The 68,863-nt window shown below is 46.1% G+C and overlaps 4 protein-coding genes and 1 non-coding gene across 19 annotated transcripts in view; 1 reads left to right on the top strand and 4 right to left on the bottom strand.

Moving 5' to 3' along the window:
* Positions 1–5,511: 5,511 nt before the first annotated feature.
* Positions 5,512–18,701, bottom strand: RBM23 (RNA binding motif protein 23). 5 transcript variants are annotated; one of them, XM_030854526.2, is made up of 14 exons: positions 18,561–18,701; positions 14,752–14,827; positions 13,841–13,962; positions 13,290–13,337; positions 12,994–13,161; positions 12,735–12,788; positions 12,464–12,581; positions 12,215–12,367; positions 11,992–12,129; positions 11,398–11,463; positions 9,680–9,875; positions 9,493–9,597; positions 9,319–9,403; positions 5,513–9,232 (listed from the first exon to the last, which is right to left on the bottom strand). In XM_030854526.2, exons 2-14 carry the CDS (start codon positions 14,815–14,817, stop codon positions 9,229–9,231), a joined length of 1,323 nt encoding a protein of 440 aa, XP_030710386.1. In that variant the 5' UTR covers positions 14,818–14,827; positions 18,561–18,701; the 3' UTR covers positions 5,513–9,228. The 5 variants fall into 5 exon arrangements, 4 of the variants coding, with proteins under 4 accessions (XP_060150557.1, XP_030710386.1, XP_060150558.1 ...); XM_060294575.1 differs by lacking the exon at positions 18,561–18,701 and adding an exon at positions 15,478–15,529; XM_060294576.2 differs by having other exon boundaries at positions 5,513–9,403.
* Positions 18,702–20,030: 1,329 nt separating this feature from the next.
* On the bottom strand, positions 20,031–27,724 carry PRMT5 (protein arginine methyltransferase 5). Of its 3 annotated transcripts, none has more exons than XM_030854519.2 (17): positions 27,587–27,724; positions 26,812–26,930; positions 26,410–26,495; positions 26,110–26,244; positions 25,619–25,731; positions 25,423–25,472; positions 25,041–25,204; positions 24,156–24,317; positions 23,903–23,980; positions 23,749–23,807; positions 23,540–23,662; positions 23,278–23,453; positions 22,635–22,744; positions 22,089–22,182; positions 21,784–21,900; positions 21,386–21,450; positions 20,031–20,581 (listed from the first exon to the last, which is right to left on the bottom strand). In XM_030854519.2, the coding sequence occupies exons 1-17, from the start codon at positions 27,694–27,696 to the stop codon at positions 20,429–20,431; spliced, it is 1,914 nt and encodes a 637-aa protein (XP_030710379.1). In that variant the 5' UTR covers positions 27,697–27,724; the 3' UTR covers positions 20,031–20,428. The 3 variants fall into 3 exon arrangements, 2 of the variants coding, with proteins under 2 accessions (XP_030710379.1, XP_030710380.1); XM_030854520.1 differs by lacking the exon at positions 27,587–27,724 and adding an exon at positions 27,501–27,559; XR_009563073.1 differs by lacking the exons at positions 20,031–20,581; positions 21,386–21,450 and having other exon boundaries at positions 21,845–21,900; positions 22,089–22,427.
* Positions 27,725–28,066: 342 nt separating this feature from the next.
* Positions 28,067–28,139, top strand: TRNAR-ACG (transfer RNA arginine (anticodon ACG)). The gene has a single exon. It is a non-coding gene; the product is annotated as a tRNA-Arg (tRNA).
* A 14,528-nt stretch (positions 28,140–42,667) lies between these two features.
* HAUS4 (HAUS augmin like complex subunit 4) lies at positions 42,668–50,516 on the bottom strand. Of its 9 annotated transcripts, none has more exons than XM_030854527.2 (11): positions 50,334–50,516; positions 49,162–49,293; positions 48,577–48,661; positions 46,962–47,097; positions 46,740–46,871; positions 46,265–46,399; positions 45,020–45,116; positions 43,987–44,132; positions 43,713–43,843; positions 43,283–43,351; positions 42,668–43,138 (listed from the first exon to the last, which is right to left on the bottom strand). In XM_030854527.2, exons 2-11 carry the CDS (start codon positions 49,175–49,177, stop codon positions 42,955–42,957), a joined length of 1,131 nt encoding a protein of 376 aa, XP_030710387.1. In that variant the 5' UTR covers positions 49,178–49,293; positions 50,334–50,516; the 3' UTR covers positions 42,668–42,954. The 9 variants fall into 9 exon arrangements, with proteins under 9 accessions (XP_030710387.1, XP_069901045.1, XP_060150561.1 ...); XM_070044944.1 differs by having other exon boundaries at positions 46,962–47,104; positions 49,193–49,293; positions 50,151–50,516; XM_060294578.1 differs by having other exon boundaries at positions 50,151–50,516.
* A 9,418-nt stretch (positions 50,517–59,934) lies between these two features.
* AJUBA (ajuba LIM protein) overlaps positions 59,935–68,863 on the bottom strand; it is a 10,829-nt gene continuing 1,900 nt past the window's right edge. The window contains exons 2-8 of the mRNA XM_030854532.3: positions 66,305–66,406; positions 64,590–64,657; positions 64,409–64,471; positions 63,559–63,689; positions 63,424–63,475; positions 62,655–62,723; positions 59,935–62,200 (exon numbers count right to left, since the gene is read on the bottom strand). Of these exons, the coding sequence (XP_030710392.1) occupies positions 62,045–62,200; positions 62,655–62,723; positions 63,424–63,475; positions 63,559–63,689; positions 64,409–64,471; positions 64,590–64,657; positions 66,305–66,406 (641 nt within the window). The 3' untranslated portion in view covers positions 59,935–62,044. The remainder of the gene's footprint in view (positions 62,201–62,654; positions 62,724–63,423; positions 63,476–63,558; positions 63,690–64,408; positions 64,472–64,589; positions 64,658–66,304; positions 66,407–68,863) is intronic.

Here is a 68,863-nt window from a genome sequence, read left to right on the forward strand (position 1 = left end):
ATGGGTTTTAGGGGTCTGTGATTCTTGTGAAATGGTACAATCTGATGCGTTTGTGCAGTCATGCATTTGTCTAATAGGTTCATGAATTTCATCAGATTTCCAAAGGGGTCTGTGACCCAACAAATCACAAGCCGGGATGGTACTGACTGCTGCTGAGAAGGGGAACTGGGTGGGTGGACGACAAGTGTAGGAGGTTTACTTTTCACTGCATGCCTTTTTTCTACCTTTTGGGTTTTTAACTATGGCTAAATAAATAACTTTTTAAAATAAATTTATTTATTTTTGGCTGCATTGGGTCTTTGTTGCTGCTCGCGGGTTTTCTCTAGTTGCGGAGAGCGGGGGCTACTTTGTTGCGGTGGGCAGGCTTCTCATTGTGGTGGCTTCTCTTGTTGCAAAGCACGGGCTCTAGGCATGCAGCCTTCAGTAGTTGTGGCACGAGGGCTCAGTCGTTGTGGCTCACAGCCTCAGTATTTGTGGCGCATGGGTTCAGTTGCTCCGCAGCATGTGGGATCTTTCCGGACCAGGGATCGAACCCATGTCCCCTGCATTGGCAGGCGGATTCTTAACCGCTGTGCCACCAGGGAAGTCCCTAAGCTAAATCATTTAAAACAAAACAAAGCTTTGGTGTTCCAGAGAAAGAAGAGGGACCAAAGAGAGAATCCTGGGGACAGGCAGATAGAGAAGGTGGGGATGCAGCTGCCAAAGAAGTGGTGGAGGAACTAGGGTTGAGCTGGTAGTGGCTATTGCCCAGGGAGAAGGGTTTTCTAAAGGAAGAGTACCACCACTGGTCAAATGTGGCAGGAGGGGAGAATGAGGAACCAGAAGGCCCAGTGCCTTTCATGTGGCAGAAGTCTAAAGATGATGACAGCAGGACCTCCCCCATGAGGGGAGCCACACACGCCACAAGCTTCCCTCCCCCCAACCCAGCCAGTTCCATCAGCCCGACCCATCTGTGTGTTCCCTCCAGACGCCTACAGGAAAGAGCTCAGAACAGACAGAAGCTGAAGCCCCACTCCTGCTAGACTTGGGAGAGGTGGGGTCTTCTCTGAGATCCTAGCCACTCTTCTCCCTCCCTCTGATCAAGGCAAAGTAAGCCCAGGCTGCTGATCTGCGCTGGCATGAGACCAGCAAAGGGGCCCGATGCTGAGCTGCCTGTGCCAGGTAAGATCCTCTCTGCCCTCATGCGCCTCTTTTTTTTTTTAAATAAATTTATTTATTTATTATTTTTGGCTCTGTTGGGTCTTCGTTGCTGCGCGCGGCTTTCTCTAGTTGCAGAGAGCAGGGGCTACTCTTTGTTGCGGTGTGCAGGCTTTTCACTGCGGTGGCCTCTCCTGTTGCGGAGCATGGGCTCTAGGTGCACGGGCTTCAGTAGTTGTGGCATGCGGGCTCCAGAGCGCAGGCTCAGTAGTTGTGGTGCACGGGCTTAGTTGCTCCAGGCATGTGGGATCTTCCCGGACCAGGGCTTGAACCTGGGTTCGAGCAGGCAGATTGGCAGGCGGATTCTTAACCACTGAGTCACCAGGGAAGCCCCGTGCTCCTCTTAACCACTGTAATTTTGACTTGGGGTCTGTGCTCCCTTATCAGCCCAGTCCCTGTCCAACCTCTACTAACCCCAGGCCTCCTGGCCCACAAGGCCTCCTCATTGGCCAAGAGCATAGACTGGGTGTTCTCTCCCTGAGAGGCCAGAAGTGAGGCCAGTCCTGTCTTAGAAGTTATCCCTCTGCTCTGGGCCTCCGCTTACAACTGGGACTTTCTGCCCTGCTGCATCTAACCCTCTTTAGAGACTGGAACAGGGGTTCTCCTCTTCTGAAGGACTGCCGGAGTCATGGAAGGACACTCCGCAAGTCTTCTGCATTAAATCCTCACCCCCAGAAAGTCCACCCATACATACATCTTTTTATTAATCTAATTGTTCCAATCCACATCAGTCTAAGTAAAATCTTCCTGGACGTTTTAATCCTTCATCTACAAATGCTTGTTGCTCTGCTCAAGTACTGCCATATGCCAGTCACTGTGCTGGGCCCTACAGAGAAAACAAATACAGATAAGGCACTATCCCTGCCCTCAAGCAGCTTACAACTGAGCTGGAGAGACAGGCCAAGTTGGAGGCAGCACTACCATGGCCAAAACAGCAGCAAACTATACCACATTCTGACTATCTAACTGCAAGCTATATCACGTGCTCTAAGAGTCTGAATGGAAGAGACAGAACATTTGGAAGACATGTTTTAGGAACTGGGCCTTGAAGGTTATACAATAGGCTATAGATAGATGGGGGAAAGAAGGAAAAGAAATGTCTTGCGGCAAAACCACATGAGCAAATGTACAGGAGAAATGGTGGGCAGCCTGCCACATGATGAGGTAAAGACCCTCCCTGTACAGAAGGAAGCAAAATTTGGGAGGATGTCAAAGGGTCCCAAAACCAGACAAGAGCATTCTGCTTCTTAGTCCTTTATCACCTGGTGGCTCTCTGATGGAAATACTCAAGGAATTTGAGTCTTGATGTCATGACTCTACAGCTTGGTGGCCTTGTAAACTCAAGGCATGAATATAAATTCAATGGGGCTGTGCAAGCCTTTTACCTGGCACTCAGGCTCACTATTTTCTGGATGGAAGTCTATGGAGAAAGTCACTCTTAACCTCTCTTGTCTTTCTGAACCTCAGCTCTTCCCAATTATAAAAGGAGAATAAGGGCTTCCCTGGCGGCCCAGTGGTTAGGACTCTGCGCTTCCGGTGGGAACTAAGATCCTGCCTGCCATAAGGCGTGGCCAATAAATAAATAAATAAAATGAGGATAATTATACCTATCCTGTAGGATAATCATGAGGACTAGATAAAAATGCAAATATCTTCATGATTATACAAATGAGCAGTGGAAAGTAATGCTTTTTACAAAAATTATTATTTTTCTTTTTAAAAAAATTTTTATTGGAGTATAGTTGATTTAGAAGCAATGTTTTTCTTTTGTTTTTGTTTTTGTTTGCGGTACGCGGGCCTCTCACTGTTGTGGCCTCTCCCGTTGCGGAGCACAGGCTCCGGACGCGCAGGCTCAGCAGCCATGGCTCACGGGCCTAGCTACTCTGCAGCATGTGGGATCTTCCCGGACCGGTGCACGAACCCGCGTCCCCTGCATCGGCGGGCGGACTCTCAACCACTGCGCCACCAGGGAAGCCCTAGAAGCAATGTTTTTTTGCAACCTGTGTCTGGTCCCTTATTCAGGCAACCATGTAACATGCTAATCTCTCAAAGCATGGCACCACTCTGGAGATACAAATTTAAGTTGTGTTCCACAAAGTCCAACAGCCTCCCGCAAGACTCACAGGTAACCCATTATCGGATTTCTTGTTTGGGTAGTTTTGGGGGGAAGATTGGCAACTGAAGCCTAAGGGTGGTATTATACTACAGTTTCCCGTTTTTCTGTTCAAATTACAACTTTAGGCAGAGGACCTGTGCTGATTTAAAACACTATTCTGAAAGGAAACTGCCAGAGTAGGTAGGGCTAGGCTCTGGAGACCACAAAGACAGGTGCTATAGGAATGCTTGGGGGAGATTAGGGGGGGATGCTTGCAAAGGACTATAACAGAGACTGCTCTGGGATTTTCCCTAGCCAGACCAAGCAAAGGGCACTAGGTATCCTGAAGGTACTTGAGGGGCCCACCTTGATTTTCCAAAACCATCTGGTTGTAACCTGATTATAGAGTTTCAAGTATAAAGAGATTTGACCAGTGGGATTTGTTTTCCTGAAAGGTAGCCTGACTGTGTGTGACCTAGGACCTTGTAAGCCTGGGACTTTAGCCCAGGAACAATGAAGGTTTATTTTCACCATTGCCCCACCATCAGTTCTGCCCCTGTAAATCTCGAGCATTCTCAAAGTTGGGGAGGAGAATTAGGTCAGGTAGAAAGTCAAGTATGTAGGCATCCAGAGGAATGGGAAGCTATCAAGTTCTAAGGCCTCTACAGGTTATCATTTCATTGAATCCTCACAACATCCCCGAGACAGGTACTACTGTTATCATCTCCTTTCTAAAAGGGAGGAGTCTGAGTTAGAGAAGTAACACCTAAGCTTACTCAGCTGGTTTGTGGCAGAAGAGAGATCGGAACCACTTGGTGTTGTTCTAGAGTATGATCTTTCTGCTACAGGGTGGAGGTCCCCTGGTTGGGCCCAGGAAGTGGGAGAAGGAGGCTATTTCTCAGCACCATTCATTTTAAACAGGTAGGCTTCAGGATGCTTGAAAGCTGACTCAAGTTCCCATCCTTTCTGGTATATTGGCAAGAGTCTGACAAGTCTCTGATTTCCAAGGTCATTGTTTCCCTCTTGCAATCCAGCACCGACTGGCTCTTTTCCAATCTTCAGGCACCTCATCCACCCACTGCCCTCAAAAATAACTGCTTAATGGGTCTCCAGTAACTCCACCCAACTCCTTAAGGGCTCCTGAGAGCAGATCGTCTCGGAGAGCCAAGAGAACTCATCCAACTTTTAAAAGTGATCTTTGATCATCTCTTTCCTTGCCTCCATCTTCCCACACGATCTAAGTTGACTGGTCTGCTTCACCTCACACAGAGCTCTCTCAACCAAGAACACACTTTGAGGGGTTTCCCTGGCGGCGCAGTGGTTAAGAATCCGCCTGCCAATGCAGGAGACACAGGTTCGAGGCCTGGTCCGGGAAGATCCCACATGCTGTGGAGCAACTAAGCCCATGTACCACAACTACTGAGCCTGCACTCTAGAGCCTGCGAGCCACAACTACTGAGCCCGCGTGCCACAACTACTGAGCCTGCGTGCCGCAACTGTAAAGGCCTGTGCGCCTAGAGCCCGTGCTCTGCAACAAGAAGCCACTGCAATGAGAAGCCTTCACACTGCAACGAAGACACAATGCAGCCAAAAAAAAAAAAAAAAGAATACACTTTGCAAGCAATCAATTCTGGATATAGAGTGCAAAAGTTGGGAGGGAAGGGGGGGATATCTGAAGTCAGAAGATTCAGACACACAGTTTCAGATCAGAACTCCTTTCCTGCATTCAGCTCATGACTACTGACTTCACCTGGTTGTCATGGAAACATCAGTCTCTCGTGGTGGCAAGCAGCACTTTAGAAAGCTTCACAGGCTACCATGGTAACACCAAAAAGAGTAAAGCTGCCTCCTCTCTTCAGCGGTGAGGAAGAAATGGACGAGACTGCTAGGAAAAGCAGGCTAGAAGGGACAGCCTCTGGAAAGCCTGGCTCTGACTTGAACTGAGAGGAATTAATTCAACTCAACAGATACGAAATATGTGCAAACAAAACAGTAATGAATGGGCTTCCCTGGTGGCGCAGGGTTGAGAGTCCGCCTGCCGATGCAGGGGATGCGGGTTCGTGCCCCGGTCCGGGAAGATCCCACGTGCCACCGAGCGGCTGGGCCCATGAGCTATGGCTGCTGAGCCTGCGCGTCCAGAGCCTGTGCTCCGCAATGGGAGAGGCCACAACAGTGAGAGGCCCGCGTACAGCAAAAAAAAAAAACCAGTAATGAAAAAGACACATCTATGACTGGCTTCATCAAGCTATAACCATCTAGTAACAGAGTTTACAAAGAACTGTAAATAAAGTCAGAATAAGACCTACATAGGACCAAGAATACTGAAAAGGAAAATCAACTTCAACTAGGAAATCATCAGTCTTAAAGGACAGGATTTTGACCAGTAAAGAGGGGCAGGAAAAGAGAACAAGACAGTAGACATGGAAGTGGAAGAATTCAGGATATACTGAGAACTATGAGTAAAGAAACAGAAAAAGTGACACTTCCCCATGACTCCAAGGCTTTGGCTTCCACAGTGTTGCTGAGGCAGGTTAAGATTAAGATCAAGGGATCTGAAGCTAGACTGGACTGAAATCCCAAACTTGCTAACTGCATTATCGGGGGACAAGTTACTTAACCTTTGGGGTATCAGTTTCCTCATTAACAAAGTAAAGATAATAAAAGAATCTACTTCAGAGGGGTCGTTGTGAGGATTAAACAATTCAATACATATAAAATGATTAGAACAATGCCTAACCCACACCAAATCCTGCATAAACGTAAATTCTCATTAATTGTTAACCGCTCCACTTTTTGGTGCCAGGACAGCCTCTTCGCACTGTCCAAGTAATACTCCCCCCCACTTAATTTTTTCCAGTTGCAGCATGCAAGTTTCTTGGTTGCGGCATGCATGCAGGATCTAGTTCCCTGACCAGGGATCGAACCTGGGCCGCCCTGCATTGGGAGCGTGGAGTCTTACCCACTGGACCACCAGGGAAATCCCTGTCCAAGTAATACTTCCTGATTCGCACCAGACTCTTGAATAGAAAACAGGGGCTGTGACAGAATACCTCCAAGTTTTTAGCTCATTTCCCTTCCTTAGAAGCACCAAGACTAAAGGTTCATAGGTCACAGCCCTGCTTCCACTGGTAGCCCACAGAGCCTAAGAAAGAAGTAGGGTGAATCCCAATGTAAAGAACACAGCAGTTTAAAGAACAGGGAGGAATGCCACTGCCTTAGAAAAGAGAGAAGTGGAGGCTATAAGCCGAAAGTCAAGTGAAAAATCCCATTTAGAATTGAGGACTCGTGGGGAAATTCTAACTGCGCTGGGAACAGACCTGGGCAACAGTCTCATCTCTACTCCCACCTTAGCCACCATGCTCAGGCAGGAGGTTGAGGGAGGCTCCTTTACATTAGGCTGGGCCCAGAGGCTGTTCACTGCCCCTTCTCTCCACTCCAACCACCCTCTACAGAAGGATGAATAATAAGAAGGCACTGAGTCACACGCAGTGACACTGGCTGTTACCCACTAGACGTTGTCACCTTATGTAGGTTAAGACTAGAAAAGAAGTTGTCTTTGACATTCCCTTACTTCCACCCTTGTCTCTCTCCCAGCAAAAAGCTACGCAAGCCTCTAAGAACAAGGAGCAAGGAAGAACTGAGGTGGAAGGACCCAAAATGCAGGAAGGCCAAAGCAGCTAGGAATGGGAGTATAAGGAAACTGAGCAGTGCGGGGGGCCCACCTGAGGGCAGGAAGCAAGGCCTGGGGGTACCTACAGTTTGAAGATGTTCAAGACTGCCATGAGGAGGCCTGGCCCATAGCCTCAGGAGGATGCATAAAAATGGTCTGCACTGAGGTCAGGTTGCCTTAGCAGCTGCATCAATAACTGCAAAGGACTGGGCCTTAGTCAGCTGCTCCTACCTGAAAATAACGTGGCCTCCTTCCCTTCTCCCAGGTCCAGAGAGCAAATTAGTACAGGGAAGGGGTAGGGGTGACAGTGGGTGAGACTGCAGCAGCCTGGAAGTCCCTCCAGAGTCCCAGTGGCCTTTTATGCCACAAGTAGGTTTCAGGTACTTAACACTGCAGTGTAAAGAGCAACGTCATAAGCTAACCACTAAAAAACCATCATTCTGCTTAGAAGCCTTAACTGACAAGTTAAAACCTAGCAGCAATTATCCAAATTTTTAGCATGACAATACACTCTCAACATTCTGTTGCACAGAGACCAGTAAAGAATGGAGGAAGCCCACAGAGCCCTGTCCCTGAACTTCAGACCTTCTCCTTTTGGTTGGTCCCTAGTTGGTGAGCCAGGCTCTGGACTAGCCCCTTGTTCTAAGCCTTACAAAGCAGGCAGAGGAAGGTGTGCCCTCACCTTTGGAAGGGCCATGTGTGGAATACTCAGCTCCCTGGAAATTCATCAATCGGACTCAGGCCTGTGTTATCAAAGCCATTGGAAAGAAGAGTTGGGGGGACTGAAAGGGCAAACAATGACAGACTTAAGGCCTGGGGAGCCCTGATGTATAATGCCCAAACGCCTTTGGATATTGGACTGGATGTCTACTACAAAAAGGTCCAAAGGCGGGTACAGAGCTCAACAAAGTAAGAATGGTGAGCTTAGAAGGCTTCTCTGGTACTTAAGCTCTTCAGGATCACGAAACACCCTTAGAGCAAGGTGCAGAATGTGCTACTGTCACACTGCCATCTGGTGGAAAGACAAGATCTGTCCCCAGGCAGAGAGAGGGAGCCTGGAGGTCTGTCCACTAGGCAGGGAGGTTTGGAGATAATCAAGATAAAGACAGAAGGAGACCACGGGGCATAAAGACCACGGGAGTATAAAGCAGATACAGATGGCATGTGTGCCTTTTGTCTGTTTTTCTTTCTAAAGATCAGATATTTAAAAAATTAAAATAAAGAAAAGAAAACTTAATAGCATTACAAATGTTTTATATCCCTAGAACCATTAGTGGTTTTGGCTCAGGAGAAGTTAACGTCAGACAGACACACCACTGGACCGAGACCACACATGGGCAGCCGCCGCCACAACCGTGGGACCTGCCTTTTGTACAAAGTTTATATATATATATATATATATATTTATATTTATGTACACAGACACAAGGGTACAAAATACAGTGAGAAGGACTCACGTGTGCCCAGCTGGGCCTGAGCCCACAGTCTCCAGAGGCACATGGAAGTGGTGGAGAGAAGCAGCCTCCCCTCCATCCTCCCACCCTGGGCCAAAGGAAGGACAACTACACAAAGGAAGATGGAAGATACCAGAAAGGTACCCCACCTTTCACTGAACTCCCGAATGCCCCTAAGACATCCAAAATGGCTGGCAGGAGAGATCATTCCCACACCTCCCAGCAAGATGTTGAGCCCACAGTAGCAGTTCTGGCCCCAAGCTAAGGTTTAAGGCAGGCTTCCCAACACACGTCTGTGCTATCTTCCAGGGCCCTTGTAGCAGCAAGCCAGCACTTTCAAGGTTCACTCCCTCAAACCCCAAAGTCCTCACAGACCAGAGGTCTTAAAGGTTTTCCGTGACAGACTGTACAGTAAAGGTACAGGCAGGCAAAGAGCGGTTAGTTCCTTCAGTTAATGCCCTATGGCCTTCCCAATGGGGGAGGAATCAAGGAATCAGTAAGAGGTGGTTGTAAAGGGCAAGGAAGGTCATCCCAGGAGACGATAAATACAGAGAAACAGATGTTCAATTCAAGTGCAGATTCTGTTCTCTTCAACTGGCAGCTTTGCTCACCAGAGTCCATTCCCACTGCGGCTGCGGTGGGCAGGAGCTCTTCTTGGTGTCCCAGGGGGTCCCAGTTCCCCCACCGTCAATGTTCACACCCTCAGGATGGTTTGGTCCACAGAATGGAGAGAAGGGGCCATGGAAGGGTAGACGTGGAGAAGGGAGTGGCAGGACCCAGAGGCACAGGTAGGCAGTGGACTGCGCCACTAATTACCTGTGGCATGGAGAAGATGTAAACGGGAAGCCGGAGGAAAGAAAGTTAACTGTGAACACTGAAATGAGCTGGGCCTTGAGACTCACATGGTTTGGCGGGTAAAGAGGCTGGAAAGCTGGAAGCACTGGGAGGCGATTGCCTGGGAGGCGAGGTTCAGGGCCGGACTCAGAGCTGGAACAAAGAGAGACAAGGGAGTTAGCACAGAGCATTCCTGCCTTCCAGGCCCGACCCTTCTCTCCCTTTCCCAAGTCCAAGCCTACCCGTCAAAGCCGCTGGGTTCAGGGCCCCCAAAGGAACTGCTCCATTCAGTTGCAAGGCAGCAGCTTGGGCAACAGCAGCAGTGGTCGGCAGCTGGATTCCAGAGCCTCAGAGGAAAAGACGAGGTTAAGTCCTAACCCTTGATGTAAAATTCAACGCCATGTTCTTCACTCTGCAGAGAAGCCCTACCTTCTGCCAATTTGGCCATGAGCTGCAAACGTCCACCCGCTGATCCCAGATCCAGATCCTGGTCTCCATCAGGAAAAGTGATGTCTGTGCCACCATCCAGTCGCTCGGTCACATGGCCAACCCTCATAGGCCGACCAGCAAGCTCAAAGCCATTCAACTGTTCCAGGGCCCGGCGGGCACACTCAGAGTCAGAGAACTACAAGAAACCCAGGTCATATCAGGTACCTCCTGGCCACAGACATGCTCTCAAAGCCCCACTAATACTCTCTCGTCCTACTGTCCCATGAAAATTGCATGCTCACTGTGGCTCAAACTTTTCTTTCCCAGGGAATGTGACCTAAGATCCCCATGCCCGCAAATAGTTCTCTAAAAAAGACCTTTTCCAGCTGACTCAAGGGCAATCGCTTTTCAATCTCCAGCTCCACTGAGAACCTAACAGTGCATCATTTGTAGGGAGCCCAGCCTGATAGGCTGTTTCACAAATGGACATATCAAATGGAAGTAAGACAGGCGGAGATCCAAGGCTCCTGAGCTTTAATTTCAGCCCTCAGGACTAGTAAGTTTCAGTCCTTAGTCAAGAACCAGGAACGTGGAACTCCAGAGCCCAGGCTCAGGAAGGTGCACACCCTGGTACTGAAAGCGAGACTGCACCCCCACTCCCACCCCACCCCAGTGCGGCTGACACTGGCCCACTGGCCAGAAGGCCTCTACTCTCTCATCCCTTCCAGCAGCAGCACTAGCAGCAGCCTGGCATAAAGAGGATTCCCAGTCTGCTGTTTATGTGTCAAGGGTGTTGACCTAAAAGGCAGGAACACAAGGGCAAAAAGGCCCCACAGAAGCCTTTCTGCATCTGAGACACACAGGGAGCTAGAAAAGGTACTTGCCACCATGAACAGCACAGCTGGCTTTATTTACTCTGGTATTACCTGTCCTAGGGCCTGGCATGTGGTACTGACAGTTCCTAGGCAGGTGGTATAGGTGGCTTGCTTTTACCAGATACTTCTGAGATGAGCAATTCCCACGGTAGAACACAACCTACCTCCCCTCTGCCCTGCAGGCAACTGGGGGGGTGTATGCTGCCTAGATTGAGCCCAGAAAATATCAGCTTCAATTAGACTTTGTGGCTGGCAGCCAGTCCTAGCCTGGAGTCACATGGGGCTGGAAGAACCAGTTATGGGAATTGGAAACAATTTTGTTGGAGTGTCAGGAAAAGGTGAGACTTGCCCACTATTAGGTGGCCTTACTGTTTTCCCTATAGTGGTATTTAAATATAAAGATATTTCTCAATGGGGAAACTGCTTCAAACTGGGTAGGACCAGAGAGAAGTATATACCTTCTTATTCCCACCCCATCATGAAAATATACCAATTCTATCAAGCACATCTATAAAGGCCCGTACCTAACCTCCCTCATGCCCCCAACCGCTTAGCTGCAGCCTGGAGTCGTTACTATTACCCAGAGAGCAAGCTGTAGCACCAGGGAAGCTGGTTGACCTCCTGGACACCCCATACCAGTGCCACTGACAGAGTGTAGGAGCAAAGCCATGATCTCAAGCAATGCACTCATCTCAAGGGGCAGAAGGCTAGTCCAAGCTTCAGGCACCAGGGTTTATGGGTCATTTAGACAGTTCCTATGGGAGGAGGATGAAGCTAAGCTGCAAAATCAGACAAGTGGACAAACCTAAACTAACATTAAAAAGTTGAAGACTAGAGACTCACCGTAATAAAACCATAACCTTTAGAGCGGCCTGTATCTGAGTCCTTCATCAGGACAATATTATCAATCTGCAGAATAGAGAAAAATAATCAATAATCTTTTGGCTAAGCCACACCTTTGATCTTTCCTACCCAAACTGTTCTATTTTTTTGGCCATGTGCAGCATGTGGCACATGGGATCTTAGTTTCCCAACCAGGGATCAAACCTGCGCCCCCGAAGTGGAAGCATGGAGTCTTAACCACTGGACCGCCAGGGAAGTCCCCTACCCAGATTGTTCTAAATACCTCTAACTTTCTAACCAACCCATTACAGCTCTCCAAATCATTTTAAAAATGAGATAAAGCCCATCACTTTCCCAAACACTTTTTCTGACTCATCTTACTTCATATGGACCCCATTATTTGATTTCATGGTGCCTAATTTGTCTCCTGAGCAGTATGAATACAGAGATGGAGCCCAACTCCTCCAGCATGGACCCACATGGCCATTGTTAAACACGCAATGGGTTAATCATGGTCAGACAGAACGAGAAGGTACACTCGCCCTCCCCACTTTTTCCAATTCCCTTCAGAGGTTTCCCTCACTTTCTACTCACTTTGCCAAAGGGCTCAAAGATGCCCCGGAGCATGTCCTCGGTGATATTGAAGTGCAGGGAGCCCACGTAGAGGCGCATTGGTCCACCACTGCCCTTCTGCAGGTTGTTGGCCATGGCTGCCAGTCGGTTTTTCTCAGCCTGTGGAAGAAGGAAATGATGCGTCATGCCCCACACCTACCACCATTATCTCCATCTTCTTATGTCCATTTCTCAGGCTGCTCACCTGTGAGGCCTGTACAATGATAGGCACTCCTAGCAGCCGCTGTCCGGTCAGCCCAATGGCAAGTGGCACAGACTGGATCTCACAGAATTCCACATAGGCAATGCCCTTAGAACGACGTGAGTTCCGATCTGAGATGATACGTACATCTCGAACCTATCCAGGGCAAAAAGAAAATCCTGAATTGGGCATAAAGGGGGATAGATAGAAGACAGGCTTCTCAGAGACAACTAAGAGGGGGAAGAGGTTTACCTTGCCAACAGCCGAGAAAAAGTCCTCCAGGTCCCGAGGCCGAATGCGGGCAGCTAACTGCATACAGAACACCGTGCGGGCATCCCGCTCCTCAGGACTCAGATTATCAACTGGCTCCCTAAAGAGTGAGCAAAATCGTCGAGACCCTCCCTGCCAGTACATGGTCATCATTCTTCAGCTACCCTCAAGTACTACACATTCCTGTGGTTTGGCTCAAACCGCTTTTTATTCATAACTCACAATCCCTAAAAGAGTGCTCATTGTCACTCACCTGACTGGGCTCTTCTCCCGGAAATGAGGACTCTTACTGTGTCCATACCTACGCCTACGGAACAGAGAACAACCAAACTGAAAACCGTGTCACCCACCTTTATCCACACTGGCCCAGTGCTGGGTCTTCCACCATGAGAAAACCAGATTACAGCACCTCATCACACATGCCAATTCTGAGTATCACCCCTCCAGTAACTGGGTCTCCTGCCTACCCCAAAACATGATACAAAGGTGATCTTATAAGCAAAAGGTGATACCCAGTGGCAAGCGGTGGACTCCTGTAGCGCACACGATCCTCACGACGTCGGTCTCGACTTCGTGACTCACTACTATGTCGACGTTCCCAGCTACGGCTGCGGTGACGACGCTGCCGATCTCGACTCCGGCTCCGACTGCTTCTCCGCCTATGACGGTCTCGACTACGACTGTGGACGGCAATGACTGTTAAGCTCCTTAAAGAACAATCCAACCTTTCTGGCCTTTAATGTATAGCTTTCCCTGGTATCTTTCCATTTATAATTCTCAAAACCCAAGCGGCCCCAGAATGACTGACCTGCGTTTTCTATCCCTGCTTTTACTATGGCTCCGACTCCTCTTCTTCCTGTGAAAGAGAGCATAAACTCTTACTACTGAGGTTTCATCACCTCTCCCAAGGATAAGAAATGACACTAAAGCAAAGGTGAAACAGAAAGCAGTGAAAGACCAAAGCCTAGAAGACAATATGGCAGAAGTTCACAGCAATGGCATGACATCAGTTTACACAGAGCCCTGAATGCTGTCAGGCATCTGAAATGGCCATTTTCCCCCACAAAACCAAGCAAAAGCTCATGTTTCCAAATCAGAGATCCTCTTGCTATTTTACTCAAGTGAAATACTACATCGACGCTAGGACTGATCCACAAGTCTATCCACAAATCTACACTGGCAAGCGAAGACTAGAAGATCATTAAGCCAGGTCACCATCATTCCCATGACCCAGTGGAGCCATTACTAAAAGTCAGAAGTCTTACCAGCAACCACCTCCCTGTTCTGGCTGTTTCTATAATGGACACAGTTGCTTCCCTTCCTCAAGCTGCCAACCCATTTTCCTCAGGCCACACTCACCTGCCTGCCTCCCCACTGGCGCTGCTCCCACTGGTGCCACTGCCACTGCTGCCGGTACAGCTGGTGCTGTTGGTGGTGTTACTAGGGCTCTCCTTTTCAACCTCGTTAGTTTGCTGCTCATCCTGAGGGGTTCGCCAGGAAAATGACACAAGGTACCAGGTGGCAGACACACAGATTCCATTGGGCAAAGAAAGAAGTGGACAAGGAAGAAAGCTCATGAAATCGAAGCTCTCAATCATCTAAACAGTTTCTAAGCACCTGGATCTCCTAACAAAAAGAATAAGAGAAGAAGGAAGGAAACTACCCAAAAAGATCAGATTTTGAAGTCAAACCTTTAGCTACCCCAACATCTGTTCCACTAACATTTCCCTGGAGAGTGAGAAATGAGAGTTATGTCTGAGATACACTGACCTTCTACTGTGTCACTGAGAGCTGTGAGCAAAGCACTGGTTCCCACCGCAACTTCATGTCCCCTCCACCCCCAGTTTTTGGGGCCCTTTCTGTAAGCATGGCCCTTGAGTATCGGTCTCCAGCAGAGCTTACTAAAAGATTATGCCTTGAGCTTCCCTGGTGGCACAGTGGTTGAGAGTCCGCCTGCCGATGCAGGGGACACGGGTTTGTGCCCTGGTCCGGGAGGATCCCACATGCCGCGGAACGGCTGGGCCCGTGAGCCGTGGCCGCTGGGCCTGCGCGTCCGGAGCCTGTGCTCCACAACGGGAGAGGCCACAACAGTGAGAGGCCCGTGTACCGCAAAAAAAAAAAAAAAAAAAAAAAAAAGATTATGCCTTTTATGAAAGCCACTGCACATAATAAACAAACAGGGAAAGAAGATTCACAAAACGTTGAAACTGATGATCCACAAGTGCTTTTCCTTACCAGCCCAATTCCAAGAGTGAGATGGGGAATCTTACCTCCTCTTTTTTATAGGGAGCCTCCAGCATGGCCTCAATCACTATATCAAAGTCATCGGATGCCATTGTAGCAGATCTGAGAAGAGGACATCAATACATAAGAACCTCATTTATATTTTTCCTCCCCTTCCAGCACCCCACATTCCCTCCCCCCTCCAAGAAACAGACTTCTGGATATACAGTTCTGTTTCTTGAACTCCAAAGGTACCTTACCCGCTGTTGTTTACCCTATGTTTATTTTTGTACCTTACAGATCTGAACGAGTTCTGCTTTGTGGCTTAGAAAAGGTCAGGGGTCTAGAAGAAAACTGAATATCTAGGTAGAGACAAAATACAATATAGACCCTGTCCTGTGAAAAGAAAATGTTGGTACTCAAAATTACTATTTATTTTACAACGGACACTTGGCCTCCATTCTACTGTTCAAAATTCTGAATAAATAATTAGTTTAAACATAAATTGGCACATATTTCCAATAAAAAGGTAAGAACGCATGACTAAAAATTAGGAGCAAGAGAAAGCAATACCAGAATAATGCAGATTAGTCCTAAGCTTTTCCCCACACCACCGCCCAACACAAATAATGAGGGGATTCATCATTAAGCATTTTCTGTACAATAGCGACCAGAGTTTGGGTAACTCAGAAAGACCATGATTAAGATAGGCTTAACCAGTCTCACTTTGAAGCCTTTCTGTCTAGGAAGGTACAGTAGGACTTCTCGCCTACCCCAAGCTTTCACATCTAGCAATGGTCTTTCCCAAGTCTGTCCACCACAGGTCTATAAGTAAAAAAAAACAGAAGACACCAAACAAAATCAATAGGATAAATTATTCAGAAATTACTGGTCTGAAATTATCAATATACATAACATGGATGAATCTCAAAATAATTATGCTGAGTGGAAGGAAACAGGTTAAAAAAAGCATACATACTGTATGATTTCATTTACATAAAATTCTAGAAAATGCAAACTAACCTGTAGCGACAGAAAGCAGACCAGTGGTTACCTAGGGCTAAGAATAGGTGCGAAGGGGCTCGGATGAAAGGATTATAAAAGGGCATTTTGGAATTTGGGGGGTGATGGTTTCATGGGTGTTAACTCATATCAAAACACATCAAACTGTACACTTTAATGTGTACGGTTATATTTTATATCAATTATATCTTAATAAAGCTGAAAAAAAACTAATCTAAATACTTTCTATACAAGGAGGTTAATCATAATTAGACTTTCCATATCCTCAAGAGCTTCGTCCTCTTTAAAGCAGCTAATGCATCATCCAATCATGCTGTCTTGGTTGCCCTCAGAGTCCATAGCCTATTTTGATGATTTAATAAAAGTAATCATTATATCAATATCTATCATTTATAGTACCTAATATTGCTCGGCACTATGCTAAACATGTTACAGAGATAAGATTCTTGGAAAGAGCCAACCAATAAAACTTACTTGGAGCCAAATTTAAGGCTTACAATGGAAACCAAACCAAAATAAAATAGGTGTGTCTAAAAACCAGTGAACTCAATCTCTTATACTAACACCTTACATTTATTTAACAATCAATGGTAACATATGCTACAAGCAAATACTGGATCTAATGCACAGATGAGGGACTTCCCTGGTGGTCCAGCAGGTAAGACTCCGTGCTCCCAATGCAGGGGGCCCAGGTTCGATCCCTGGTCAGGGAACTAGATCCCACATGCATGCTGCAAGTAAAAAGCCCATATGCCGCGACTAAAGATCCCACGTGCCTGAACTAAGACCCGGCACAGCAGAAAGGAAGGGGGGGGGGGAGAGGGAAGAAGGAAAGAAGGACGGAAGAAAGATTTTAAAAATGCACAGATGAAAAAACTGAGGTTCTGTGAACTGCCCAAAGTCACAAAGCTCAAATGGAGGAGCTGACCCTTGATCATAAACCTTCCGACTCTTAAGTCTAATATTCTAACAGGTTACTGATCTCTCATGTGGTTTATAACTTAAACCCTAAAGGAAATTTAAAAAAGAAAAGTACACAGCTTACCAAGATGTCTATTTTTAAATATATACTGACCTGAAGAATTAATGTTCTGATAGATATATCAAAAGAATCAGTCCCATTAGTCACACCTATTGTGTGGCTTACAGATACTCAGCGTGTAACAGTATATGCTACAAAACATTAGAAACCAGGCTGACTTTAATATATGCTATCTGATTTTAATATATCCCAGCATATATCTTAACATATGCTACTGTGGGAAAAAACGGTTCTAAAAGTAAGTTTTTGATCTACAAGCTCTGTTCCTTTCATTCATTTTTTTTTTTTTTGCACTACGCGGGCCTCTCACTGCTGCGACCTCTCCCGTTGTGGAGCACAGGCTCCGGACATGCAGGCCCAGCGGCCACAGCTCACGGGCCCAGCCACTCCGCAGCATGTGGGATCTTCTCGGACCGGGACACGAACCCGTGTCCCCTGCATCGGCAGGCGGACTCTCAACCACTGCGCCACGAGGGAAGCCCCTTTCATTCATTTTGGCTGCCAAATCTATACAAATTTTCTAAGTGTCATAACGCTTCCCTTTTACAGTCTGCCTTTAACTCTCCAAATGAAATGCTTCAAGAACTGCTCTTTGTTGAGTGCTAGTACAGCATAGGGATAACTTAACACCAAAAAAAACTTTCATGTAAGTTGACAAATGAACCCCTTCCTATGGAATAAAGTTTTCAGATTTCAGAAACAAATGAATGAATCTATTTAAGCACAGACATATATAACACCAGCACACTTTGAAACTTGCAATCTTGCTGGGTTTAGTCTTTCTAGATGTCCTAAAAACAGAATGTCCCAAACACTATGTGCTTTCACGTTGGGAGTTTTCAAACTCTTTGAGTCCTAACTTATGGATCAAAGTCCACTCAATCCCATACATTAAAATATTATAGTGCTTTCTTCCAACCCTGCTTCAAAAACTACGTTAGAGGCCCATAATCACGGCACTACGTGGACCTTGTCATAGCACAAACAAGACCCAAGCCAGCACTTAGGCCCCACTGCCGCGGGGGCAAAGGAGAGTGAAGAACCACTGTCAGCCCCATCAGGCAGAATTCACCAAACGCTGGAGTCCCAGGGGTGATGGTAGCGCCATCTCCTGGGTCGGGTAACTGAGCTGGGCACAAACATCTCCAAACTGAGGACAGCTTAATTAAGAAAAAACAATGAGAAAGATAAAAACATTCCCCATGTTGTGTAACAGCCAAGGCCACGCTTCAAAAAATGGTCCTACAAGTTACCGACAGGCAGCATCTCTGCGAGGGCCAGTGTCCCGATTCTAAACCCTCGTATGTGGCCCCATTATGCTCCTTTACCGCCACAGGATGTGTGGGCACAGTGGCCAACATACTGAACATGAGTCTTTGAGAGGCTGAAGATTGAGGAAGAAGCCTCAATTCCCTCATCTCTGAGTGGTGGCACTAGGGGCTGAAAACGGATCCCACATGTCCTCTCAGACCGTGGTGGGTCGATGCTCCCTCCACAGTGTGGGACACCCTAAATGTCAAGGCTGCGGGGACCTGGAAAGAGATCAGTCATTGGGACCCTTGAAACAGCATCTTCATCGCTAAAGGATGTAGCCACGAGGGTGCCGATGGACTACAGTTAGGTAGCGAACACTTCCAGATCAAAGTAAACGAAAAATGTTTTTAATTTTAAAAGTTTGCCCAATTCTGCTCTTGACGCCATTTTCTGCCTGTGACGTCAGGGGGAGGCGCCGTGCGACAACGTCACGCATAGGTGACGTTTCGGGGGGGACACGGTTTCGGGGTTTCTTACCAGTTCCGGGTCCCCGCAGGGTGGGGGGGGGTCCCGGTTCCCTTCGTTCCTTTGGGTGTGTCGGGGGACGCGAAGTACGACTCCCTTCCAGAGACTCAGCAGTAAGAGCCCCACTACAACTGGAGCTGCTCCTCTTCCCGCAAAATGGCGGCAGCTCCGCTGTCTTCCAGAACCTTTCCCAATCTGCGCAGGCGCCGAAACATTCAGGTGGCGGAATTAATCTCACGGGTTTCGCGGCAACACTCCAAAGTACAGATTTTCATTGGCTAAAATCTGAGCATGGGTGGAGCCAAGCTCAAAGGTCTCTTAGCAACCAACAAGTTCCCATTGATTGGCTAATCTTTCCGAGACTCAGGGAAAGCAGAAGCGTCCTTAGGTAGCCGCCTATCGCTCTCTCATTGGTTAAATGACTTGTGGAAGGCGAGGCAACCGGGCAGAGAACCGGGGAAAAGGACCCCCCGACTCGCTGCCGGTTCTCATGTAGACTAGGCTAACACCGCGGAGGAGCCTATTGACGTCCTTGGCCGTCCCCACTCAGATTTGCCGAGGAGCTCACGTCAGGCTTCTCTGGGACAGCTTTCTGGAGAGCAACTGCATTTGCTTCCCGTGGGGAGGGATGCTGGGCTGCCCATCCCCATTGTGTCATACAACCCTCCCAACCGCTGTCTCGTTTCCTCGGCGCCTGGATCTCATGTGACTGTCACAGATTTGTCTTCTTCCGCATTCTGCCTGGTCCTACAGCTCATATACCTTCAGTTCAAATCAGTGCCCCACACACCTCCCACCGCAAGGGTAAACTTGAGGCAGTTTCTCAGGTGACTCTGGGTGCAGCAGTACTCAGCCCTCTAGCCAGAAAGAGAAGTCCACCCTCACGTTGCAACGTCTTCCAGAACCCCCAGAGCCTTCAGCTGCCTAATACAGCTGCCAGAAAGATAGCTGGTTATAACATGGAGAGGGCCATGGAGTCACAGGAACCGTGTTGAGTCCTGATTTGAATACTAACTTTATATCATTGTACCAATTCAAATTCCTCTTCTGTAAAATGTAGAATAGGACTAGATTATCTCTTAGGACTTCAAACTCTAATCCTATGATTTTATTCAAATAAAAAAAGTGGCTTCTTGCTGGTGAAGCCTGGATGACTTCCAGTTTCTCTCCCAAGAGGTAACAGAGGAGCTGGCAGTACAGCAGCTCAGGAAGGTGGAAGGGAAGCTGGCTTCACTCACTACCCTATCTTTCTCCATGGCAACAAACTCTATGCCTCCTCCCCCAGACAAGAGCCTAATCACAGGTCCTAATGGACAAGACCTCTCTGTAGCTGGTCAGAAAGCCTATAATTGGGAGTCCAAGAGTCACCACTAAGCTTCTTAAATAGGAAATAAAGCTAGGCCCCTTCAAGTCTTGGATAAGAGCATCGATCTGAATATGTGTAAGTAATGGGTGGAGAAGCAGAGGCAGGGGGCAGCAGAGTTGGAGCAGGAAAGGCCATAACCTCACTTTATTTGTATTTCCTCCTTACACAAAATCATCAAAATAGGAACAGAGATGGGCAGAGAAAAGGGCTGAAAAGTTGTTCAATCCACATGTTCTCAGGGCTATCCCAGGGAGCACTTGAGGCTCAGTGCCTGTTGGAGTAGCCACAGATTCAACATGAATTCCTCATGCCCTGGCCTGAAGTCTTCACAGATTGGTGGCGTGAGCCCTGCAATTCTCATCCTTTGCCCATCTTGATGTAAGGCAGGAAAGTGGACTGAAATGCTCCTCTCTGATGGGCAAGGCAAATCAGAGCCCATGGTGTACTGCACCTTCTGTGCTACAGGAGCAGAACCTGAAGCTGCTTCCAAGGTTCTAGACACCTGCAGGCAGGGCTAGAGGCCAATGGTGTAAGAGCGGCCTGTGGGGTTGTGAATAGCAGAACAGACTGGTGCTGTCACAGCCCACTCATACCACACCTTCTTGGAATTGCTGCATCGCCAGAAACGCACACAGATGGTCTGGCCTTCACGCACGGTAATGGGCTGCTGTAAGAAGAAAGACATGGAGGTTCAGGGTGGAGCTAATGAATTTTATGTGGCAATGTAGTAAGCTAGGTGTGGAGATAAAATGATCAAATGACGTTCCAACCCTCATGAGGTTTATTTGAAGTCTATCGGAACAAATAATCAGAAATGAACAGACACTGAACAAATAATCAAAAGTGGGATGAACACTGTGAACAGGGATAGGGTGCTATGAAAACACCTATGAAAGTTAACACTAACCTAGTCTACAAGGTCAGGGAAAATTATCTGACAACAAGAATGTTTAATGAGACTTGGAAGATAAGTCAGTTGAATCAAGAAATGAGCCAAGAACTTTACAGGCAGAGGACAAAGGTGTGAAACCGCGAGGCAGGAAAGAACATGGGGCATTAGAGGAACCAAAAGAAGGTCCATAGGACTGAAGCAATGTAATCAAAGGACAGTGGCTGAAAAGGCAGGCAAAAACTAGATCACACCAAGTCTAACAAAGATTTAAGACCTTATTGTAGGGCAGTGGAAAAACATCGAAGGGTTTTAAAAGGAGAGAGATAGGATCAGATTCATGTTTTTAAAAGATGACTCTTGCTCCAGGTAGAGAATGGACAGAAGAATAGCCACAGTAGGCGTGGGAAGCCAGGCAGAAGGCCCCTGCAGATATCCCAACATCTACAACAGGATCCAAGAGCACGTGAGAGCAGTAGAACATGGGTCACAGACAAGCATCATCCTGGGAGAAGGGAAGGGGCAGAACACCAATGACAATAGTTACTCTTTAACCCAAGGAGCCTTAAAGGTGATTCCTACCTTAATGGGGAAGAGGATGGGAAACCATGAAAACATCCCAGGAGAGTGAGTCTCTGGACGGATACCTAAGTGGACAAAGTAATTTAAAAAACTGAGTATAACTGATTCACTTTGCTGTACACTGAAACACAACATTGTAAATCAACTATACTCCAAAAAAATTTTTTTTAATTAAAAATTAAAAAAAAAATTGAGGTCTCCATGACTCTGCTTTTTGCCTAGATTGAGGAGAATCTCTTCTGTGAACACAGAAACAAGTAATCAAAGATCCCCATTCACTGATTCCTGGGTTCCCTGTGACTCTAAATGAAACATGTACATACGCTACCCGAAACATGTACATACACTGCCCAGGTAGCATACTCTTATACTCCCCATCTACTGCCCTAAACACTTACTCAGAGTGATGTCCTGATAAAGCACAGTCTCAAAGTAGCCTGCAAAGCCATGCAGCACTGTGTTCACCTCCACGGGAAACTCCAAGGTGCAGTAGCGGTTGTTGTCAATCATAGGATCTGTCAGGGAAGAGCGGTGTGGGTGATGAGTGGCCAGAAACCCTAGACAACTTGGTAAAGCATGAGCAGGAACCAGGAAAGGAAGCCCTGATAGAGACCAGATAGAGCAGACTCAGGACAGCAAGGGAAGAAACCAGGAGGGTGAGCTCTCACGCAACCAGTCAGAGGACAGCCATGCAGGAACCCACCTCTGTTGGGATGGCTGAAGGTAAAACAGGGCTGGGGCGCAGACAGCTGGTGGAAATTGTGCAGTCGTACCACATAAGGCATTTCAAACTGGGCCTATCCCGAGAGAGAACAAGATCTGGAGAAGACAGGCAAGAGCTACCTAATTCCCCAGGGAATGCAGCTCAAGCTTTAGGGACACAGACAAAGATAAAAACACAGGGACTTCCCTGATGGTCCAGTGCCTAAGACTGCGCTCCCAATGCAGGGGGCCCGGGTTCCATCCCTGGTCAGGGAACTAGATCCCACATGCTGCAACTGAAGATCCCAGCACGCGGCAACGAAGATACCATGTGCCGCAACTAAGACCCGACGCAGCCAAATAAATAAATATTAAAAAAAAAAAGAAAAAGAAAAAGATAAAAACATAGTTTCACTTCAACTGCTTTCCCACATCCCCAACTCCTTCACCTCTTCATCTTCTCCAGTGGAAGAAAACACTTATGCTGACAGAGAAAAAGAAAAGGACTAAAGAGAAAAGAGTCCTCCAGAAGAGAGTATCTCTTTACCTCAGGGTCGCGGTCCTTTTCCCGACAGGCTCGGACCTCATTGTACAGCTTGGAGGAGGAGATGGGAGCTAGAAAGGAGGTGTACTCCCCAGGGATGCTCACGCCATCATCTGCAGAGCGGGAGAGTCACATTACTTCCCAAGGGATGGAAATGGCGCGTCTGTACTGAAAGCCCAGACCTCCCATATCAAAATAGACCCAGGCAGCTCCATGCTATCACATTCCCAGGCCAACCTGCTCCTAACTCCTGCCCTGAGGGATTCTACTTCTAGGTTAATTTAGAGTCACACAAGAGTAAAACTGGAAGGAACCCAAGGTATTTTAATCTAGTGGTTCTTAACTTTCTTTCCTTTAAGATCCTAATGAAAGCTAAGCCCAAAGTACATATGTCAGCTTAGGAAGTCTACAGATCTCCGATTAAGAGTCTCTGCTCTGGTCCACTCCCCTCATTTTACAGATGTGAATACCGAGGTTCAGAGAAATTGCTTCATTTGCTAAGGGCACTGACCCAAGTCTGCCCTGCCTTCCCTAAACTTTGTAACCTCCTCTAGGCTGCTGCCACACCCACCCTTCCCCAGTCCCGTCCAGCCTTCCCAGTTGATAATCCAATCCCCTTACTCAGTACACCCCAGCCTGGAGGCACCTTTTAGGAAGTGCTGGGCTCCATCCAGGCATTCCGGTGACAGCTCATTATCAGCGAAGGACCCCAGAAGCTCACTGACAATGATATCCGCTTTCTCTGGAGCCACCCACTCCCGCATGTCCGATGAGACTACTGTCACCTGGCTTCCCCATTCTTCAAACTGCCAGTTCTCCAGCCTAAAACAGAGATGATACAAGTGAGGATAAGATAAGAAAAACTGACACTGGGGACAAACTTCCCAGCAAAAAAGGTTGCTACTCACGTCACCACAGCATTTGGGTTCTTCTCCACAGCGTACAGCTTTATCCGCCGGTCAGCCTGCTTGGCTGCCCTCAGGGAAGCATTCACCAGGGGCCCCCGGCCTGCTCCCAGCACCATTAGCACTCTAAGAAAGAGAGGGAAGAGTCAAGCTGACTCTGCATGTAGAGAGGCAGGCATGCAAATCTCTGGAATCATGGGGAGAGCACTCACTGGACATTGGTGTCCTTCTCTTCCTCTGGCACTCGGTCTAACAGACATTTATAGATGGCCTGGGGGAACGAGGGAAGACCTCATGGCTATAATGCCATCCTCACCCAGGTCATCCTGGCCCTGTGCTTGACCCCATCTGGGACCCACACTGTACCTGCTGGTATTGAGAGTATTTGATAGGGTCCTTTTCAAACACTTCGTATGTCTGAGATTCCAGATTATCCATCAGTGGCTGATGAATGAGAGGAAAAAGGCAAAGTAAGTTAGCCAGTTTCTGGCAAGGACAATGCACCAGAATACCAAAACCTTCCCACTGCCTCCTGAGCTTTGATAGGATTTTAGGGCACCTGCTCTCAAGAGACATTTCCTCCCCCCACCTCCCTCCTCTCAGTGTACTCCAGACCCACCTGGAGTGGGGATTGCAGGTAGTCTTCATAGCCCTTGGCAAAGAGTTCGTAGGCATTGGGTGGAGGTCGATTCTGGCTCAAGTATTCCAAGTACTGGAGGTAGGAGCAGAACTCTTTCTCTGAGTGGTGGTTGGTGCCTGTGATGATGAACTGCACCTCCAACTGTGAGAATAAGTCAGACCATCAGACACAGTCCTTGTACCAAGAGGATATTATTATGGTTTATGGCCAAAGAGCTCTAGCATAAAATAAGGCCCAGATCACCAAATACCAACAAAAGCATCAAGAGCCCTCCTATGCCACATAATCATCATCCTGGCTCAAGAGGCCCATGGATTGTTGCTATAACTTCTTTTTTTAATTTTATTTAATTTATTTATTTTTGGCTGTGTTGGGTCTTTGTTGCTGCGTGCGGGCTTTCTCTAGCTGCAGGGAGCCGGGGCTACTCCTCGTTGCAGTGCACAGGCTTTTCCTTGCAGTGGCTTCTCTTGTTGCAGAGCACAGGCTCAGTAGTTGTTGTGCACGGGCTTAGTTGCTCCGCAGCATCTTCCAGGACCAGGGATCGAACCCATGTGCCCTGCACTGGCAGGCGGATTCTTAACCACTGCACCACCAGGGAAGCCCTTTTGCTATAACTTCTTAAATGAAACTTTCTGCAAAGTTTTCATGAGATCTGGTTCCTTTTGAAATGTTTCTGGGCCCTCTACTGCTATTTGCATTTTTGCGTCCAAGACCAACTTTGCCGAAATTGCTCTCCAGAAACTAGAGGGGCAAAGAACCCCACAGAGGGAAAAAACAAAATAAAACAAAGAACACCCCATCATACATATGTGAATAAGGCAAGAGGATTAGCTGCAGCACCTTTAGAACCCTTCTACTACACACCTTGAGGAGTCGGAAGATCAGCCTCTGGTGCATCTTAGAAAGAACAGGAAATCCCTTCTTATTGGTCAGGAAAATGCTGGTGGGGAGAATGGCTGCTTTGATGGGCTCCCCAAGCCAACGATCAATGACATGATTAGATGGGAGGTCAGCACCAATTTCGAGAGCTACACAAGGGAAAAGAAAGACCTGTAAATCACTGATAGGTCAGAAGCCTTTCCTTGCTCTTTTGTGCAAGATCTGTCTACTCCTTAAGAGCAAGGCAGACCTAAGGCACAGAGAAAGTAGCAAAACTGCCCAGCAGACAAGTGTACATGAGACCCCTGATTTTTGGTCACAGAAGGTCAGAGAATGATAACGTAACCCAGGATATTTGTGGACTTACCCACCGCAATCCTCTTGCTATAATCACACAAGGTCCGGAAGTTGTGCCACCTGTCCAGAGTCAAATACAGAAAAATACAGTCAGATACATATGGCCCACCAATCACCATACCTCAAGGAGACCTTCCTACAGGTTCCACTCTGTACTTCCCTCCACCCTAGCCTTCGCCCTGGTACAGCAGCAAAAGGAGACATACCACATCCATGTCTTCTCCTCTCCACTGTACTCCTCTGTGTGTGAAGTTGGCGCATTCTCAATTATATCATCTCTCAGGTCCTCTGGTGCCACCAATGGCACCCGCATCCAGAACTGCACATGAACAATAAATAGGTTCTGTACCCTATTTAGAACTGTTTTGAACTCATTGGGTCCAGAAAGCTTCCTTCAACTAAAAAGATCTTGATCCAGATTTCAAATTACTCCCTTTACATGCTTTTCCCAATTTGTGATTATATGTATGTGTACATGTATCTTGTGCATATCCTTAAGTAAGTATCTGCCTTGTCTTCTATCTGAATATTCTATATATTTTATAACTCTCTGCTTACCACTTTTAGTTGTGGGTAGGCAGTACTGACATTTCAATTCTGCCAAATCCACCTTTTACTGAATGGCTAGGAACAAGAAGATACTTAGCACAGCCTGACTACCATAATATGCAGCAGGAAAGGAGGCCCTCAGCCATACCATGGAGGAGTGGTGGCCAGTGTGGATGTGGTTGGTCAAAACTCTCGCCAAGTTTGTGTTATCTTCCTGATTTAGGGGCAGCAGGAAAGCTGGAAGACCCAAATATGCCCCAAAATTCAGCTCCTGTAACATAGCCTGGAATGGAGATCAAGAGAAAAAAGTTAAGAGCAAGCAATTCAAATAGCTTTAACTGCATTATATTAGATTTACTAAATTACGGAGGGGGAAAATACTACTCTCCCCATCCAGCTTGTTTACAGACCTGATCTTTAAAAAATTCATTGAAGAGGTCAGTCTTACCGCCTCGGAGTTCCTGCGGATCTTTTCCACTTTTGAGTCTGGACGAATCCATGGAGAAAGCTTTCCCACAATTAGTGTATTCCAGTCTGCACTCCCCCACCCAAGAAAGACAAAGACTGAATGAGGTTCAGAACTTTACTCATTCAATTTCTAGTTCTTAACAGGGACTAGAGAGTTAGAGATGAGAGACAGACTTTTTCTATCACAGATACAGGACAGGAGAGCCTGACGCAGAATAGGGAACTAAGGCTTTTAGCAGGTAAGCAAGGAGAGAACAAGAGTTATCTATATCCCGGGGGGAACCAATATATCCAAGTCAAGAAAGGAAGAGAAGGAAGGCACTGATAAAGCATAAGTTGTTATTGCCTCTAATAATTAAGGGGTATGTGGGATGGTCCCTACCCCTTCCTGACAGCAGTAGGTCTGATCGTGTCTGGGGGCCCGGCCGATTCTTAGCAGGTTCCTGAGTGAACTCCCTCTTGAAACGCGGGTGGAACACAGGCATGCAGAGGAAATCAAACCTACAACCGCGACAGACCCAGAATCGTCATGTAAAGACAGCAGCCCAGACATCCAAGCAATTGGACTAGGCTATCTAGATTCTGCACAACCCTTTCAGCTGCCGTCAGTCACCCGACTGGACTGCTGAATTCAGCCCACCTTGGGGCATATCACTTCCGCTGCACTGTGCCTCAATTTCTCCCCGGAACACAGCCATGGAAAAGATGAGTAAAGAGAAACGATGAAAATCCACACCACGTGGACTTTCTATTCTGCTGTCACTGGTTTTCCAAGACTGTCACATCCAGATCTGCACCAGTACTGCACAAGTTTCCCCCCTCAAGGCTTTTCTCTCCTCTCCCTAGCCCCCTCTTACACTCACAGACGATAATCTCGCTCGCCATGGCCCTGGAGGTCTGTACGCCCCCTGTGTGAGTTCACCTGATAACTCCCCTGACTTTGGGGTTCAGTGACCCCACGCCCCCAACAAGTTTTTTTTCCTCTCTCTCACGCTCCAGGGCCCGAGACTTCTCCCCTCCAAGGACTAATGGTTTCCCCCGCCCTCGTCGTATCCACTCCGACACCCTCACCCCTGCCTCTCGGGAATGACTGGTCTGCGCCTCTCTGTCCCCGAGTTCGGACCCCGCATTCCGCTCGCAGAGGTCCAGGCCCTCACCCCTGCTTGGCCACAGCCCCCAGTGTGTCAGCTATTTCGGGTACGCAATTCAGGTCCCTCCCGCTGGACACGCGACTTCCACTGGCACCGCCGACCGCCATCGCCGCCATCTTTTCCCTCGCGCTGTCCACGCCGAGATTCCCTGACACTAGCAGCCAATCACAAAGCCGAAAAAAAGCCCCCAAAAGGCGGGACGAGTCTCCCTAACAACCAAAGCGTCTTCCACGGCTCCGGAGCTGGAGGAGGCGGGGTGGGGAGTGGCTCTTCCCGCCAATCCGCGGGCTGCACAGTGACGTACGGCTTGGCTCCGGAAGAGTCACCAATCTCAGGGTCTGGTTCTTGACGAACTTCAATCTCCCATAATGCTCCGTGTACTCGTAGAATTCCGATAAGAGACTACACGTCCCATGAAACCCTGCAGTATAAAACCCTGCAATATAAGCTTGAAGTATCATCATTGAGAGCTGCGAAATTGTCTCAGGGCCAGTGGCGCAATGGATAACGCGTCTGACTACGGATCAGAAGATTCCAGGTTCGACTCCTGGCTGGCTCGAAGGGACAGGTGTTTCCTTTATTGCATCCCATGCAATATGGCCATAAGCAGTATTTTGAAAGTCTCCCCTTATTTCTTTTTAAATATTTCCTCATTATCTCTCGCCCTCATTTTGAGGTCTTAATTTTATTGCGTTTTGCAGCCATTTTATGTCAGCTTTTCCCCTTACCGAATTCAAAGGTGATTCTTGTGTCACTACTTAGGTCCATCCGAATCCTGAGAAAACCGGGTTGATGGCTGGGGTCTTTGTGTGGGCCTTAGTATATTTTTAAATAGATTGTGGCAATTCAGCCACTAAGTCTTTGTGATTCTATATCTCAAACACAAAAAAAGTAAACAAACACCTAAACACACACACACACACACTGAGGATAGAGAAAAGGAACCCATGGTGAGGAAATATAGTGAGGAGAGAGGAGTAATGAACTGCCTGGCGGAGGCCTGAGAGAACCTCTACATTTTCCTTTGTGAATGCCTGCTCCAGGGGTGGAAAAGAAGGAAAGGAAGGCAAAGAAAGACGTAGAAAGGGAATACCTGAAGGTAGGGATGCCAGAAGTGCTGAGGGCCTGGCAGCAGGGTTGGAAAAAGAACACAATACAAAAGTCCCGAGGCAGGAGGCGTTGACAGAATTTAGGGACCGACTGACAGGGAGCGTGATAAAGGGAAGTCTGTGGGTGATAACCCAGGGTTCTGGCCTCTGTAGAAGCTGGTTTAGGGAGAATCAGGGTTTGGGTTTGAAAATGCTGAATTGGACGTCTAGGGGGCGCTGTGTAATAGAGAGTTGGATGAACAGTGACCTGAACCAGACAAGATTTGGAAATCGCCGTTAGAGAGGTAGTGACCGAAGCCATGAGACTGAATGAGATCACCGTAGCCCGTGGGGGATCAGAGTTCTGAGAAATACGGAACGGGTGGATAGGATAAGCTATAAGGAGCCCGGGCAATGTAAGTGCCCCAAAAGGATGAAGATTAGAAAGCTAAAGAAGAAAATGCCTATGAAGCCTAAGAGAGTTGGAGATGATTTTGTCCCATCTTCTTCTTCTTATTACTAGACTTTCTTTTTTTAAATACATTTATTTATTTATTTTTTGGCTGCGTTGGGTCTTCGTTGCTGCACGCAGGCTTTCTGTAGTTGCGGCGAGCGGGGGCTACTCTTCGTTGCGGTGCGTGGGCTTCTCATTGCAGTGGCTTCTCTTTGCGGAGCACGGGCTCTAGGTGCACGGGCTTCAGTAGTTGTGGCTCGCGGGCTCCAGCAGTTGTGGCTTGCGGGCTCTAGAGCACAGGCTTAGCAGTTGTGGCACACGGGCTTAGTTGCTCCACGGCATGTGGGATCTTCCCGGACCAGGGCAGGCGGATTCTTAACCACTGCACCACCAGGGAAGCCCCTAGACTTTATTTCTTAAAACAGTTTTAGATTTACAGAAAACTTCAGCAGGTAGTACAACACAGCCAGTTCTCTCATGCCTACCTACAGCTTTCTCTATTATTAACATGTTAACATTAGTATGGTACATTTATTACTATTCATGGACCAGAATTGATACATTATTATTATTAACTAAAGTACATAGTTTATTCAGATTTTCTTAGGTTTCACCTAATGTCTTCTTTCTGTTCCACCATCCCATCGAGGATACCATATTACATATAGTTGTCATGTCTGCTTAGACTCCTCTTGGCTGTGACAGTTTGTCAGATGTTCCTTGTTTTTGATGACCTTGATAATTTTGAGGAGTACTGGTCAGGTATACTGAAGGACACCTCTCTATTGGAATTTTTCTGATGGTTTTCTCATAATTAGACTGGGATTATGGGTTTGGGGGAGGAAGATCACAGAGGTAAAGTGCCATTTTCATCACATCATATCAAGATTACATACCATCAATATAATTTATGACTGTTGATGTTTATCATCTGGTAGAACTAGTGTTTATCAGGTTTCTCCACTGTAAAATTACACTCCTCCCCCCACCCCTGCTATCCTGTACTCTTTGGAAGGAAGTCACTTGTGCATTCCACGCTTAAGGAGTAGGGAGTTATACTTCCCCTCCTTTAGGCTGGAGTGTCTACAATATTTACTTGAATTCTTCCCTGCAGGGCTTATGAGTAGGGAGTTGACAGGAAGTGGGTGAGTGCTCTGCTGACATTTTAAGAAGAAAAAGAGTTGTTGGGGAGGCCTGCTTGTTCTCTGCCCCAGCTGTGCCCAACCAAACTCTACATTCACAGAAGACTTATTAGATGTTGTTTTGTCTTCAGAAGCTAATTATCTGGGCTGTGGACCATCTGTGCTCCTGGAATCTTCCTCCTGATGTCAAGCTGGAGGCTGCTCTGTTAACTAACCCCTCCATGGGTGAAAGGGAGAGAGGAAATCTATGAAACAGTAATGTCAGTTTTGCCATCAGTTAAAATAATTTTCAAAAGGATTTGCATAAAAAGAGCCTAGAGTTTCTGACTGACCTTAAAGTAAATTTAGATGGGCTGAATTTCATTCATCTGGGATGTCTTTGTTTTTTCATTCAAAATGGCCTCCGCTAAGTGGCAAGCATAATGCTGAACAGTTCCCGGGAATTCCACACCAAATTGCTCTCTGCCTGTCCTACAGCACTTTGCTTTGCCTTAAAGAACAGCATGGTCTGTGGGTCTGTCTATATGAGTTACAGAGGAGCAGAAGGAACAGACTGAAAAAGAAATAGAGAACCTTTTAAAGGACTTGGCCCTAGGCATAAAGTCAGAGTTGGTGAGGTCCATCTTATGCTCTCCTTCCCTCTGCTCTGCTCTCCTTGCTGAACTTTTGTGCTCAGAAGCATGTCAGTCACTGTTATACTATAGGATGTAGGCCTTTGCTGGGATGAAGACAGGGAGGTGGCAGGTGAGAAATAATGTTACTTTCTCCAACAGGAGCCAGTGACAAACAGGCTAGAGCACTGGAAACGTTTTTGGAAGGGAAGAAGTACCCTCTCCCAGATAACCCTCCTGTTGCCCTCTAGCATTCCTCACCTTCAGGCCCAGTTCTTCTACCTGCTTCTGTTTTTATGTCCTTGTTTAAACACTGCCAGTGCATTATAAACCCTCCTTTCACCTTCTCTTGGGCTCCCCTCCTTCTTCAGCCCTCGCTTCCCTCCCCAGGCCCACCTTCACTCACCTCTGTGCCTGCCCAGCCAGCTGCACTCTTCAACACCAAAATAATGGCCCATTTGACCCTCCTACTGCTCCAAATTGCTTCTTCACAACCAAGGCTTTCCTCCAGCTACAAAAGTGGCAGAGTTACTGAGGCAAAATAATCTGTGCCAATTTGCATTCTCTTCCTTGTCATCTCTATTATACAGTATTTATCTGTCAAAATGAATAGAAAGTAGAAACTGTACTGGAACATAGAAAAAGATGGAAAACTACCCAATTCGTTTATGAAGCCAGAATATACCTAATATCAAAATCTGTCAGAAATAGGACCCACCCCCTCCACAGAAAAAAAATAAAGCAAACCTATAGACCTGTCTCACTTAGGAATATAAATGTAAAAATCCTAAAATATTTAAGATTAACAATAAAAGTCAATAGTATATTAACATAATAATATACCAGCACCACTTAGGGTTTATCTCAGGAATTAACACAAAGTTAGGTATTAGGAAATTTATTTATATAATAGGTCAAAAATAAAGCAAGCAGAAAAACATTTGATCATTTTTAATAGACATCAAACAGAAAATGGTAAGTCAATTCCATTTTCTAAAACATTCTTTTATTTTTATTTATTTTTATTATTATTTTTTGCGGTACGCGGGCCTCTCACTGTTGTGGTCTCTCCCGTTGCGGGGCACAGGCTCCGGACGCGCAGGCTCAGCGGCCATGGCTCACGGGCCAGCTGCTCCACGGCATGTGGGATCTTCCCGGACCGGGACACAAACCCGTGTCCCCTGCATCGGCAGGCGGACTCTCAACCACTGCGCCACCAGGGAAGCCCCAATTTTCTAAAACATTCTTAATAGTCTTAATATTCTTTATATATAAACACATATATATGTATATGAATTCAACAATTTATATAAAGATAAAATAATACAAGAATGTCTTGTCTCATCACTGTGTTATTTAATATTATTCTGAAAAATCCAATACAATGACTGGAAATTTTTTAAAAGCAGTTATAACTTTGGAAAGAGGCAAATTTATCATTGTTTGCAGATGATATGATCGTATACATAGAAAATCCATGAGAATCAATTCTAAAATGATGAGAATTAATAATAGCATTCAGCGACATCACTTAATACAAGACAAATACAAAACATATCTGTAGCCTTCTTATAAACTAAGGATAACCAGTTAGAAGACATAATTAATAAAAATATCCTGGAACTTCCCTGGCGGTCCAATGGTTAAGACCCCATGCCTCCAATGCAGGGGGCATGGGTTTGATCCCTGGTCTGGGAACTAGGAAATATCCCAATAACATAGTAGTTAAGATCATGGGCAGTGGAGCTAGATGGCAAGAGGTTAAAGCCCTATTTATCCATTTATTAACCATGTGAACCTAACCCCTCTGGCCTCAGTTTCCTCATCCACAAAATAGGAATGTAAATAATAGTTCTTATCTCATAAAGCTGTTATGAGCATTAAATTAGTTAATATAGTAAAGCATTTGGGTGGGGGGTGGGATGAACTGGGAGACTGGAAAAAATGTAAAATAAAAAATATATATACATAGTAAAGCATTTAGAACCTATCTGCACATAGGAGGCCTTCAATATACATTAGCTATTGTGATTAGTTTTTTACCCATTCACAGAGGTAACAATAACATCACCATAAAATACTTAGCTGTAACCTTACTGGAAAATGAGAGGAACTTATGTATAGAAAATCATAAAATTTTGGTGAGAGATATAAAGACTGAAAAAAAATGGAGAAATGAGTCATGTTCTTCGGAAAATGAATCTTATAAAGATGTCAATTCTTACCAAATTAATTTCTCACTTTTTCAACATTCAGTCACAATTCTTTTTTTTTTTAATTAATTAAAAAAAAATTTTTTTTGGCTGCGTTGGGTTTTTGTTGCTGCGCGCAGGCTTTCTCTAGTTGCAGTGAGCAGGGGCTACTCTCCATTGTGGTGTGCAGGCTTCTCATTGCGGTGACTTCTCTTGTTGCTGAGCACGGCCTGTAGGTGCACGGACTTCAGTAGTTGTGGCACGTGGTCTCAGTAGTTGTGGCGCACGGGCTTCGTTGCTCCACGGCACGTGGGATATTCCCAGACCAGGGCTCGAACCCGTGTTCCCTGCATTGGCAGGCGGCTTCTTAACCACTGAGCCACCAGGGAAGTCCCTCAATCACGATTTGAATGGAATCCTTTGTTACTTAATAAAATGATTCTACCATTCATTTGTAATAAAAAGCAGACAAGAAATGCAAAGAAGGGACTTTCCTGGTGGTCCAGTGGCTAAGACTCCACACTCCCAATGCAGGGGGTCCAGTGTTCTATCACTGGTCAGGGAACTAGATCCCACATGCATGCCGCACGCAACTAAGAGTTCATGTGCCGCAACTAAATATCATGCATGCCGCAAAAGATCACGCATGCCACAACGAAGATCCTGCATGCGGCAACAAAGATCCTGTGTGCCACAACTAAGACCTGGTAGGAAAGAAAGAAAGAAGGAAAGAAAGGAAGGAAGGAAGGAAGGAAGATAGATTTTTAAAAAAGGAAAATCAAAGAAAAATTTTTAAAAAGCAGAGAAAGGAGACGGAATTTGCTCTACATTTTTAGCCTGTTACCTCAAACCCTTTATGAAACAAGCAATGTATAAATAAATAAAAGGCTACAATGTGCAGTTGGTACAAGAATAGACAGAGAAAAAAAGACAGGGGCTTCCCTGGCGGCACAGTGGTTGAGAATACTCCTGCCAATGTAGGGAACACGGGTTCGAGCCCTGGTCTGGGAAGATCCCACATGCCGCTGAGCAACTAAGCCCGCGAGCCACAACTATTGAGCCCATGTGCCACAGCTACTTAAGCCCGCGCTCCACAACAAGAGAAGCCACTGTAACGAGAAGCCTGCGCACCTCAACAGGGAGTAGCCCCCGCTTGACGCAACCTAGAGAAAGCCCGCATGCAGCAGCGAAGACCCAACGCAAAATAAATAAATAAATAAAAATAAAATAAAATAAATTAAAAAAAGAAAGACAAAACCAATAGCCCAGAAACAGGCCAGTTGTATGTGTATACATGCATGATTAAATATATGAATGCAATTTTTTAAAAGATTTTTTTAATGTGGACCATTTTTAAAGTCTTTATCGAATTTGTTACAATATTTCTGTTTTATGTTTTGGTTTTTTGGCCACGAAGCATGTGGGATCTTAGCTCCCCGACCAGGGATTGAACCCACACCCCCAGAATTAGAAGGTGAAGTCTTAAGCACTGGACTGGCAGGGAAGTCCCCTGAATGCATTTATGATAGTAATAAGAGCTAACATTTATTGAGCCCTTATTTTGTGTCAGGTTCTATGAAAAGCACTTTACATTCACAGGAACTCTGAATCTTCACATGAACCCAGTGAGGAAGGAAATGTTATCCACCTATGGGTGAAGGAATTAAGTCTTAGAGAGGTTAAGTGACTTGCCCCCCTAAGAAGGGGTTTAGATGGGGTACAAACCTAGGTCAACTGACTCCAGAACCTTTGATCTTAACCTTAAGACACATCATCTATAGTTTTACTTCTAGAAAGCTATCCTAGACAATGTTCACAAACTAGGACAAAGATTCATTAAGAGAAATGTCTAGTGTAGTATTTTTTTTATGATTACAAAAAATGTAAAACAAGTTGGATATCCTATAGGGGTATGGTCAAATAAATCATCCATGCAAGGAAACCTTAAGCAGCCATTAAAATCAATGTTGTCAGAGAAAATTTAATAAACATGGAGAAATGTTCATGATACGCCATTAAATGACACAGATTACAAATCGTACGTGCAGAATGACTTTAATATGTGCCGGGGGAAAATGTATTTTCCAAGTTTTCTATAAGCATGTTTATACTATGTGGGAAACATCTTTACAATGTATCTAAAACCTGTGATCTCTCCTTGGTCTTTCTGCTTGTTTCCATTCTTCTTTCTTTTGAAGACCTAGCCAAGCCCCCCCCCACCCCCCCCCCACCCCCGCCCTCTAGGCCCCTGTAGCTGTCCGATCTTCAGCAGTCACTCTCACTCCTAGCAATAACGTAACAGTCCTCCTAGGCAGACTAATATTTTTGGGTTTGTTGTTTGTTTTTGGTTTTTTTTCTAGTTTTATCGAGAAATAATTGACATACATCACTGTATAAGTTTAAGGTGTACAGCATGATGGTTTGATTTACATATATTGTGAAATGTTTACAACAGGTTTGGCTAACATCTATCTTCTTATATAGTTACAATAAAAAGGAAAAGAAAGAAAAAAATGTTTCTCCTTGGGATGAGAACTCTTAGGATTTGCTCTCTTAACAACTTTCCTACACATCATACAGCAGTGTTAACTATAGGCACCATGTTGTACAGTACATCCCTAGGATTTATTTATCTTATAACTGGAAGTTCGTACCTCTTGATCACCTTCCTCCAATTACCCCTTCCCCCACTTTCCACCTATGGTAACCACAAGTATGATCTCTTTTCCTATGAGTTTGTCTTTTAGATTTCACATATAAGTGAGATCATACAGTATTTGTCTTTCTGTGGGCAGAGTAATATTTATTAAGCTCTACCACAGGCCAGGTACTTTAAATATATTATCTCACCTCAGGACATAATCTTGTCCTAATGCTCAGGACATAATCTTGTGAGGTAGGACTCATTAATATATCTATTTTGTATACGAGAAAACTGAGGTTCAGTGTCTTGAACAAAGTTGTGCTTCAACTAAATAGTAGAGCCAGAATAAGAATCCAGTTCTTCTGATTCCCAACCCATTGCTTTTTCTTTTGCAATAGCGTTTCCCCAAACGTGGTCCAAGGACCTTGGGGGCTCCCTGAGTCCTTTTTAGGAGATGCATGAGGATCTCCTACGTGTCTGCGTGAGGCCAGATTTTCTTTATTCAGCCAAAGCCACATATCATAACAGAAAGCAGATATGAGAATCCAGCTGCCTTCTATTAAGCCAGATACCAAGGAGATTTGCAAAAATATAAAACAATATCACTCTTCTCATAAGTTTGTGGGGGGTTTTTTTGTTTTTTTTTAAAATTAATTTATTTTTGGCTGCATTGGGTCTTTGTTGCTGCGCATGGGTTTTCTCTCGTTGCGGCGAACGGGGGCTGCTCTTTGTTGCAGCGCGCGGGCTTCTCATCGTGGTGGCTTCTCTTGTTGCGGAGCATGGGCTCTAGGCACGTGGGCTTCAGTAGTTGTGGCACGCGGCCTCAGTAGTTGTGGCTTGCGGGCTCTAGAGCGCAGGCTCAGTAGTTGTGGCGCATAGGCTTAGTTGCTCTGCGGTATGTGGGATCTTCCCGGACTAGGGCTCAAACCCATGTCCCCTGCATTGGCAGGAGGATTCTTAACCACTGCACCACCAGGGAAGCCCCATAAGTTTTTTTTGTTTTGGAAAACACAGTTTTTTAATTAAAATGTATTATTTATGTTGACATGCAATGGGCTTATTATGTTTAATGAATTAATAAATATTTTTAAATGTTCTCACTTTTTAAAACCTTTTTGACTGGGAAAATATTTAGTTTATTAAATATTGTGAATGTCTGGGATATCAGACACATCATCTCAATATGTAAATATCAAATCACATTTCAAAGTCAAATTTAAATTACTTGGATTTTTTTTCTTTGCTTTTCTCTAACAATGACAACTAAGACCATTCTATATTGTATTAGTTTCTTCAGTCTTTAAAATAATTTTTAAAATGATGTTCAAGTAAACTTCCAGCAATTATCTTCAATTTTTTCTGAATAGAAAGTTCCCATTCTTAAGACATAGGCTTGTAATTCATATAGTTGATATCACTCAGTGGCGTTTTATCTGTAGTAGGAAGAGGACAATCAAATATCAAGGAATATTAGAAAATCATTTAAGCCTTACTCATTTGCTGCCTCCTTCCCTGTGACATGTACATAAAACTCTTTTGGAAAGACAAATATATAATATTGCTTATATGTGGAATCTAAAAAAAAAAGAAAGATACAAATGAACTTATTTAAAAAACAGAAATAGACCCACAGACGTAGTAAACAAACTTATGGTTACCAAAGGGGAAAGGGAGAGGGGATAAATTAGGAGTTTGGGATTAACATATACACACAACTATAAATAAAATAGATAACCAACAAGGACCTACTGTATAGCACAGGGAAATATACTCAATATTCTGTAATAACCTATAGGGGAAAATAATCTGAAAAAGAATATATATATGTGTATATATATGTGTGTGTGTATATATATATGTATAATTGAATCACTGTGCTGTACATCTGAAACTAACACGACATTGTAAATAAATTATACGTCAATAAAAAAATTATTTTTTAAAAAAAGTTCTTTTGGGGGCTTCCCTGGTGGCGCAGTGGTTGAGAGTCCGCCTGCCGATGCAGGGGACACGGGTTCGTGCCCCGGTCCGGGAAGATCCCACATGCCGCGGAGCGGCTAGGCCCGTGAGCCATGGCCGCTGAGCCTGCGCATCCGGAGCCTGTGCTCCGCAACGGGAGAGGCCACAGCAGTGAGAGACCCGCGTACCGCAAAAAAAAAAAAAGAAGCTCTTTTGGTTCTACGTTTGCCACTAGGGATTAAGTTCTGCGTTTATAAAATTGAGATCTAATCAAGATCATATTTAAATATCAAAGCAGTTGTGACTAACTAGAGCTCGGATACTACCTGACTCCATCTCGGCAAAGGATTATATTCAAGAAACAACCATGCTCAATAAAACCAAGTAATTTTTTTTCTGATATCCTTCAGGAAAAGGCCAATGATAGTCTCTCACTTTTAATTTTTAATATGAGAAATATCTATAGATAAAACTTACATAAACAAAATCTCTTTGGCGTCCTTAAAAATAGTGGCAAGTAAAGGAGTCCTGAGACCGGAAAGACTGAGAACACCTGTTTTACAACCAGCTGCCCTCCAGGAGCCTCTGATGTTGTAGATAGGGTTAAACACACTGCCCAGTGGGGTAATGAAATTCAAGGCCTGCATGACAGGCACCTTAAAGAAGTTGTAACAAAGTGCTGTGGGTATTAAATGACAGTGAGACCTTTTCTAGCTGGAATGATCATGGGGAAGCAGAACTTGAGGTGGGCCTCCAAGATGATAGGATTTTATGAGCAGAAGAGTTCTTGCCAGGTGGATAGAACCATAACAAGCACAGGAAAGCATGAAAGGGTGAGTAAGCCCACTGGGGGGTGGCTTAGGGTGAGTAGAAGGTGTGCGTGGTGGGAAAAGGTTGGAAAGTCGAGCTGCACTGTGAGGGCTTGAATTCCCAGCTAAGCCATGTGGACTGTGTTTGGTATGCAGTGGGGACACCTGACATGTTTTGAACAGAGAAATGACGTGAAGTGAAAATTACAAACTACCTGGGAAAAACAAGTCAGAATCATAAAAATTGGCCTGGCAGTGGTGTATAAGATGAGAGGAGGGGCAGTTAGGACAATTTGCAGGGACCCAAAATAAGGACCTGAGTAAGGTGGGGCAGTGGCAGGGGAAGGATGCCCATTGGCCATGCTGACTGGTCTCACAAGGTGGCAGGACATTGGGGAGGTCTTCTGCTTCAGGGCCTGGCTCCAGCTGGGTGGGTCCAGAGCCTCTGGAGAGCCCTGATCTTGTTCTTTAACCCTTTTCTAAACTCTGGGCTAATCATTTACGTTTGGTTACACAGTCTTTCTTCAGCCAGGCTTAGTACATTTAGGTCTTTCTACATTTCAGTTGTATTTTTCTGAGACCAGGCCTTACTTAGCCACTTTGGCTGGACCTCAGCCACTTGAATATAACTATCTTTTAGGGAAAATTCTTTCTACAGATTGCTAACCTCGTTCATGATGAGTTGACGCCTATATTTTCACTATCTCAAGGTATAAGGAGACCTCACTTAACAAAACCTAGACCAGGGACTTCCCTGGTGGTGCAGTAGATAAGACTCTGTGATCCCAATGCAGGGGGCCCAGGTCCTGATCAGGGAACTAGATCCCACATGCATGCCACAACTAAGAGTTTGTATGCCACAACTAAGGATCTCGCTTTCCACAACTAAGACCTGGTACAACCAAACAAATAAATAAACATAAAAAACCCCCCAAAAAACAAAAAAACAAACCTAGTCCAGATCCTTTAGGATGGGTATTGTGGAGAGACTTTTTATGGGGTGAGGGGCCCTCCAGGGGGCGCTGGGTTCGCCTTTTTGTGGTGGCTGAGGGAGAATGAAGGCAAGGTCACTCCCTTGAGACCTGGATATTCACCCCTCCTTGAAAGCCTGGAGGAGACAGATTTTGCTTGTCTGAGAACGCCCTAGTTTCCTTCCAGAGAGCGATCCTATTCCAAGTTCTGGAGGTGATATACTTTGCCTCTCATTATGGAGGAAGAATCAACAAGACTGGTTCTTTTTTTTTTTTTCGGCCGGGCTGTGGGGCTTGCAGGGATCTTAGTTCCCTGACCAGGGATCGGGAACCCTGGCCTGGCAGTGAAAGTGCCAACTCCTAACCATTGGACTGCCAGGGAATTCCCAGCAAGACTTGGTTCTTGATCAGATGTGGTAAAAGGTAAGTGAAGAGAGAGAGGAGTGTGATAGAATGAATGACAGACAGTAAAGGCAAATCTTTTCTGAAAAATGTGAGGAGGAGAGGGCAGCTGAGGTCCAAGATGCTAACCCTCAGCTCTCGCTCAACCCCTCTGCTTGCCCTCCAAGGCCCCTTCTCATCTCCACAATAGAGAAATTTACTACTGCGAACCTTCCATCTCCAGTCAGTGTGAAGAAGGAAAGGACCAAGACACAGCACCGTAGTGCTCTCTTCAGGTGCACTGAACACTCTTTGTAAAGAAAAGGGAACCCTCATACACTGTTGGTGGGAATGTAAATTGGTACAGCCACTGGAGGACAGTATGGAGGTTCCTTAAAAAACTAAAAATAGAGTTACCATATGATGCAGCAATCCCATTCCTGGGCATATAACCGGAAAAGATGAAAACTTTAATTAGAAAAGATACATGCACCCCAATGTTCATTGCAACACTATTTATAATAGCCAAGACGTGGAAGCAACCTAAATGTCCTTTATCCATTGACAGATGAATGGATAAAGAAGGTGTGGTATATATATACAATGGAATACTACTCAGCCATAAAAAAGAATGAAATAATGCCATTTGCAGCAACATGGATGGACCTAGAGATTATCGTACTAAGTAAGTCGGAAAGAGAAATACAAATATCATATGATATCACTTATATATGGAATCTAAAAAAATTATACAAATGAACTTATTCATAAAACAGAGACAGACTCACATAGAAAACAGTCTTATGGTTACCAAAGGGAAATGGGGAGGGAGGGAGGGATAAATTAGGGGTTTGGGATTAACAGATACACACCACTATATATGTAAAATAGATAAACAACAAGGAACTACTGTATAGTGCAGGGAACTATATTCAATATCTTGAAATAACCTATAATGGAAAAGAATCTGAAAAAGAATACATACATACATACATATATATATATATATATATATATATATAAAACTGAATCACTTTGCTATACACCTGAAACTAACACGATGCTGTAAATCAACTATAATTTTAAAATTGAAGGAAAGAAAAAACGTATCCTGGTGCTTGTCATACCATTCTTTCAACTTTTCTGTAGGTTTGAAAACATTCCCCCAAAAATGTTAGGTTAAAAATTATAGTATAACTAAGCAATATTGACTGTTTCTGAGTTTTTACATTGATCTATGTTGGGCTGACCCCGCAGGCCTGCAAGCCTTGTAGCTGCCCAGCCTCGAGACCTAAGAAATAGCCCAGAGTCAGTGACAGAGACATCACTGTCTTATTGGACAGGGAATCTTACATGTCCACAGCAAAAGGGTCCTGGAGCAACAGCCCCCAACCCCTGCTGATGGCAGAGAGCAGGCAGGACATGGCAGCAATCTTCACCACTTGGGGGAGAAGGGGGCTACCATTTATAGGGGGAATTTAAGTCAGGCTGGCTCATCAGCTACGAGGAAAACCAGCAGCTAGGCACATGCCTCACAGCCCCTCAGGTTAGCAACCGTCAGGAGGGCAGATGTTTCCCTTAAATAAACTAGCAGGTGGAGCCGTTCTGGCCTAAGGATTAGAATGATCACTAGCTGGGGCTGGGGGCAAGCACGTTCACATGAGTAGGGTGCAGGTGAAGCGGGGACTGGTCAAGCAGGGGATGTACAAAGAGCAAGAGAACAGCCGTCTTGAGTGGCCTGACCATACAATCTAATTGCTCTTGTTCATTTTGTGTGGGCCAGCACTTGCTTATAGATAAACGGAAGTAAGCACTATTTACAGAAAAATTTAAAGTTGAGTCAAAGACCTTAATTTTTCCTACGAATCAATCCAAAACCATCATTATTTGATCTTAGCAAAAGAGCACCTTGACACAGTCTCCCTGGAAAGTGGTTTGAGAAGCTGGGTAGGCCCTTCTAAATAAGGGTATCGGTCTTGTGCTTGTTTGCAGTCCCTGACTTTGACACCAGCCAGGGCCCTGCCTTTTTCTAAGCTAAATAGACCGTGAACTTGGTTCCTCAGGGTGATCTCCTCCCACCCTCTGCTCTCAGAGAAAGAAGTAACCCTCAAACCACACCAGAGGGAAGCGGGAACACAAATGCCTTGTGTCCTTTCCTGTAACCGAGCTGGATGCCCTGCTACTTTATCATACCCGCCCCACTGAGAGCCACAGTGACAGAATAGTTCCCTATCCATCCGAGCATCTAGCACTCCTCTGGAGACTATAGTTCTTCAAGAGCAAAACCAGTTTTAATCCACTTCTGCTAAGAACAAAGCCTCTAAGGCTCCACATGGGACTTCCCTGGTGGCGCAGTGGTTAAGAATCCACCTGCCAATGCAGGGGGCACCAGTTCAAGCCCTGGTCTGGGAAGATACCGCATGCTGCAGAGCAACTAAGCCCATGTGCCACAACTACTGAGCCTGCGATCTAGAGCCCGTGAGCCACAACTACTGAGCCCACGTGCTACAACTACTGAAGCCCGCGTGCCTAGAGCCCGTGCTCCACGAGAAGCCACCGCAATGAGAACCCCGCTCACCGCAACTAGAGAAAGACTGAGCACAGCAACGAAGACCCAACACAGCCAAAAATAAATAAATAAATAAATAAAAAGAAAGAAAGACTCCACGTGGGTGGGATGGCCCTTCAACCTCCCTCACTTTGAGTAAGCATTACGGATCCATCTCTATTTGGATCCACTCAGTTTCCCTCCTTATCCGTATAGCCTTTTTTTTTTTTCCATATAGCCTTTGATATTCTTTTTTTATCTTTGCCCAAAGGAATATGACTAAAATCCTCAGATATAACATTATCACTTTATTCAGGAGATAATCAAGTATGATACAGGGCTGACACTGACAAATAGCTGTATAGAAAATTATACAAATCTGTTACATTTGCTAGAAGAGACTCTCATTGTAAACAAGGAAGAAAAACCAGGAGGGTGCCTAAAGGACTGCAGTGTTTTGAGCAAGTGTCCCCACGCTCCCTTGAGTGAAGGTGGGCTCAGGTGGAGGTGGCCCTTCCAGCAGGAAGAGGAGGCAGCCCCTATGCAGAAGCTGAACCTCCTGGCCCCACCCACACTCAGCAGCAGGCCTTGTTGAACTCCTGGAGGGCCCAGCGCTTGTTCTCAGTTGCCTGCTTGAGTTGGGTGTACTCTTTCACCAGCCTGTCAAACTCCTCCCCGAGGACCTCATAGGCGTTCAGGACCTGTCGGGACTTCTCCATGTCCTGCTCTTGTAGGTGAATGGCCCCCTCCAAACGGTCCCTAAAAGCCCAGGCACAGAAGATACAATATAAGGATCTGGTTCCTCAGAAACTACACGAGAATGAGAAGGCACTAAAATGAATGAGTCTGGAGGGTATGGGGACCAGCTCTGAATAGCTGCGTCAGGCTCTTGGGAGTTCTCACCTAATGAGACGATGAACTTCCACTTTCTCATCAGTGTAAGTGTCAGACAAAATCTTGAGCTCTTCCATCCTGACCGAGGGAAGAAAGAAATGTCAAGCTGAGGATCCCTAACAGCAGTAGACTTAGGAATGGGACCCAGGACCTGCCAATGGTCAAGGTCCTGTGTTGAGCAGTGACAGGATAAACAAGGTCATTCCAAATTCCCGAGCAATTTAGCTCACAGTAAACCACCTACTTCAGAGGGCTTTAAAATAAAAGACCCAAGAATGTTGACAGCTTTAGAGTAATCCAAAGGCTAATACTGCTATGTGACATTTACTGAACACCCACAGGGTGCCAGGCGCAATGGAGACGAAAGAGATGAGGGCGAGGGTTGGAGTGGGTGGTGTATGAGATGGAGTCCCTCAGATCCGCGGCGCTCACAGCTCACCGCAGCTTAAGGATCATGGCGCTGCACTTGACCTCCAGGTACTGGGCATTGATACGGTCCAGCTCAGACTGAGTCTTCAGCCGGTGCTCCTGAAGAAGCCTCTGCAGCAAGGCCAGGCAGCGAAGAAGCACCTGAGCACCCGGGAGGCAGGAGCAAGAGGGCGGCCATGAAAGAGGGTAGAAAAGAAAGCAGATCAGAAATCCCTGGTTTCCCCAGAGGGGCCCCTGGGGTCAGGGTAAAAAAGAAAGGAGGCCATCCCACCGCCCTGCCAAACCTGGGAGTAGGTGGCACTCTTCTTCTCCAGGAGCACCATCTGCTCCTTCTGCTGGCTCTTGGCATCCTGGCACTGCTGCTTCTCACCCACCAGGACCTCTGCGAGGTTCCATACCTTTGCTGCCTTCAGGGTTTCACTGTCTGAATCTGGGCAGAGACAAGAGCGCTGGATAGGAAAACCCTAATTGCTCCTGCCCTTTGAAGGCCATGTTTCAGTGCCCCTATCCGATATCTAACCCTACAGATTCTGTCTTCCTCCAGGTTTTCTTCTGATGGCCTGGTAAAAACAGCCCAGTTCTCTTACTTTCCAGATTTGGCCCTTAATTCTTTTTTATTAATCTTTTTGTAAAAATAATTTATTTATTTATGGCTGTGTTGGGTCTTTTTTATTTATTTATTTATTTTATTTATTATTTTTGGCTGCATTGGGTCTTCGTTGCTGTTCGTGGGCTTTCTCTAGTTGCACTGAGCGGGGGCTACTCTTCATTGCGGTGTGCGGGCTTCTCATTCTGGTGGCTTCTCCTGTTGCAGAGCACGGGCTCTAGATGCACGGGCTTCAGCAGTTGTGGTGCACGGGTTCTAGAGTACAGGCTCGGTAGTTGTGGCGCGTGGGCTTACTTGCTCCACGGCACGTGGGACCTTCCCGGACCAGGGCTCAAACCCGTGTCCCCTGCATTGGCAGGTGGATTCTTAACCACTGCGCCACCAGGGAAGCCCTGGCCCTTAACTCTTAAATCATAGAAATAAAGATAAGGTCAACTTCTATTAACCTGAATTTTACTCCCTATTTCATTCTGATTCTCTTAAGAACGAACCATGCTTCCCTGCAGCAAGAGGATGCTGCCACTTTGCTGAATAAAAGAAGTCTGTACAAAATTTCTTGCTTTTATTCTACCAGCAAGGAAACAAACAAGTAAACATTTCCAACGCTTCTCAGCTTCTGTCCCAAATCTAAAATTCAAACACATTATTCTCAAAAGAGAAGACCAGGAGCCCTGAAGGCCAGCCATGAACAGAACACAGCCAGCACGCACCTGAACTGGGATTGTGGTAGCAGAGCAGAGTGAAACATTTCTTCTTGAGCTGCTCCTCCACTTCAAGCAGGAGCCGGGCTCTCATCCACATAAAATCCTACAGCCACAGAAGTGAAAAAAGTGAGATGTGGACAGACTGTTGGAACTAGAAAGATCCAGTGAATGAATATGTGATGACTAACAATCTCAATGATAACCAAAGAAAATGCATCAAGAGACATCAGGGAGATTAATTTTTAACCCATCAAATTAGCAAAGAATACAATGACTGTCAAGATCCCATGTTGATGAAAATGTGGGGACCTAGGTGCACTGGGAGCTCTTCTCTGGAGAGCAGTTTGGCAATACGTACCAGTGTGTTCAATGTGTGTAGCCTGTGACCTGGTGATCCCAATTCAAGCACTAACACTCGGAAAATAATCATACAAAGACATGTATGAACTACCATGTTCCTATCAGTGTGGTTTCTACCAGCAAAAATGTGGAAATAACCTTAAATTAATATCCATCAATAAGGTTAAGCAAATTATGCTACATCCATACAATGGAATCCTATCTGTAATTTAAACTGATGATACAATAAGGACTCTGAGCACTAACTATGTGCCTGGACACTGCTGAGAGTGCCTGAGGAAGGTGAGAGGGATAAATTAGGAGGGTGGGATTAACAATACACACACTACTATATATAAAATAGATAACCAACAAGGGCCTACTGTATAGCACAGGGAACTCTACTCAATATTTTATAATAACCTATAAGGGAAAAGAATCTGAAAAAGAATAGATATAAATATACATATAACTGAATCACTTTGCTGTACACCTGAAACTAACACAATATTGTAAATCAACTACACTTCAATTAAAAAAAAAAAAGAGTGCTTTAGGAGGTATCATCTTATTTACAGTTATTTGAAAAGTAATATATATACCTTAAAATAATCATATACTTGAAAAAAGTCCAAAATATATTGTGAGAACAGATTATACTCTCTATACAGGTATAGAAGGTATAATACTATTTATGTCAGCTGTATATAATAATACTGCATTTATTTCTAGATTTAGTATTTCAGCTTTTACTTTCTTCCTTGTAATGTCTTTCTTACTTACTTGAGCTTGACCACCACGAACATGTTTCATTTTTATAGAAACAATAAAGCTTAACCAAAAAATGTTTAAATATATGGGAGAAATTAACCCATTTCCCTTCTTTGGTCCCAATATCTGCCCCCCGCCAACCTCTGAGGGTGGCATGAGCTCCAGAAGGTCCACCTTCTCCAGCCCAAGCAGTGGGGGCACCTCCCTCTCCTGGCTGGGACCTAAGAGCTGTGTCAGCTCAGTCACGAGCAGCCGCTGTTCAAGGGTCTCATGAAACTGAGAGAGAGAATAAAAAACAAAAAGAAGTTACTATAAAACTTCTCCCACTCCATCTCCTCCATCCTCACAAACCAGTTTTTCACACATCTTCAAAGTCCTCAAACGTGTCATCCCCTTCGGATGACTTCCCAGCTGCCAGTACTTTCTCCTGTCAATCTTTCTTTTCAAAATCCTGACAACACATCCACCTCTTCCCCATAACCACAGTCCCTTTCCTTCTTGATAACCACTACCCAAAGCTCCTATTTCCCCCAGATCATAGAATCAGTTGAAGCCATAGCTGGCCTCGTCATTCCTACAGCTGGTACCAATGCCTACTTCATCTCTCCTGCCTCACCTTTTTGTCCTCAGAAGTTAAATTTCTGTCTTGTGTCTTCACATAGTAATCCACAAGCAGCTCTTGAATGACTCTCTGTAAAATTTCAGACCTTAACCACGTTGTCTTATGCAATCGAACTTCCTTCCACGCCTAGAAAACCAAAAAAATCCCAGGTAGGAACCCCTCTTTCTCAGAAGATATTTCCTTCCTCCCTATTAGCCCTTCTCCCAGGGCCCTTACCTGAGCCTGCTCCTTTGCCAGTGTGAGGCTTAAGCCACTCTCGTCCATGTGTTGTGAGAGACTCAGCAGCAGTTTGCTGAAGTGTGGGTTCTGTAATAGGTCCTCTTCACTCAGGTTACAAGGAGGAAGCTGTTTGCTGCACACTTAAAGGGATGTCCCCCATAGGGACCAAAAAGCAAAGACAGTATGGACTCAATTTATATAACTGAGCATAACTCTTAGCTTAATACTCACTTCCAAAAAACCCCAGGTTTTTGGTAGGGAAGTTTTCTAAATCGAATGAAAATTTTAAGAAAATCAAAAAACAGGGAATTCCCTGGCGGTCCAGTGGTAAGGACCTTGTGCTTTCACTGCCGAGGGCCCGGGGTTCAATCCCTGGTCAAGGAACTAAGATCCCACAAGCCCCGTGGCGTGGCCAAAAGAGAAAGAAAGAAAGAAAAAAATCCACAAATAAACTAGAGGCAATACTCAAAGTAACAAGCATTTATATTATATACAAGGACATTAATCAAGAATTAGGCAATGAGTCTTAAAAAAACTAAGATCTTAGAAAATGGAAATGCAGTTGGAAAATATTAGACAAAGAGAATCAAGAATAAGGGACTCTTTGGTATACCACAGTACCTAAAATGCCTCATTCACACAGAATACCTAGAGCTCTTAAGGAAAAAAAAAAAACCACGTGTAAAGTTCCCTCGTTGTATGGGATCTCTAGTCGCATAAGCAAGACTGAGAGAAGGTATATTCTTAACAGTAAATAAAAAATTTAACTAACCAAATTCTCCTTATTGTAAATAGACTGAGTAACCCATATGGATGCAGAACAGCACATGCGTGAGAAAAAGTGCAAGAAGTCAGGATCCACTGTTTATTCCATATGCTCAAAGGGCTTTTTTTCCATCTCTTTTCCCACGTGCTTTCTGCTGAGGTCTTATGTTTTACTCCCACTCACCAAACACTTACATTTTCATTCTTTGGACCATCATACCAGAGTCCTTTTAGAGAATAAGAAATCTCTCTTTTTTTTCCCCCAAACGCATTGAAAGATCACTATGGAAATGGTCAAAATACAGAAGATTCAAGTTTTTGAAGGATTCAAGAAAGGATTTGAGATATGCAAAGAATTCAAGATATGGAAGGATCTGAGATTTTGGAGGACAAGATATGAGAAAATTCAAGACACAGGTAGGAAGGTAGCTTTCAAAAGTTCACTGGCCACGCTCATCTTCAGGATATGCTTGCTAACTCAGCGTGGGAGCATCTTGAAATTTTAGTCTACTGCACTAGCAGGTACCGAACAGGAGTCAGTATAATCTGTCTGCCAATAAGAGAGTGTTTAAGAATCTTCAAGTATTCTAGTTTCTCTAGAAAGTTAGGCTTTTGCGCGAGAAACCATACTGGTGAACATTATAAATCCTTTTTTTATTTTTTTTGGCAACGTCGCATGGCATCTCAGTTCCCCAACCAGGGGATGAACCCAGGCCATGGCAGTGAAAGCGCCGAATCCTAACCACTAGACCACCAGGGAATTCCCCTTTTTTATTATAGAGGACAAGACCCTAGATAAGACCTCTCTGGATAAGTCCTCAATCCTCTTTCAAATGGCTACACTTACCTTGTTGGAGTATTTCCATCCCTTCTCCAGATGAGCAGAAATCCCCGGATGCCATCTGCTTTTCTTGTGATTCTTATCTGTCCAACTGAGTGAAAGAAACAAAAAGATAAATAAACTGGCTTGGCTGCTCCAGAGAGACAACTACCTTGGGTTCAAATTTCTGTCATCTACAAGCTGGGGAGGAGAAACACCTCTTACAGGGCGGGGACTATGTCACACATCCTGGGTCCTGTCTGAAAAGGAGCCTCCTTGGGAAAGAAAACTTTCCAATTCACTAGTCTAAACAGGAGGATGGCCCCCTCCCCCCACCATTATGTCTAAGGTTAAAACTGAGCTGCTGCTTTCCAGTTATGAGTGAACTGGGAAAAGGGGGAAAAAAATCCAGGTCTGCTTTTTTCTCCAGTCAAATAAGCCAGCTATCAAATTCCACAATAGTTTCTTGTGCTTCTTTAACTTGTCCTTTCATCTGAGATCTGTTGGTAGTTTTTGATCATTAACTCTAGAAACATCCTTCTGGACTGACGAATCATTCCACACTTGAACAAAAACAACTGGTTTTCACATAACAGCATTAGTAAAGAGCACCTGGAGGAAAGAGCATGACAAGAAGACTGACAGGGAGGTCAGGGCCAGAAGAGGAACTCAAAGGTGTATTAATGCGTCTGAGGCCGGGAGGACGACGTGAGCCGTCGGTGTTTTGCCAGAACACGGAGTACACTGAAAAGAATGACATCAACACAAAAGGGCAGTAAAGATGGGCACAGTTTGGACTCTGTGGAGACAAAATTTTTCCCTTGACATGACTTCCCATTTTTTTCTTTCTTTGCTCCACCCCCTCCTCTCTGCAAAGTATCAAACTCCAAAGGGAAGCTGAGCCTCCCAAAGCAGAACAGACATAGGTTACTATGATTTAACACTTCATGTTCACAGAACATTTGGTTTACTCCCTGGTTTTATGAGTAACATCAAAGTAACTACTCATTTGTGTTGTAACATGGTCTAGAGGGGGACCGTAGCTGAGGTATCAGAATGCTAAGACTTAACTTGCGGCTCAGCCGTTGCTTCTGTGCGAATTTAAGGGAATTGATTTTTTGTGCCAAACTTTTTCCCACCTGCAAAACTGAGATAACGATTCCTGCCTTGGATGAGACATTAAGAATTAATAACACAATCGACTTGTCAACAAAAGCCACTACTTAGTGTTTTAGCATTCTGTTTATCACGGATCTAAGCCTGAAAATAAATTTTGCAGGGAAACTTCGCCCACGGAAATGAGGACCAACCCAAATTTCAAAAAAAGTCAGCTGTTCTTCCCTCCCTAGGGGAAGTGCCCACTTGGGGTTTTTTAGGGTGCTTTCCTCTACCCTTTTAAAGTGCTACAGGGCGTGAACGGTGGCAGCAATCAGGCTCGATTCTCCACCCTTTGCACTCAGACGTGTCTAAACGGTGATACAAGGACCGAAGCATTTAAATGTTCTGACTCAGGCGTCTTTTAAATTCTTAGATCTGTCTTTACACGCTGCACTGAACGTTAAATTGATTTTACAGGTATTTTCACAAGATGTGACCCTTACAGAGCCCGAGATGAATCAAAATGCGGCGCGGGCTCTCCAGCGCCTACTTTCCTTCCGCCTGGGCAGTCAAGGATTCCCAAGGCCGAGGGCGATCTCGGCGACCGGATACCGGGGACTGGCCGACTTAACCCTCCCAGCGCTCCTCTTCCCCGCAGCGTCGCCCGCCGACCCTCCGGAGCAAACCTGCACAGCGTGGGCAGCTGAAGCTCCCGAGGCAGTGCTGAGGGGGCTGGAGCGGGCAGGCCGGCGGCAACACCCGGCCCCCGGCCGCGCCCGGGCTCCGGAACCTCTCCCTCGGGCCGGGTTCAGGGGCTGCGGGAAACTAGGCCCGGGAGGACCGCGCGGGGAGGTCGGGGGAGGGGAAAAGGCCGAAAGCTCACGGGAGGCAGTGGTAGGGGGCGGGGCCCCGCTCGAGGCGGGAACGCAGGCTCCGCCCCCCGCCTCGCTCGCGCCCTTAGACCCCAACGGCCGGAAGACTGGGTGTTCGGAATCCGGGCTGGGAAAGGGAGACGTCGTAGGCAGACTTCTTTACCATTTCTCCTGGGTACCTTCCCCCATGTTGAGGGCAAACGTTGAGAAGACGGTAATAATTGCCGGCTTCTACTGAGGGCCCACAATGAGTCAGACTATGCCAAGAGTTTTACTTCCCTTGCCCCGCCCCGTTTAGTTCTTAGAGTGTCCTACGAGGAAGTCACTATCATACCCATTTTACAGAGAGGAAGACTAAAGCGCAAAGAGGTTATGTGGTTTGCTCAAGGTCGCGGCCTGCAGAGTGTAAACCTGACCCAAGGGCCCTCTGAACCTTCCCAGACCTGCCGCCCACTGGCGCTGCCAGCCCTGCCCCTTGGATGGGCTTCCCACCCAATTTCCTCCCCCAGGCTCCTCCTCTGCCCTCTCCTTTACCTCTCATCCTTCACTAAAACCCCTGTCTTCCTTTTTTAGACTATGTGGACATTTATTGTTTGCTTAACCAGAAGTCTGGAGCTGGGGGTCCTAAGGCTTCTTAGTAGCTCCCTGGTATCAAGGTTGTTTACAGTTCTCTTCGCAATCCCCTCATGGTCAAAAGGTGGCTTCAGAAGTTCAAGGAGTACATCCTCTCAACAGCATCCCAAGCAAGATGGAAGGGGAAGAGCCTTCTTCCTGTAACAGTCAAGGAAGAAAATCTTTCCCAGGAGCACCCAGCAGACTTTCCCATATGTCTTATTGCCAGGTTGGGTCACCTGCCCACCCCTAGACCAGTGAGCTGGATGTCTTACATTTGCCCCCCAGATCCACCTTCTCTTCAACCTATGTAGAAGGTAAGGACTACCTCAGGACTTCAGGGTTCCCATATTCTCTGACTAGTATCAGCCAATGGGGGATCCCAGCAGGAGGTGGGAGGACAATTCCCCTGACTTCCTCTCTGGCCTTGACCTCAGGCTGGCTATGGACTTTGACCAAAGGTCATTTCTCCTCTCAGGGGGGGTCTACCCACCTCTCTCTGTCTTCACCCCCCACCCACCCTTTTTTCAAAGTCGACTGGAATTAGGTGAATTATTTTAAAAATATTTGATGCTAAGTAAATTGCACCAAGGTTATGAAATCTCTTGCATCAGAGAAGCAGATAGTCTGGGGTAGAGGGAAAAGAATCTCAGGGCTAGATGTGCTGGATGGCAGAGAGTTTAACCTTTTCTTTTGGTACCAACTAGAGAATTCTGCTAGCAATACATAGGGAAATAGGGTGATCCAGTGCAGAAATTTTTTACCCCTGGTCATCTTGTCAACTGCCACCTTTCATGCTTAATGTTAAAGTGCTGTCATTTTCTAAGGCTTTTAAAGATCATTTATGCTTCCTCAGTTCTGTAGTGCAGCATCATTAAATATCAGGCATAATGTCCCTAAGAAACAGCACTTGGAACAAAATAGCAAGCGTGCTTTGGTGACTCAGAGCTGATCAGAAATCTACAGAAATTTCATGTCTCATAGTTGCCAAGTTTTCTAAAATGGTACTACAAAGCTTTGGCTAAGCAGCTCTAAAGTACTGGGGGAATGAGGAGGTGAAGGGTACAGAGGCCTGTCTTCAGGTAGGAGGGCAGAGGGCCTTGGGAAGACTTGAATTGGATCAAACCTTCACATGCAATTATCTGTTCCATCTGTGTCTCTAACAAACTGTGTGACCTTGGGTTTCCGGTTCCTTATCTGTCAAAAGGAAGAACTAACATATTTCTAGCTCCTCCAATCTCACAGTGTTGATGTAATGATCAGATGAGATAATGGCTGAGATAATGCTTTGGAAAGACTGTCAAAGTGAGGTGTTTTACAACTGACACTTATTAAGAACTTATTAAGTGCCTTGGGAGAGACACAAAGATAAATAGGACTCAGTCCCTGCCCTGAAGGAGTTCATAATCTAGTTCAGAAGATAAAACATACATATGAAAAGCAAACAGTACATGGCAGCAAAAAGGTGTCAAAAGAGCAGTTTAGAATATAAATACCAGAAAAAAAAAAAGAACATAAATACCAGAGAAAATTGAAGAAGGTACAGAACTCTTTCTGCAGGAATGGATAGGGAAGACTGAAATAAATCTTCTCTTAGCTGGGCCTGAAAGGAGAGGAAATTTGGATCATTTCGAATGGAGGAAACATCCCAGCAAGTGGAGGCAGAGACAAGGAGTCCAAGCTGCATCCTGGGTCCAAGAGGAGACCAGACCAGGTGAAGTGAAAGACTTCACAGGCCAGTTCTACTTAAGACGAGAAAGTTGAGCCTATAGACCATCCTGGCAGCTAAGACTGCAGTGGAATACCGAAAAAGGATCTTACAATCGACACCATCTGGTGTCCTTGAGCAATAAAGAATTGCGAGAGAGGCCCTAGAATTCATTCTCTTTCTCTCTTCCCATCCCTCCCTCCCTCTCTATCTCTTTGCTCTGGATTTTTTTAAAAACAGCTTTATTGAGGTATTTTGCATACAATACTTAAAGTGTACTGCTCATTAAGTTTTGACATAACTATACATCTGTGAAACCATCACCGCAATCAACATAGTGAACATAGGCGTCATTCCCTAAGTGATTACTTGTGCCCCTTTGTAATTCCTCTCTCGGGCCCCTCGCAACCACTGATCTGCTATCTGTCACTGTAGATTAGTTTGCACTTTCTAGAATTTTATATAAATGGAATCAAATAAAGATGTACTTTTTTTTTGTCTGGCTTCTTTTACTCAGCATAGTTAATTTTGAGTTTTATCGATGTTGTTGCTACTCTTAATAATTCATTTTTTTTTCAGTTCATGTTTTTATTGTTGAGAAGTGCTACAGAATCCTCTTTAAAACCTTAATTTGTTTGGTTTTGTATTTAAGGAGGTGCTTCCTCCATGACCCCAAGGCACCTATCTCGGTGCTTGGCATACAGAGGCGCTTATTTGTTGAAAGGATGAATTTTTGACCACCCCACAGTGCTAATACCTTATATAGTTTTGTTTCTTCCGTGGGATGCTTGGCCTTTATAGGCCTGTCTCTTCATCACTGTTGTTCATCTCACCTTCTGCTATACCATATGCAAAATACAATCGCCCACTTCTTAAATGTTCTTTAATGATAAAGCCATGAACATGCTCAAGTATTCCTGAGCTAGACTCTGGTGGAGGAGGGGGTGTTAGGGGGGAGGTGGAGAAAGATAAATTAGGCATAACTCGTGTTCACAATCTAGCTCTACCTTCTTGAAGACATTGCTCTTGATTGAGGATTCAAAACAATATTCAAAAACATATTCACATATGTTTTAACGATAATAAATGTAAATGGGAGTCTGAGAAAAAGTCTACTTAGCCTTTCAGACTTGGGCCATTCCTTTGCTGCATTGTTTAGAATTGCAGAGAAGAATGGAGATTTGCTGAGAATATTGCAGGGACTCTGCCTCCCATACCCTAGCCAGGAAACAAAACGCTGCTCCAAAGATAGAGATTTTGGTTGAGCATTTAGGATCCTACTTATCAAACTAATGGAAAGTTTTTTGTTTTTTTTTTTTTAATGGAAAGTTTTGAGTAGAGTATTTTCTCCCACTGAAAATTTGGGCTTACATAACCCGTTTCAAAGCTAGGACATTAAAATAGCCATTGAATTATGGAACCATGCTTAACTAAGCAGTTGTTTAGAAAAAAAAGTTTTTAAAGCCATACCACTTTGGGGAATTCCCTGGTGGCCTAATGGTTAGGATTCAGTGGTTTCACTGTGGAGGCCTGGGTTCGATCCCTGGTTGGGGAACCGTCCCACATGCCATGCAGCGTGGCCAAAATAAAAAATAAATAAAAATTAACAAACAAACAAACAAAGCCATACCACTTTGAAAGTATCTGAAGACAAGTAGCAGGAATATATTATGGTATTATGGACTCAGAGCTAGTTTCAGGAATAAAAATTTTACAGGCAGTCAAGAGATTTCAGAATTATTTTCAAGGGTGTTCACTGGAAAATGAAGTTATTCAGAGCCACAACTATTGATTAAGCTAGAAAATTTCATGCCCATTGTAAGTACATGATTTAAGGAGAAACCAGGTGGATAAAGAAAATATGTAATCAACCTATGACATCAAATGAAAAATTTAGAACAAATGTTCATAATGTGCCACTTTTGCAAACGCTTAACCCTTCCAAGGGGCTTTCAAACCCAGCGCTGTGGCTTCAAGGGTGGCCTGACTGTTCATGGAAACTTGTTATACAAACTGGAATGAGCCTGGTTTTACTGAGATTCTGTTGTGAGCTAGGATATAAAGAAGGCCTGATAGGAAATTTTGGATCTCAAAGAAAAGCTGAGAAGTTTGGCTCAAAAAATGGGACAGATTGAAACCATTTTTACCAAAGGAATATGAAACAGTTAAAGGAAATTGACTCAGAAGAAGACTCATATCATTTTGAAAAGCTAGACATGAAGCACAACGTGTTCAGTTCTTGTTATAACCGACTGAGTGTGGTGCTGTAATGCGTAAACACGTACCAGGCTGATAAAGTATTTCCCTGGGCTTTAAACTGATGATGACACTGTCTCATACTGAGCTGCATATGGAAGAGATTTTCTCCTTTAAAAATTGTGTCAGAGCCAGTGGGAGAAATAGACCTACCAAAGGGCATTTGGAGTTTCATGCTTGGGAAGAACGTACACTGTAAATATTGAAACATCTCCTATGATTAAGGTGTTATGCAAAAAAAAAAAAAAAAAAAAGCAAATCCTTGAGGAGGTTAGCAATTTAGTATACTTTCTATATTCCATTTACCAAAGAGAAATTTTGCCAAACTAATTTATAGTATTCAACCATGGTAGCTAAGTAGATTATGTGTTACATCTGGGTTTCCCATGACTGGGTTGCTGTATAAAAACACAGGCACAGATATTTCTGGAATGCATGCTTTTCTTGGGCAGCATTTCAAAACTAATTTATCAGTATTTTCAAATGATTAATAATGGGAGACTCTATGGATGGGGAGCCCTTGATCATCCAAATCAAGGGTTACTGACTCACAAGTCTATGGGAGGGCTTCTCTGATGGTGCAGTGGTTGAGAATCCGCCTGTCAATGCAGGGGACACGGGTTCAAGCCCTGGTCCAGGAAGATCCCACATGCTGCAGAGCAACTAAGCCCGTGCACCACAACTACTGAGCCTGTGCTCTAGAGCCCGCGAGCCGCAACTACTGAGCCCACGTGCTACAACTACTGAAGCCTGTGTGCCTAGAGCCCGTGCTCCGCAACAAGAGAAGCCACAGCAATCAGAAGCCCCCACACTGCAACAAAGAGTAGCCCCGGCTCGCCGCAACTAAAGAAAGCCTGCGCACAGCAACGAAGACCCAACGCAGCCAAAAATAAATAAATAAATAAATTTATATTAAAAAAAAAAAAGTCTGTGGGAGCCAGGCAGGTAATTAATGTATGAAGGGCACAGACCAAAGAGTGGTGGGGACTGTGACAAACTAAGGAGAGAATACATCAAGCAAAGGAGCAGCCATCACTCAGTTCCGACCAGTTGCTGCCATGTGGCAATGGAAGCCCGGGGTGACAGAGCTTCTGATTATTCAAAAAACCTTAGAAACCCAGCTCTTTGTGTATAATATCCAGATTTTTATATGAAATCTCCTGAAATGTAAATGTTGGCAACCAGTTATTTTATTCATAATAGCTTATTATTATTACAGAGGAAGTACACGTGCATCGTATAAAAACGGAAAATGTAGGCCAACAACAACAGAACATATTCCCACCACTCAGAGAGCACCACTGTTAACACCTTAGTGCATATCCTTTCAGATCTTTTTTATTCATAAATATATAGACATTTTAAAAGCAAAATGATTATGGTTTTGGAACTGGTATTTTATTAATGATTTTGACCTTTCCATTTCAGTAAATTTTCACCCCATCTAATCCCCTGTCCATATTAAAACATTTCCAGTTGACCACAAACATCTTTTGTAGCAATTTGTTTAAACTAACAGGGAATCCAGGACCATGCATTGTATTATTATTGCATACCTTAAGTCTCTTTCATAGCAGTTTTGGCTTAAAAAAAAAAATCATACTGACTTGCTGAAGAGAGCTGGCCAGTTGCCCTGCAGAATGCTTCACCTCCTAGATTTGTCCAGTTGCTTCCTCCTAGTGTCCATTAGTTCGTTTCTCTATCCCCAATATTTCCTGTAAACTGTAAGTTATATCTAATACTTCTTTTGGGGTAGGGAGCAGCTAGAATATATGCTAGGTTGGGTTATGTATTTGTCTCATACCAGAACTGGCCTACTGGTAGGTGATACCAAGACTGTTTCCAGGAAATGAGTGATGACAGTCTGACCCCTCCAATATACAGTTACATTTTTGTCCTCAAGTTTGTAAACTGACAGTGTTACTTGGCACTGTATGAGTGTGCAGTTGTCTACCAATCATTTCACCTATGGTGTTTAACACCAATTAATAATCTTTGCTAGGATCAATAGTTTTATTAAAGTTCACAAAATGCCATTTTTCCAATTCTGTCATTCTTTCTCCATTTATTAGCTGGCATTTTTTCCTTCTTCAACTAGGGTTCAAGTTCATACTATAAAAAATAACTCCCAGTGGGCCAAACTCAATGCATTTGGGGACAGGATTTAGCCAGTGGGCTGCTGCCTTCTGATCTACACTCTAAGCCAGACCGTCTCATCACTGTCACCTGTACCCTGCGCATTAGGTCTCGTTGTAACACTCAGTTTCTTTGCATTTGTTGACATGTTGCTTGTAATCTTCTCACCGCATTTTACGTGTGTTTTTATCTCCCTGGCTGGACTGTGACCTCCTCAAGGACAGGGACTCCCCTGCAGTATATTTCCTTTGTTTCCCCTAATGTGCTCTTAAAGGTACTTTGGTGATTGCTAATCCTAATTAACAAAAAAGCACTAATAAGAACCAAAAGTTTTCATTATTATCTCTCGTGTTCCCTGGCTTTCCCGCTAAAACTTGCCCTAATTATCTGTCATAGTGAAGCACTTGTCTCATTTACAGTTTACTTATGCCCTGGGAGTCCCTGGGTGGGGGTAGTGGGGAGGGAAGAGGGGAAATAAGCTCTTTATTAGTCTTCAGAAGTTGGAAAGTCATTTTCCAGCTGTGTGACCTTGGGTAAGTCCCATCATCACTCAGAGTTTCTATTTCTTCATTCAGTAAAATGAGGTGACAGCGATATCTCTAAACGCACACCTCGCTTGGCTCTAACTCTCTAGGATACAAGCCTAACCAGTACCTTTTAGTAGATTTCCTCCTAACCCATCTCCCCCCGCTCCCTTCACATGGGTCAACACTATCTAAGAGGAGAGTAGCTGAAATAATAACCACAGTGGACAGAATTTGCCTCTGATGACTTCCCGACCATCACAGTTAGACTGGTCTAATCTATATGTCCCAGAAACAGTCTGCTCAGATTTCCAGGGTCAAACCTTAGGACCTCTTTCCCAACGAGAGCCAAGCGTGGACAACAGGGCCCTCCACAAGCAATTGACACAGCAAAGGCCCAGCCTTAGGTCTTCCTTGCTGCAAGGGAGGAGAGGACGGAGAGGATTGAGATTGGTTGGACCCTTGTCCTTCTTGTGGAGTCTTGCCTTTAGGATTCTGAATGCCCCTAGGCCAGCTCTGGGGTATGGGTCCTTCTAAGACAAGAAAAAAAAAAGAAATAAAAATGCTTCAACTCACTGCTTCTTCCCAATCCTTTTCTCGCAGTCCTGTTAGTCTCTTTTTATTCCCCCCTTCTTATTCCCTTCCATCTAGGTAGTCTCAGGGACCTCATCCAAATGGCTTTCTGTGCCCTGAAACAGCTTTCTCGTATGTCCTCCTTGACTGAGGATGGTCTCCAGCCTGATTATAATGGAGTCTTACCATTTCTGTGGCCCTGAGAGCTCCAGGCGGAAGGGGACGCAGTCAAGTCTCTAAGAAGTAAGGCAGAGAACCTGCACCAGCCGGCTTATTCACAAGCCCCATTCTGGCCTGTGGCAAACAGGGCTGGCCAGAGCAAATAGCTCAAGTCTGCTGTGAAAGCCTGACCCCTGTCCCTGACTCTCATCTAAAGAGACACAAAACGGATCCATAATTCTTCCATTTCCCCTTTTGCTGTCTCCGGCCTATTGGCTGTTGATGAAAATCAGGTGGCAAATTGGCCAAACAAGGTCCACCTGTTGCTGTATCCTTGGCAGCATCCCATGAATCTTTCAATACCAACAGGAAATAGTAAATAGAACTGCTAAGGATGAACAATCTCCCCGTGAACAGGAAGAAGGGAAACTCTTGAGATGTGGGGTACACTTGGAACTTGCCAGTGATGCCTTGCGACAGCTGGGGCTGCTCCTATGCCATGGCCTGCCTTCCCTGGGCCCGTCTTCATCAGATATTAGCACTTGTTTTTCCTCAGGAAGGAGGGAGAAAGTAGCCCTAGTGGCAAGGACAGAGTCTTGGGGACCCCTCAGGGTGAGGACAGACGAGCACAGACCTAGGAAGGAATCAGCCAGTCAGTGGTAGAGGGAGGCCAAAACCACTGTAAGAAACGAAGGGTCAGAGTGACAGAGTGGACAAGACCCCCAAGAGTAAAACCACCAAAGGGATGGATGTAAGGCTACACGTGCTTGTCTGCATTTCCCAGACCTGGAGCAGCCTGGTGAGAAATTTTCCCAGTCACAGAGCCTTTGTATTCACTTATTTAATAACAATAGTTCAGAAGAAGCAATCCCAGCTGTAGAACACGTAATTTTGTTTCAGAACATTACCCTGCCAAAAAAAAAAGTGCATTTCCCCCACTCTGGCACTCCATGGTGTGAATCTGATCTCTTACTTTCACTCAGAGGCCTCTTTTATGCAGTTCCCAGGTTGGCTGGCAAAGTCATCTTAGAATCATCCCTAAATGTGGAATTTCTGTTTTCAAGAGTCATTTCCAATATGAAACTCTAAGTGGTGGAGAATAAAGACTAAGGATCAAAGGTTATCAGATTAATTTGCCTAAAACCAATTCACCTAGAGACAGTTTCAAGTAAGTGTTTATCAAATCTGCAGCATTTCAAAAAGTTTAGCAGATTCACCCTTTCACTTTTCATTGCTGTTGTCTGTACACCATTGTTAGTCAACTGAATATGCCACATGGCTGTTTATTTGTTGAGACTATATTGGCCTTTCAACAGCAGGAACGTAGTAGACAGACCAAGTCATCAAAATCATATTGAGCTCTGTTACAGTTTTCAAAGCATCTAATTTGGAAAAGAATATTGGATTAAGAAACACAAAAAATGATACACAAAATGTCTGTACCAATTCTATTTATTGCTGGAAACTTTAAAAAAGTTTGAAAAGTAGGTAACAGAAAAAGATATCCATAAAGGTAGGAAGCAATCTCGTCATTTACAAAGTGCTGCAAATTTGATAAATTTATGCTGCTGATAACTCAGGGGTACTCTTAGATGAAAAGATATAAATCCTTGAAATACCCAAGCATGACAAAAACGAACAGAACAACTAAATGGCTATAAAAATACCCAGAAGGGAACTCAGCTTTTGGCAAACTGGTCATCAAGTGAACTTTAAGTAAACAAGTTTTTAGTGGATTGGTTTTAAGAGATCTAGCCAAACTGATCAGAACCAAGTGAAAGTGTTTTGCCTCTCTGGCTCCTGGAACCTCAAGAGTTTGGGAGCTGTGGTGGAAATAACTCTGGTTTCCTCTGAGAGGCAGCAGGTCTGGAGAGCTGAACTACTACTAATGAACCAAGTGTAAGAGTCCCCTGACGAGAGAGAGAGAGAGAGAGAGAGAGAGAGAGAGATTGTGTGTGTGTGCCCGTGAGTGCACACAAATGTATACTAGAGATACAGACTAGAATCAGACCTTTAGAAAATACTGGAACCCGCCTGTGTGTGCCTGTTATGTGCTACAGCACAGGCTGCACACCTGGAAAGGCCAGTCACCCACATCATGGCAACTGGAGGGCTCCTCCTCCACAATCCATTTGGAATGTCTTGATCTTTGGGTCTCTGGCCCTTGGGGCCCTCCCTAGAGGACTCTTCTGCCAGGGCTACAGAGTGCCTTCCTTTTCTTGGCTGGCCTCAGAGGGGCCCACTGGCCAGAGGAATTTGTCAATGGTGGTGACGGCAGCGGCAGTGACTGCATCTCAGATATACTGGGTTGGCCAAAAAGTTCGTTTGATGTTTTCCATGAGATGGCTCTAGTAGCGCTTAGTTGTCTTTAACTTCATTTGAAACAATTTTGTTAGATTGTATTGTGACAGCTATCACATCAGTGTGCATTTTAAAAAAAGCTTATAAAAATTGGTGTATTTTTGTGTAGCCATTTTAATATTGAAGATGGAAGAAAAAAGGAACATTTTCGGCATATTATGCTTTATTATTTCAAGGAAGGTAAAAACACAACTGAAACGCAAAAAAAGATTTTTGCAGTGTATGGAGAAGGTGCTGTGACTGATCGAACGTGTCAAAAGTGGTTTGCGAAGTTTCATGCTGGAGATCTCTCGTTGGATGAAGCTCCGCGGTTGGGTAGACCAGTTGGTTGATAGCAATCAAATCAAGACATTAACTGAGAACAATCAACGAGGGAGACAGCTGACATCCTCAAAATATCCAGATCAAGCGCTGAAAATCATTTGTACCAGCTTGGTTATGTTCATCGCTTTGATGTTTGGGTTCCACCTAAGTTAAGTGAAAAAAAAAATGTTCTTGAACATAGTTCTTGAACATAGTTCTGCATGCGATTCTCCACTGAAATGTAACGAAAACGTTCCGTTTTTGAAACAAATTGTGACGGGTGATGAAAAGTGGATACTGTACAATAATAACGTGGAATGGAAGAGATCGTGGGGCAAGCAAAATGAACACCACCAACCACACCAAAGGCCGATCTTCATCCAAAGAAGGTGATGTTGTGTATATGGTGGGATTGGAAGGGAGTCCTTTACTGCGAGCTCCTTCCAGAAAACCAAATGATAAGTTCCAACAATCACTGCTCCCAATTAGACCAACTGAAAGCAGCACTCGATGAAAAGCATCCGGAATTAGTCAACAGAAAATGCATAATTGTCCATCAGGATAACGCAAGACCGCGTGTTTCTTTGATGACCTGGCAAAAACTGTTACAGCTTGGCTGGGAAGTTCTGATTCATCCGCTGTATTCACCAGACAATGCACCTTCAGATTTCCATTCATTTCGGTCTTTACAAAATTCTCTTAATGGAAAAAATTTCAATTCCCTGGAAGACAGTAAAAGGCACCTGGAACAGTTCTTTGCTCAAAAAGATAAAAAGTTTTGGGAAGATGGAATTATGAAGTTGCCTGAAAAATGGTAGAAGGTAGTGGAACAAAACAGTGATTACACTGTCCAATAGAGTTCTTGGTGAAAATGAAAAATGTGTCTTTTATTTTTACTTAAAAACCGAAGGAACTTTTTGGCCGACCCAATAATTGGCAGGGGACTGTCGGGCATTGAGCCGCTGCATGTGACAGCCGTGGCAGAGCAAGTGCCCATCCAGAGGGAAGCAGCAGCAGCCTTCCTCGTCACTCAGCTGCATCCGGCAGTCCTAGGGAAGAAGGACACCTAGTTTACCTCAGCCCAGGAACCAGGGACATCGTGGAAGTCGGCCCTGCTGGGCACTAGACTCCCAGTGACTGGGAAAAAGGGGGCGGGGTTGGAGGGGGATGAACTCCCAGAAGAGAAACCTGAGAAAATACCTCAGCTGGACGCCAGGTGTCGCTGCTACAGCAGAAATAATGAGACAGGCTCCCATTTCCAGCTGTTACCAGGAGTCCCTAGTTTTGGGAGTCTTGACTCTGGGGAAGCCAGATTTGGAAAGGACTAAACGACCACACCCAGAGAGAGTGGCTGAAGGACGCGAAAGAGACTGGAGATGGGTCAGAGCACCTTCCTGGTTTCCCGTATCCTAGACCTCTCCTACAGACTGTGGCAATTCTAGGACTTCCCTCCCCCAGCCCCCTTCTGGCTCTCCTCTGGGAGCCCAGGCGCGCAACACTCACCTCACAGTGGTAGCACTCAAAGTGATAATCTCGGTCCATGGATATCACCCTCACAATGTCCTCACAGCCCTGAAATAATGCACACCCCCATGGGCATGAGAGCAGCATGATAACCCCAACTCTCCCCTCCCCCACCAGCCCCCCTTCCAACGGGAGGTTCATACAGAGGCCTCCAGAGCCTCTCTGCCACAGTCTGCAGCTTTGAGGTGGCCTCTGCAGACCCCGCGGGAACTTTCCCCCTCTCCTTCGTTGGCCTCCAGCAAGGCGTGTCCCCTCGTGGAGCCTCCCCTCTGTGCAGGGGCTCAGGCCTTACGGAGGGAAAGGAAAGAGGCAGGCTGCATCAATAAAGTAAGCTAAGCCGGGGACGAGGAGACCCAACAGGGCCTGCTTCCTCGTGGGCTTTTGGCTTCTCTCCCTTGGCACACACAGCGTAAATCATTTCTGACCCCTTCCTACCAGCCCTGAGGATTCTTCCCACCTTTTTCCAGCCCCTACATCTGGGGGCTGGTGACCTTGACTTCAGAGAAAGTCTCCTTCTCTGGACTGGGAGAAAAGAGATGGAGCCTGGGTCCAGCAAGGCTGTCAGACAAGTCCAGGCCCGGATGTTGGGGTCAGGGTGATGACCCAGAGAGCAGAGTCACACGGGAATCTTCGCGGAGTACATTCCTCAGCACCACTGCCTCCCAGGGGAGGCCAGGCGGCATGTCCCCAGTCCCTCCCCAGAGGCAGCAGCACTGGCTGCCCTGCAGGAGAACACAGACATACTGACCTCTGAGGGGAGGATGGGTTGGCCACAGGCCGCACACTTAGGAGCGTAATTCCTGAAAGAGAGAGGACAGAGGGGAGCTGAGGCGGGGGAATCCCTGAGCCCAGGTCCACACCACACCCCGGGCGGGGGACTCACTTGTGGTAGTCGGTGACACAGTACACCTGGTTGGAGAAGTCCACAGTGAAGGGGATGCCGTCCAGGCACTTGTTGCAAACGATGCATCGGAAGCAGCCTGGGTGATAGGACTTTCCCATTGCCTGGAGGATCTGGCTCGTGGGGCGGGAGGAGAATCAGTCTCTGCTCTCCAGCTACCGATGACGTTCCCTGCTGCTCCCACTAACCTCATCTGAGCCCCTGCTCTCGTCCTAGAACAATGCTGTGTAATCTGGGATGACCAAGGAGTCTTAAAATGGAGGCAGAAACCCTGAAAAAGGTCTTAGGGAGCATCCAGGCCAGTGTTTCTCAGACTTGGCTGCATATCAGGGTCACCCAGGGAGGTTTTTAAGCCCATCAATGCCTGGGTCCCACCCAGAAGTATTCACCACAGTCTCTGGTGATGACCCAGCATTGGTATTTTCTTTACTTCTTCCCAGGTGATCTGCTAGGCTGCCAGGGCTGTGAACCACTGATTCAACCCAACTCCTCCTTACAGAAAAGAAAACTGAGCTTCAACTGATCCCAGCCAGTAGCAGAAAGGGGATTAAGCCTCAGGACCCCACACTCCTGGCTCAGGTGGAGGGCCGGGTTGTGCCTGCAGAGTTAGGGAGTTAGAGATCACGGGAGCCCGGGGTGGCAGGCGGAGGAGTCCAGACTTGATCCCATAGGCAAAGAGAAGCCACTGTAAACAGCGGTTCTGGGGAAGAATGGGACGCAAGTAGTTGCTGATAGGTTTCCTCCCCCCACCTTTTCTCAGTATCCATTTAGTTCCTGATTCCACCCCTCGGCCCCTCAGCCTCACAGTCTCAGCTGAAGACACTGTGCTTACCTTCTCCAAAATCAAGTGACCACAGACACAGCATTTCTCAGCTGCCTCCTGAAACCCTGAAAACTAGGAGAAGACCAAGGGAGGATGTTACGGGCCGAGAATGACCTGATGGGTGGAACCCCAGTGGGCCACAGAGAAAGGGGTGGGAGCCAATTCCAGGCCCAGGGGACCCCTCACTCACCAGATAATCTTCCTCACAGTACACAGAGCCGTTGACGCTGTAGAAAGCCTTGCAGCGCAAAGTTCGCCCTAGAAGCAGTAGACAAGGGGCTGGAGCCTCTCCCAGGGTCCAGGCACAGGGCGTCCCCGCCACGGGGTAACTGCTCTCCGGTGTTTCATGATGCGTTTAAATCTGGATTTCAGAGCTTGTCCTCCTAACTGCTGTCTGTCCCGTCTCCCCACACAAATACCCCATCTGATGCAATTCCAATTTGTTTGGTCTCACTCCTGCCAATCCCCACTCCTTCGCTTGCTGCTTCTCCAGCTCCTGCCCCCCTCAACAGTTTTCTGTGACCCTGCTTTAAAGGGGTGCCGCCTTCTCCAGTGCCTGTGCTTGCTCGGGGAGCCACCTGGGAAAGCAAAGCCAACCACAGGCTGGGGGACAAGGTCAAGGGGCTCTGAACACAGGGCCCTACAATGCGCTCAGAGACAATCACACTGTCATGGACTTTGCTCTCTGGGACCTTTCAACCCAGGAGCTTCTGCACAGCTCTCCTATTCTCCTAGCCCTGTCTGTCTCCCAGGGATAGGCTCCATGGAGGTCAGGACATACTGGGACTACTGTTGGGGACAAAGTGCTTTGTTTGAGAGCAAAGTTGGTCCCCTTTCCTGCTGCACTAGGCTGCTTCCCCAAGCTTAGAGGGACCCAGAGTCTCTGGGGTCAGAAGCAGCCCAGGATCTTCTGCAAGCAGACAAGGCAGGACCGCTCCCCATGAAACCAACACCCAGGAACTGCTCCAGGGTGTCTAAATTATCAGGTATGAGGAGGAATGAGACAAGAGTGGAGAATGGGCAAGTTTCCCACCTCTGCCCTCTTCTCATCAAAATCTCCACTGCCAGCTCTGTCCAGTGGTTTAGAAAAGTTGACTTAGAAACTTACGAGACACAAGGGAGTAGAGAGAGGGAAAGAGACATTCCCAGAAGAGGCTCTATAAACAGAAGGACAAATAGATAGATGAACCTAAAGGGAGCCAGGCAGGGGATGGGAGTGGCTGGAGCCAGACAGGCAGAGATAGGAAATTAAAGGTCCAGCAAAGGAATCAGAGTGGGTAAGCAGGGGGGCCGGGTAATGAGGGAGGTAAGGGAAAGGCTGGGGAGTTGAGGCCGCTGGGAGCACCCCCTGCTCCTGGCGGGCCTCCTGAGCTAACAGCAGCGGGCATTCCTGGAGCGTGATGTCATCAGCTTGGCATGGCCCGGTGGCCTGCACTCCAGCGAGGTGGCTGAACTCTGACCAGCCGAGAGAAAACCCCCCTCTCCACTCCCCCACAGCTCCCCGCTCCCTCAGCCCACCCCACCCTTCCCACATTCCAGTCTTTCACTGTCGCCCCAGGCAACTCAAGTCGGCTGCCCAAGACCAAGCCCCTCCAAGGAGAGGCCGGAGGGCTGGGAGGGAGTCCAGGCTGGGCAAGCAGGAAGGCAGAAGAAAGAGGGAGGAATAGAGCGGAGGAAAGAGGCTCAGCAGAGGGAGGGCTGACCTCAGCAAGGGGCGCCAACATGGGGGCGGGCGGGAGAGAGCCAGGTAGAGCACAGAGAAGGGAAGCAAGAGAGAAGGTGGGGGCCAGACCAGCAAACGGAGAGGCACAAGCCCTGCTTTCCCTAGGCACTTGTGAGTATGTATGTGCGGGGAGTGCTTGAGGCCTCAGGCCCTGGTCCAGAAGGTCTGGGGGCTGCACTCACCACAGGAGCAGCAGACAAAGCACTGGGTATGGTAGAGGCTGTCCAGGGCCTGGCAGGCGTTGCTCTGCCCATAGATGCCTTTGTTGCACTTGATACAGGTGCCTGAGAGGAGAGAAGAAGTTGTCAGCATCATGGCACACTCCCCCAGCTCAAAACCAGGGATTCCTCATCTTTCCTGATGGCAAAGGACCACCAGTCACAGCCTCCTTTTGACAGGCTCCCTTTTGGGAAGAGAGAGTTAATGGGATGCAGCAAGGTTTTGGCTGGGCAGACTTATTCCTGTTTACTGATTAATCAACAGACATTTTCTGAACATCTATTTAGTGCCTCGCAACAACATTGTGCCCAATACTGTGGAAAATTGGAGAAACTCAAAGATAGGGTCCCTGGACTTCAGATGCTCGGTTTCTGTTGGGGAGAAAAGACTAATCAGGCAAGATATGATTACCGTGGCACTGTGTGGGACAGTCAGAGATGTGAGTCCATAAGGGCCCAGCAGCAGACTGGAAAAAGCTTCCTAGTGAAAGCACGCCAGGTGCAGAAAGCCTCTCCAGGACCTCGGCTTCTCCATCTGTCAAACGAACTGCCATTCGGCTACGGAATGACTTCTTTTTTTTGCCCCTCCCGCTGCGGAGCACAGGCTCCGGACGCGCAGGCCCAGCGGCCATGGCTCATGGGCCCAGCGGCCATGGCTCATGGGCCCAGCGGCCATGGTTCATGGGCCCAGCCGCTCCGCGGCACACGGGATCTTCCCAGACCGGGGCACGAACCCGTGTCCCCTGCATCGGCAGGCGGACTCTCAACCACTGCGCCACCAGGGAAGCCCCAGAATGACTTCTGCTCTGTACCTCTAGGCTTCCAAAGATGGAAAGAAGGATCTGGCTCAGCAGAGGGCCCTGTGCAGAGGGGACCATGTGAGTGTGACTCCTCTGGGGAGGTGGCTGCTGAGAATGCAGGGTGTGTTCCAAGGATTGAGGGTTGCAGAGGAAGGGGGGAAGGGAGGCAGAACCCCTCATGTCTCCCTGTCATCTTCTATCATAGGAGGAACAGAGCCTAACTGCTCTTCCCTGACATCTCCTCTAAAATACATAACACCTGGCTCTGGCACCCCCCTTTCCTGGGTGTGTTCTTCCCTCCTTCCACTCCCCAATTCCAGGCCCATGAGTGAGGGCTAGGGCCTGTCTTTGGGGAACAGATCCCAACGGGCCCGCCTCACCCCGCCCCACCTCTCCCCCTCGGCACACTGCCACACTCCTTGCCTGTTGGGGCCCATCCAGTCTTTGCCCAGGGGCTTGGGAGCCCGTGCAGCAGCTGCAGTGACTGATGGGCCCAGGCCTGTCCTGCTCCCACCCTCTGGCAGCTGGGCAAGGCTGTAGCCAAGGAAGAGGGCCCCTACTAGGGGCAGGAGTAGGAGGGTACAGTCAGGCTGGGGGTTCTGTCAGAGGAGGCAAACTGACCCCTAGGGAGAGAAGCAGCCCTCCCCCTCACCGGGGTCCAAGGCTTCCCCAGGGGAGGGGAGCTCTGCCCCAAGATTGCCATGCCAGGGGGCCCTGTCAGAGCCATTTCTTTGGGAAGCCTTGGACATTACGGGAAGACAAGAGCCAACTGCTCAGGCATGTCTGCCTCACCTCCTCTAACCCAGCATATCCGCTCCTAGGTTCTTCCTGCCATATTACTGCACTCTCTCCCAGCTCCTTTCTTCCTTCTGGTTCTGACGGCTTAGCCGAGGAGATTTCTCTCCACCCATCAACCACTTCTCCCCAGCCTCGAAAGGAAACTGCTAAAAGGATCCTGTCACTTAGTCTCCCGTGACCAAAGCATCATCTGCTCGGGGTTTTCCTCTCTCAGGTGGGGGCGGGGTGGGGGGGAAATGGGGGAAGGTTGGAGTTGAACTAGCCTGCAGCCCTGCTACCTCTGAACCTCCTCCCTTACCTTCCTTCCCTGGCTGGGTTTCTCTCTCTATTTACATTTCTAGCCACAGTGTTCTAGAGCATGGGGTCTGGGGCAGGAACATGGATGGTGAGAAAGGTGAGAAGATGCTGGGAACACTGAAGAGGCTCACAGACCTAGGAGCAGGCCCTCCACCTCTTTCTGTACTTCCTATCACAATCAGATTAGCATTATTTTACACAGTGAAGTGGTGCCTGTGGGTCTTGACTAAAAGATCGTTCAAGACACCAATATTCCCCCCCAATAGCCGAGACATATAATCAATTAACACTTCCTGAAGGTAACTGCGTCCGGGAGAGGCGACGACCAGGTTTCTTTAGCAGCAGGAAATAAGGGGCTACTTCGTGCCTGAATTCTGAGCAGGTTATGGCCAGAACTGAAGCCCGGGTTATTTCTGGCAGCTATACACGGTCGCCATCCATCCAAGGGTGATGTTGTCCCGGTGGTCAAGGCTTCTGCCCTGACTTCCGGAGGATGGGGAAGACAGAAGCTGACACCACCGGGTATCAGCTTAAATGCCCACCCACGCACGGAGCCAGCAGGACTGGGGCCAGACTGCAGTAGGGTCTCTGCTTTCCGTCCCAGGGCTTTCTTCCTCCCCCCCGGGCT

Source organism: Globicephala melas, chromosome 2 (genome assembly GCF_963455315.2).
Source record: "Globicephala melas chromosome 2, mGloMel1.2, whole genome shotgun sequence".
Classification (NCBI taxonomy): domain Eukaryota; kingdom Metazoa; phylum Chordata; class Mammalia; order Artiodactyla; family Delphinidae; genus Globicephala; species Globicephala melas.

Bases quoted from the DNA above. Each gene is read 5' to 3' on its own strand.
- RBM23 (XM_060294574.2), bottom strand. From the start codon at position 14,079: ATGATTGAGAGCTTCGATTTCATGAGCTTTCTTCCTTGTCCACTTCTT. The intron at 12,130-12,214 runs GTGAGCAGCCTG...CTTCTTCCACAG, and splicing joins TCATTGTACAGGCCTCACAG to GCTGAGAAAAACCGACTGGC. The intron at 11,464-11,991 runs GTGAGTAGAAAG...TCTATTCTGCAG, and splicing joins TCTTTGAGCCCTTTGGCAAA to ATTGATAATATTGTCCTGAT.
- PRMT5 (XM_030854519.2), bottom strand. From the start codon at position 27,696: ATGGCGGCGATGGCGGTCGGCGGTGCCAGTGGAAGTCGCGTGTCCAGC. The intron at 24,318-25,040 runs GTGTGTAGTAGA...TTATTCTCACAG, and splicing joins TGATCTTCCGACTCCTCAAG to TTGGAGGTGCAGTTCATCAT. The intron at 23,981-24,155 runs GTGGGTCTGGAG...CTCATTCATCAG, and splicing joins ACCTGCAATCCCCACTCCAG to CCACTGATGGATAATCTGGA.
- HAUS4 (XM_060294577.2), bottom strand. From the start codon at position 49,387: ATGGGAAGTCATGTCAAGGGAAAAATTTTGTCTCCACAGAGTCCAAAC. The intron at 47,098-48,576 runs GTAAGTGTAGCC...TTAAGTGTGCAG, and splicing joins GATGGAAATACTCCAACAAG to CAAACAGCTTCCTCCTTGTA. The intron at 43,352-43,712 runs GTGAGCTGTGAG...TCCCTCGGTCAG, and splicing joins GCCATGATCCTTAAGCTGCG to GATGGAAGAGCTCAAGATTT.